General features: G+C 52.7%; 6 protein-coding genes across 7 annotated transcripts; 3 read left to right on the top strand and 3 right to left on the bottom strand.

Annotated features, from left to right (window-relative positions):
* Window positions 1–11,764: 11,764 nt before the first annotated feature.
* On the bottom strand, window positions 11,765–14,829 carry MSRB1 (methionine sulfoxide reductase B1). Its single transcript, XM_082490627.1, has 4 exons — window positions 14,736–14,829; window positions 14,016–14,158; window positions 13,771–13,885; window positions 11,765–13,100 (listed from the first exon to the last, which is right to left on the bottom strand). Exons 1-4 carry the CDS (start codon window positions 14,788–14,790, stop codon window positions 13,069–13,071), a joined length of 345 nt encoding a protein of 114 aa, XP_082346753.1. The 5' UTR covers window positions 14,791–14,829; the 3' UTR covers window positions 11,765–13,068.
* A 5,432-nt stretch (window positions 14,830–20,261) lies between these two features.
* LOC309677691 (testis-expressed protein 2-like) lies at window positions 20,262–25,838 on the top strand. The gene is made up of 11 exons (XM_082490547.1): window positions 20,262–21,352; window positions 21,513–21,713; window positions 21,816–22,119; window positions 22,408–22,622; window positions 22,816–22,989; window positions 23,099–23,198; window positions 23,362–23,494; window positions 23,599–23,736; window positions 23,991–24,203; window positions 24,341–24,461; window positions 25,233–25,838. The coding sequence occupies exons 1-11, from the start codon at window positions 20,450–20,452 to the stop codon at window positions 25,356–25,358; spliced, it is 2,628 nt and encodes an 875-aa protein (XP_082346673.1). The 5' UTR covers window positions 20,262–20,449; the 3' UTR covers window positions 25,359–25,838.
* Window positions 25,839–26,360: 522 nt separating this feature from the next.
* RPL3L (ribosomal protein L3 like) lies at window positions 26,361–34,657 on the bottom strand. Of its 2 annotated transcripts, XM_082490524.1 has the most exons (10): window positions 34,575–34,657; window positions 33,529–33,721; window positions 32,713–32,881; window positions 31,698–31,833; window positions 30,414–30,600; window positions 29,713–29,873; window positions 29,327–29,428; window positions 28,581–28,676; window positions 27,988–28,107; window positions 26,361–26,475 (listed from the first exon to the last, which is right to left on the bottom strand). In XM_082490524.1, the coding sequence occupies exons 1-10, from the start codon at window positions 34,575–34,577 to the stop codon at window positions 26,419–26,421; spliced, it is 1,224 nt and encodes a 407-aa protein (XP_082346650.1). In that variant the 5' UTR covers window positions 34,578–34,657; the 3' UTR covers window positions 26,361–26,418. The 2 variants fall into 2 exon arrangements, with proteins under 2 accessions (XP_082346650.1, XP_082346651.1); XM_082490525.1 differs by lacking the exon at window positions 28,581–28,676.
* Window positions 34,658–35,158: 501 nt separating this feature from the next.
* NDUFB10 (NADH:ubiquinone oxidoreductase subunit B10) lies at window positions 35,159–37,095 on the top strand. Its single transcript, XM_082490474.1, has 4 exons — window positions 35,159–35,383; window positions 35,948–36,086; window positions 36,430–36,569; window positions 36,880–37,095. Exons 1-4 carry the CDS (start codon window positions 35,236–35,238, stop codon window positions 36,978–36,980), a joined length of 528 nt encoding a protein of 175 aa, XP_082346600.1. The 5' UTR covers window positions 35,159–35,235; the 3' UTR covers window positions 36,981–37,095.
* A 442-nt stretch (window positions 37,096–37,537) lies between these two features.
* Window positions 37,538–40,814, bottom strand: RPS2 (ribosomal protein S2). The gene is made up of 7 exons (XM_082490473.1): window positions 40,520–40,814; window positions 40,230–40,319; window positions 39,671–39,778; window positions 38,877–39,050; window positions 38,634–38,793; window positions 38,015–38,106; window positions 37,538–37,661 (listed from the first exon to the last, which is right to left on the bottom strand). The coding sequence occupies exons 1-7, from the start codon at window positions 40,673–40,675 to the stop codon at window positions 37,581–37,583; spliced, it is 861 nt and encodes a 286-aa protein (XP_082346599.1). The 5' UTR covers window positions 40,676–40,814; the 3' UTR covers window positions 37,538–37,580.
* Window positions 40,815–42,118: 1,304 nt separating this feature from the next.
* On the top strand, window positions 42,119–53,686 carry TBL3 (transducin beta like 3). Its single transcript, XM_082490317.1, has 22 exons — window positions 42,119–42,182; window positions 42,301–42,352; window positions 42,441–42,533; window positions 43,398–43,445; window positions 43,745–43,886; window positions 44,412–44,496; window positions 44,981–45,148; window positions 45,445–45,520; window positions 45,956–46,052; window positions 46,480–46,676; window positions 47,035–47,176; window positions 47,643–47,701; window positions 48,241–48,344; window positions 49,007–49,157; window positions 49,298–49,528; window positions 50,312–50,382; window positions 50,969–51,125; window positions 51,561–51,619; window positions 52,116–52,219; window positions 52,453–52,524; window positions 52,968–53,126; window positions 53,286–53,686. Exons 1-22 carry the CDS (start codon window positions 42,142–42,144, stop codon window positions 53,393–53,395), a joined length of 2,418 nt encoding a protein of 805 aa, XP_082346443.1. The 5' UTR covers window positions 42,119–42,141; the 3' UTR covers window positions 53,396–53,686.
* Window positions 53,687–67,472: the final 13,786 nt, after the last annotated feature.

Here is a 67,472-nt window from a genome sequence, read left to right as displayed (position 1 = left end):
TGCGCAGGGAGAGCTGCCCTGGGGGCCCTTGGATTGGCATCACTCCACATGGGGTTGTGGTACCCACCAGCATCCCATGCCTCAAAGCTTCATTTGAATATTTGGGTGCTTGTGCTCCGGGACTCTCCTGTCACTCCCCACACACACCGGTCAGGGTCAGCTGCAAAGCAGCAGAATCCCCCATCCTCGTCCCCATCTCATCCACCCGGGACCCTCTGCCTGTTCCTCCACCTCCTGCCAAACGCATCCCAACAGCACCAGCCCCTGCGTGAACTTCACAGATAAAGCCCTGGAGACCCACAGAGAAGGGGAGACCCAACAGCCCTCACTGGAGGGAGCGCGGGAGCATCCCCACCAGCTCGCTGGGCTGCAGTGCGGCACGTGGTGATGTACGTTCCCACCTTGGGTCTCCCCCATCACCTGACCCAACTTCTGAGCACAGATCAAACCAACAAGAAAGCCCATAAATCTGTAATGCTAGGAACAGATTTTAGGATCGCACCTTGGGGGTGAAACCCAGACAGTCTGTACTGCGCATCGTGTGCCAGAGCTCGAGTCCCCACTGCAGTACCAGGAGAGGACTGGAGCACCCCGGCACGGGACACCAGTGCTGGGGGTCTCGTGCAGCTTCAGCCCGGCTTTTGCTTCCCAGGCTGCCAGGATGAGGCCAAAAAGTGGGACAGACGACAAGCCAAGGGCAGCTGGAAGAGCGCAGACACAGGGACCGGCTGCCCGCAGCCCCCCAAAGAGGGACATGACTGGGATGAGCCTGCCAGCTCTGCCCTGGCCATGCCTCCCAGGGCATCCCTGCATCCCTCTTCCTCATGTCATCCCCACCTTTAACTCTTGCAGCCCTCGGAGCTCCTTGGAGCATCCTCTGCCTCCTCAAAACAGACAGAGCTGCCTGATGGGGTGCCAGGGGGCACTTTGGTGCTGGGACCCCCAATGGTGCTCACCCACCCCATGCAGCACCAGGCACAGGGCCAGGACTCGGGGCCACCCCCCTCCAGCCCCCCTCCCGCTGCCCCCCGCAGCAAGACCAGCCCACAAGACCCGCCATCCCAGGACTCATGTGAACACCCCATGGTCATTTTTAACCTCAGATCTTTGGCATTATTAATAACACACATGTGGGTCTCGCTTCCCCTATGGGATAACATCTGGGGGATATTCATCACGGCCACCACGGGCTGCAGCCCCCCGCTCTCCCTGCGGAGCGGGATGGGTCACATCTGAGCACCGAGCCGCTTGATGTGGAGTCATTAGCATGCACAGACTTCCAGCCCAATTACTTGACAGATGAAATCAAGATCCGTTGGCCTTATTGTTTGCATCTGGAGAGCGCTGCATCCGCACACACTCCTCCTGCCTCCTCCTCCTCCTCCTCCTCCTCCCCAGCCCGGTCCTGGCTGCACCAGCGTTGGCTTCATCTGGATGTCGTTTACCATGGCTTGGCTTATGGGAACGTATCAAACACACCATAATAAAATTAGTCCTACACAAGAACAATTATCCACAGCACCTTCAGAGGGCAAAAGATGCACCATTTCCCAATCGATCTGTCTCTGCCCATTTGTGGGGAGAGGAACCTGCTGATTTTCCTCCCGTGAGCAGCTCTCGCGGGAGAAGGTTTCCTCTCCCGGCACGCGTGGAGCAAAGCCCAGGTGGATCACACCACAACCTGTTTGCAGTTCCAGTTTCGCAGCCAAGCTGCTGCTATTCTACCGACTGATTTCACACAAAGGAACGATTATGCTTCATTTCTACCCGTTAACACGTTCGACAGCATTGAGCTTGCTTAAGGAGGGAGGGGAAAAAAAAAAAAAAAAAGTTGCGTCAGAAATATTTGAGGTGCTGAAGTCAGCACGCAGGTGTCGGGGCTGACACAGTGCCCGGCAGCGTGCCAGCACCAGCCCAAGCAGAAAGCTTCTAATCCTGGCAATTACAGCCCAAAAACGCAGGCGTGGGGATGGGGCTCACACCCCAGCACACCCGGGACAGCTCCGGCCACTGCAGCGGGTGGGTTTGGCTTTGCCCTGAAGCCTCTCCGGGACCTGTTAATTAGGGGAGAGGAGGTTAATTCTTGCCACATGCCTCCCGTGGCGCTTCGTTCCTCTCGAGAAGATGATGCTTCGCCGAGGGCTCTGCTCCGCTGCAGGACGTGAACGCAGGATCTCTCTGAAGGAAGCCCCAAGTCCTCCCGGGCCATCACTGGGGAAGCAGTGAGGGTCAGCCATGGGCAGAGATGGCCCTGGCTGCTGCTGGGACATCACCCCCGCTTGGCATCATCCCCAGGGCAGAGGTGCTGGTGTCCCCTTGGTGGCTCACGTGGCGTGCAGGAGGTTGCCCATCCAGCCCCACGCCCAGCACAGAGCTGTGGAGGGGACGAGGGGCTGCCTCCGAGACAGGCACCAAGCGGCAGAAAGAATTTGGGTTTCTTTTTTTCCCCTGTAACCCATCTGTCCTTAATTTCTTTGGGGGTTTCACTCCAAATTCTTCAGATTCTACGGCAAATGCTTTGCAGTCCTCGGCTCAGCTCGCCTCAGCGGCTGCCCAGCTCGGGGCTGCCTGCAACCGGAGCAAAGGAAAGGGAAAATACCAACCCCGCAAATTCACCAACAAATAACCCATGTCCAACCAGCACCACCAGCGGCAACGCAGAGGCAGCGGGAGCCTTTACTGGTGGCTGTGCCAGCCCGTCCCTCCCTGCAGCAGCAGGGGACGATAGATTTTGTGGCAGGGGACACCAGACCGCGCACCAGCCCTGGTTCCAGCCCACGTCCGTCCATCCGTCGCTGCGTGCTGTGCTCCACACGGAGCAGGGTCCTGAGCTCCGGCCTGTTTTTGCCAACGCCTGGACCAAGTGGCGCCAGTCCTGCCGGGCAGGCGCAGGCACGGCCACGCTCTCGCCACACGTCCCTTCCCCTCCTCCAGACCGCAGCGCCGGGAGGCAGACGGCCGCCTTGCCAGGGCTCTGGAGGGAGGTGTTGCCATTTGCTCTTATCATTTGTAGCAACAAATTACTTGTTTTGCCTTAATTTTGCAATTACAAGATGGTAGCTCTGGGCTACAAGCAAATGCGAACGTCTCAGGCTGGGGAGCGAAACCGTGTCGCGCATGCACCCATCCCTGCACCGAGCAGCAGCGGGGGATGACGTACACCGCAGTCGCCACTAATTAACCGCTAATTTTACAGACTTCTATATGGTTTGCAGTCATTTAACCTTTCCCATGGGCTGGAGCCCTGCAGCCAGAGCTCTCCCACTGGGCACCAGGACGGCTCTGCGGTGGCTCCCTGGGGAGTGCGGGACGGCAGTGCCGGAGGCAGAGCAGGACGCCCGGCGCCAGCCACAGCCCGGTCCCCGAAACGCTGGGGACAGCCTGGGAAGCATCGGGAGGCACTCGTCGCCTGGCTGAGGTCGAGCTCGGGGCGGTCACAGCTCCCCTTGTGTGCTCCCACCTCCCCAGGATGCCGGATCTGAAATATCTTCCCTCTACTAAATACAAAGCAGAAATTCAGATCCTGCATGATAGCGGGTAAAACTGATCCCGCTCCAACAGCGACCCGCGCAAGCCCACATATAGGTTCAATTTAGGCCCAGTTTTGGAGATTTAAGCAGTGCCTTGGCTTGACACGGGCTGTCTGCGCGAGCACGTTTCCTCCCCAGAGCCTACATCCAAGCCACGGGTTTGATAAGTATCAGGATACCGCACTGGCCTCAAATGGAGAAATTAAACGAATACCTTGCATATTTTGGCGATTCACGCACGTGAGCAGCTGTAATTGAAGACACGATCTGTCTCGCCCTTCAGCATGTATTGGCAAATTACAGCCTTGTGTTATTTCCCCAAGTTTAATCTGCAGCGAAGCAGAGGCGTTCGTCTCGCGTCCGCCCCTCGCAGGGAGCGCAGCTCCCAGCGAACCCCTCAGAAACAAGAGACGCTCCAGGCTTATCTTTGCCCGTTGTGCAAACACCCGTGCCGAGAAAGCCCAGCGCGCGCGTGGGCGGCTGCCCCGGCCCCAGCCGGGTGTCTCGGCACGTCTGTGCCGCCCGGTGCTCGGCACAGCGGGGATGTGCTGCGCAGGGGTCCGCAGCGCGCAGAGTGCTGCCCCGGGGAGCCTGGGTACGCAGGGATATCCCACCACTGGGCTTTTCTCCCTCCTCCCATCCCCCCCAAATGCCGTACCTCCAGGGTAACCTGGAACAAGGCAGACAACAAAAAAAAACCCCAAACTCAGCAAACCGCATCCCCGTCCTGTCTGTGTGGCACAGGAGCCCCAGCAGCGCCCCAGCTCTGCTTTGCCCCGGGGAGCCCAAAGGCTCAGGGACGCATCCCGTGGGCAGGCTGGGCTGCACTCACCACCGTGCTCCGGAGGGAAACCCCCTCGCAAAGAGCTCCAGGGACCACAGCAGGCTTCTTTCCATGGGAAACCCAGCTGGGAGCTGCAGCACCCCCTTCTAATGCCTCCGGCTCCCCTGGGAGCCCATCGCCATCCACGTGGGTACCACTATGGATGGACACACGCTCTGGTAATACAGCTTTCCAGCAAGGACGTGCTTGGGCTCACAGCTCTCCTGAAGTCTCATGCACCCACAAAACAGGGTGTCCATTAGGGGTTGCGGGTATCTTGAGGACAGGGGGTGCAGGAGCCCTGCTGAGCAGCACCCCTGTGATCCACCACCCAGACCGGGGGCTCTGCGCTGCGGCTCCCACCCCACAGCCAACATTTCACCCTGATGTTTATTAGCATTTATGCGACATCTATTGTTCAGTTTTTTAAGTACACAATAAAGTGCAGGAGATGAGGCCGCAGCTCAGGGTTGACGTTCAAGTCAAGTCCCAGGATTTTGCTGTGTTCAGCTGAATTTAATGGAGCTGAACCCCTCGCAGGGCTCTGGAGCATCCACTCACCAAACAGAGCTGACGGGAGGAGGGTCTGTTCCTGTCGGTTCCAGCAATCTCTACCTGGAGGGATTTGGGGTCACAGCATTGACAAAGACCCATAGGCAGCCTCTGCCCCAAACTGCAGCTCGGTCCATTGCAGGAAGGAGCAGGACTGGCTGCTCCCTCCTTTAAGCCCTGCTCTGGGCGATGTCTGAACCAGGTGGAGCAAATCAGCCCCATCAGTGTCCCCGGACCCAGCCCTGCCCTGCGATCCCGCTCGCCCATCAGCTGTGCGGGAAAGATCAGGTCCACAGTGCCCCGTTTCTGGTTCCCCCAGGTACCAGACAACCCAGGAGGTTCAAAACCTCTTTGAGCGATCCCTCGGTGCCTGTTTCCAACCAAGGACCATCTGAGCCCGAGCGGCACAGGCAGCTGGTCCCTGCCGGTGTCCCCCGCATCCCACCGGAGCGGCCGTGCCCGGTTGTTGCCATCCCTCTGCTGCGCGTGGGCTGGACAGGAAAAGCGGACAATCTCCAGTATTGCATCTTAGGAGCCATCAGTTAAATGAGCTATTTTAATTAAGTGCAATCTAAGTTATGCGGTAATGTCAGGAGAGATGATAGAAAACACTCCCCTTGGCCCAGCCAGAAGAGAAGGATGTATTTCATGAGCTTCATTAGCCCATGACCCGTGACGGACCTCACCCCACGTGCATGCTCCCGCGCGCTTGCACACACGCTGCACCCACAAACCCTGCTCGCTTCAAGCCAGACTTCCCAGGAGAAGAGAAGGCCACCCAATTTCTGTCCCACTGTCCGGGATGGGTGAATGGAAAGCACCGCAGTCGGGGTTAGCTCGTCCGGAGAGCCGGCAGGGAGCTGCGCCGTGCCATGCCCTCACACCTGGACGGACACACAGATGGACACGGGACATGGCAGCACCTCCCGCCTGCCCTGAGCGTTTCCTGAGCATTGCATCCCCATCAGAGCCTTGACGCTTCACCTGCCAGAGCCAGCGGCTTAAATTAATCTGAGATTAACTAGTTTGATCTCTTACTTTGAATTTTATGCCTGCGAGATTTTTTTTTTTTTAAACGCAGAGAAGTTAATTTCCATCAGAGCTGTCGTGCTGCTGGCAGGCACAGCCACGGCCATAAAATACCAGCCCCGACTCAAGACGTCAGAGGGGAACAAAGATAGACTGTGATGCAGAAAAGATGCACGCATTTAAATTAATCTCCGAAGAATGCAACACAGCCCTGAAGACACATGTCTCCAGCGTCTCTCCCAAGCTGATCTTTTCCTCTTTAAATAGACTGCACCGCTTATTCCTTCCCGGTGGCTTTCCACTCTTTATTTTGCGTCTAATAACTATGCAGTTCAAAACCATCATCTCCTCCCGGTCCCTCCGGGAAGGCCCTCGCCGGGTTCCACTTGCCAAGCACATGGCCAAGCGTGCGGGCTCCTCGGAGGTGGCCTCCGTGCCGCCGCTGCGGAGCAGCCGGAGCGAGAGCCCGCAGCCCCGGAGAAAATGTGGGTTTTGCAGAAATTCTTGGCAGTCCTCCCACGGCTTCCCTACTCCTGAAATTAAAGGATCGAGCCGCAGCAACCCCTCCATCTAAATTAAAACGAGCTATATTTACTGTTCATGCTAATTGAATTATATTAACTCTGAGCTGGATGATAAGCAGAGCCGTCCCTTACAGTTCCTGGTCTTAATATGTTTAGCATTCAGACAAATGCACGCCAGTGTGTCATCGTGTTCAAAGCAGAGGAATTTGGTCCTGGGCTATTTTCATCCTGCCCTGACAAGGCTGGCCGGGAAACTCGGGGGGGGGGTGTCGGGGTTTGTGGTGCAGAAGCACTGGAACGTCCAGTACAAATGTGGCATTTCTTCCTCTGGCACTGGGGAGCGGAAACCCTGGGTTTCCGAAATCACCATGGGTGATGCCAGATGGTGATGGCAGTGCCAAGACGGGCTTGGGGAGATGCCGGTGCCATGCAGGCACTGAGCAGAGGGTTGGTACCAGGCACAGGAGTGGGTTCTCCCCCTGATCTATAACCCCCAACTCTGTAGGGCTGATGTAAGGCAGGATCCAAATTCATCCTCTTCCTCCTGCAGGATTCAGTCCCTGCGGTGCTGTCCCCAATGTCCCCATCCAGGCGGGTGCAGAGCCAGGTAGGGAGATGGACAGCCCCCACCGCCCACCCAAAAGCTGGGGCAGGGAAGGGGTCCAGACTGGGGCTGCACGCTGTGAGGCGACAGGACCGAGATAGCGGTGGAGGAGAACATGGCATCAGCCTTAACCCCATCGAGACGAACTTAATTCAAAAAACTCGGGCAGGAGGCTTCAATAAGACCAAAGGACCCTGCCAAGAGTCACACTTCCTATATTGAAGCGCATAAAAGCTGGACATGTAAGACATGAAGAAAGCACTGTCAGGGTAGGCCAGTGCCAGCCAGCAAATATATAACAGTGGGAACATGAAATATTAATCACTGGTGCATAAAACAATAGGAAAAACCTGCCTTTTGAGGCAGCCATCAATCCTCACTCAGCAGGGAACATCAAGAGACGCTAATACCATACAGGTTCTGCTTAAATATTTGCCTTCCTTAATGCTCACGCAAGAAGCATTTGCTTTGAAGTTGAAAATAGACTGTAAATGTCTTTTGTGTGAGATGAAACATGATAAGACATGAAACCAGGAGGCTAAACTGTAGTTAATCACGGTGGTTTTACAAGCAACAAATCATTATTGTAGACAGTAAAGTGTATCGCTTAAAAGCATGCGCCACGAGGCTCAGCAGACGGGAGAGCCCCGGCCGGGCATCACCTGCCACCAGTGGGTTTTCGGGTTGTGGCCCATCAGGGCAGCCACTGGAGCAGCTGTGGTGCTGGACCAGTGCTCGTGCAGGGCTGGACCGATGCTCTCAGGGCTGGACTGAAGCCCGGAGCAGCTCTCCCCAGTGGGGCCTTTCCCGGGGACCACAGGGGCAATGTGTTTTGGGACAGTTCATAGAATCATAGAATGGTTTAGGTGGGAAGGGACCTTGAAAATCATCGAGTTCCAACCCTCTGCCATGGGCAGGGACACCTCCCACCAGACCAGGTTGCTCAAAGCCCCATCCACCCTGGCCTTGAACACCTCCAGGGATGGGGCTTCAACAACTCCCCTGGGCAACCTGTTCCAGGGCCCTACCACCCTTAAAGTGAAAAATTTCTTCCTAATATTTAATCTAAATCTACCCTCTTCCAGTTTATCCAGCTCCTTGCTGGGGCACGGGGAGGTAAGGAGTGCTGTGAGCACCCCCACGCCGGCACCGCTGTTCCGGAGGCTGGCACCAGCTCTGGAGGCACCCACGGTGTGGGATGGGGATGATTAGTCCCACCCTGGGCAGACTCTGGGAGAGAAGTGCAGGGACGCCACCCCCGAAAACTTGGGATGCACTTGGGCTGAGGATAGAGCCCACGGGGGATTTGGTTCTTTGGGCACGGGAAGGGCAGCAGCACCGTCAGCCCACGCTGTGTCCCGGCGCAGCCGTCGGCCGCTGCCGAGCGCAGGAGCGTGCCTGCACGGCGGCATGCACAGCCGACCCGGGACAGGTATCTCCCACATCAAAAATTAAGATCATGATTAGAAGCGATGTGCACTTGGGAGCGTGAGATAAGACCCCAAAGCAAGCGTATAAGTATGACTGATTAACAAATAAACCCTCACTAATTGCCTTAAAAAGTCGGATCTCAACAGCCGGGGAAGGAAAAAAAAAAAAAGAAAGATTTAAATTTTCCTTGGGCTAAACATTTTTCCGGCCTGCTCAGACTCGCTCTGAATGTTTCCAGTCATTATCTCCCTAATTAACGCACACCGCAAACCAAAAACAAATTTCCCCACCTCATGGCTCTGAGAGGTTCAGTTGGATTAAACAAACCTCAGGAACAAGGTCAGCGATTGCCCGGAGAGCGGCATCTCGGGGTGGGAGGCAGCCCGGAACAGGGAGAGATGAAGTTATTATCGGTGAATGAAGTGGAATAAGCCTTTAATTTTCTCCAGCTGTTGCTGGATGTGCCGAGGGACAGGTGAGCTCCCCAGGACGGAGTGGCGAGCCGGAGCGATGGAGAGGCACCTCACCTCCTGCCAGCCCCGCACGTCTTGGGGAAATCAGGGGCATGTAGTGGTTTTTTAATTACATGACTTTATTTTCTGTAATTGACACAAAACCGACTCCGGCCCTCGTTGCATTTTTCACAGCCCCAAAAGGAATTAAATCCCTTTTAAGCAAACTGATGCTCCAGAGACCATCACTGGTGCGGCTTGTGGTCATGGCTGGGGCTGAAGGTGCTCATTTGCTGGGACCGGACTGTGCAAGGGTACCCAAACCAGGCCATGCTCCCTGCCCCAAGAGATGCCCCGATGTGCAAAACCCCAAAAGCGCTGCTTTGGGATCTCGGTGCACGTATACAGCCAGACGGACCCTCCTGCCTGCAGCGTGCCATCCTGCCCACAGAGCTGCCAGCATGGGGGAGCCCACGGGCTCAGTTGGAGTGAGAAAAACTGTTGATCGAAAGGTAAAATTAAATAAAATGACACAAACGGAAAAGAAGGAACCATCCCTGCTAGGCCGGGCAGCCCATTTGAAATTAAAGTGAAAATTTGAGGTAAAAGCAGCCGGGTGCAGGCAGAGGACTGCTTGACCAGCCAGCTTGCTCCTACCACAGTGCTGGCTCCAAGGAATAATGGTAATTAGAGCTTCCTAATGCCTCCAGGTCATTTTCTTTTTCCTTGCATAACGTAATTTCTATAGGGCTTGTCGTCTTTATTAGGAGAATTAATCTAAATCTCGCTGCGCTCTGGCTGCTTGGCCGTCCACCGCTGCCATCCCAAGGAGGGTCAAAGAGGCAGGTCCTCTTCATGGCATGCAAATAAAAAAATTAAAAAATTAAAAAATTAAAAAGGGAGGTCAGCTGGAGGCTACGGCGGAGGAAATGAATGATTTTTTAAACAACCAGGGAAGTTTGTGTTGGCCTGGTAACGTAATTCAATTTCTGTCATTAAACCCGCATCGCTGATGTGGGGCCGCTTTTGCCCAACTAAGCAAAATCCTCTTATTAAGCCAGAATTGTCATTAGGGTAATAATAAAATAAGGATGAATGGCAGAGGGGAAGGACTGGCCGCAGCCCAGCAGAGGCGAGGGGGATGCCCGGTGCCACGGAGCGAGGGAAGGGCAGAGCAGGATTCCTCCCGCACGGAGCACCCGCAGCGCTGCGGGGAAGGACGAGGGACCCCGCGGTCCCGGGGATGGCTGGGGCTGCTCGGGGGAGGTGGGAAGGGGCAGTTGTGAGGTCTGCCCTGCTGGGTCACATCCTGCACCATCAGCACCAATCGCTGACAATACCCCGGCCAAAATCCCTACTGGCATCAGCGGCTCCAGCCGGATTTCCAGGAAAATGTCGCATCCCTGTTTAAACCATCCGGGGGGGGGGGGGGGGGTGGGGGATGGCACCGGGTAATTTCCCTTCTCGTTGCTGCAAGGCTGCCGTGCCCACGCTACCTCGTCCCTCCCTCCCTGCAGCGCCTGGGGAAGGGTTAGGAAAAGCACTTGCACCCTCCCGTGCCCGCGTCCACGAACTGCAAGGCAGCGTGGAAGCGCGGCTGAGATCCCCCGTGGCACCCGGTGCTGGGCAGCCCACGAGTGGGGAAGGGGGGGGGGGGGGGGGAATCACTGCCGTCCCCTCGCTGCTGGCACACCCAGGGAGGTTTCCTCCCACCGCAGCATCTCGGGGGAAACCACCCCAAAGAACACCCTCCTGCCGCAGTGCCGCGGGCGAGGGGCAGCGGGGCAGGAGGTGTCCCAAGGATGGATGGTCCTGTGGTCCTCCAGGTTGGAAAGCAAATGGGCAGCTCTGGCCCTACTGAGCGCCCGTGGACATCGCCGGACCAGGGGCAAAGCAGCAGATCAGGGGATTAATGGGTGGAAAAGCAGCTTGAACCTTCAGGCTGAAACCTGATTAGTAACCAGAGCCAGAGGTCAACCCACGCATGGGGAAGGCAGTGAGGGCAATGCCATGGGACACGAGCCAGCAGCAGGGCAGGAGGGAGATGTGGCACTGGTTTCTGCTCTCCAAAGCAGACTTTGCCCCCTTGGAGGAGGGAACTGGAGTCTGGCAAAGCCCAGCTCAAGTCTCCAGCCTCCATGAACCCGGTATCCAACTCTGATGGGGTGAAAGGACCTTTGCGAGGCAGAGCGGGTTGTAGCTTCCAGTTTTGCAGACAGCTTTGTGAAGGGAAACTATCGGGAGACAGTGCTAAAACTCATATCCCCTCTGCCCAGAAAATCCTGCCAGCCCAGAAGGTACCAAGAACACCATGAAGCAAGCTAAAATCACCTTCAGTTGGGCAAAAATGCTAACTGGAGTGAAAAAGAAACCTTCCCAATGAAAGTTTTGACCCTGGGAGTGCCCAAAGGCCTCCAATGCATCAGCATCCCCCCTTCACCCAGCAGAACCTGGGAGAGTGGTAACAGATACAGGATAAAACCACACGCACCGACCTCAGGCCAACCCTTTGGGTTGCGAGACCCCGCTGGATGCAAGACACCGTGTGTCCGCACTTACGGATTCGGGTCCATGGATGGAGACAAAGACATCAGATGAAATCTGCCCTCAGCTTTCTGGCCAGGGCTTCAAAGACACAGAAACGTGCCCCGCAGTCATACTTGCATTTGTACTTGCCTCGCACGCATCCCACCACTGGTGCAGCCTCCCCATCCTTGCACCCAAAACTGGGAAAACCAAGCAGAGAAGGAATCCCAAGGCAGGTACACCAGGCACCATCAATGGTGCTTTTTTTTTAAAAAAAAGAGGTTATTTCTCTAACACAGTGAATCAGTGCTTTATTTTCAGTATTGAAAGAGGTCCAAGACCAGCAGGGAACTCCAGGTAACGAGCTGGCACATCGCACTTTTTGTCGGTGCCCTCATAACAGTGGGATTGAGGCAAAACACATGCGGAGAAAAGCCTCATATGCGCCCTGAGCACAGCTGCACTGTACCAGCACTGGCAGCGCAGCCTCACCAAAACACCCGCACATTGCACTGGAGTTGTACCACCGGACCCACGGGTAAGCGAAAGGTTTTGCCAGCTTCAGAAATCCTTGCATATAGATTTCAAAGAGGATTTGGTTTCTGGGCAGGGAGGGAAGGCCACGAATCAGATGCTGAATTAAGGAGAAATCAGTGTCACAGCCCTTCCGAGCGCAGAGGGAATGCAGACGTGATTCCTAAAGCCGGAGTTGTGCAAAGCGCGGCCCGTGAGCCCGATGCTGCCCTCCCCTGCACCAGCGTATGGCAAGGAGGAACCGTTAGTGCCCCCGGAGTTTATAGCACAGTGATAAATCTGGTGTAAGGCCAAGTCGCTATCAAGCCCAGAGGAGACGGGAAATCTAGAACTGTCTCTACTGTGTGCAATATGGGTAGAGGGGTAAAACACCCGGATGCTGTCCAGTGGGAGCATAAAATCATCCTTGCCCTAGCATCCTGGAAGGGTTTATATAGGGCAATTCATACCATGATCCCAGCCCAGAATAGCACCAGAGATTAACCCAGACTCTGACCTCAGCTAATCCAGCGTTACTCCCTGGAAAAGCCAGCGGAGCGACTCTGGATTGCATCGGTACCACGGTAGGATGGGCCCCTCCCGGCTGTGATCTGGAGAGTGCCCTGCCTCGGCTGAAGTCAACGGCGAAACCGCCCCAGAGCTCAGCAGAGGCAGGACCTCAGCCACGTGCGCTGCTTTAATGGACAAAGCCCAAAGGACTCGGCAGTAGCTGCTGCCGGGAGGATGCTGGGGAGAACGGACGGTTGGGGAGGGGGAAAGGGTGGGTAAAGTGAAGAGCTGTAGCCTTTGCATCACCCCAATTGGTGTGAAACACCCCCAGGCACAGGTCACACAACCCGCCGCCCAGCAAGTGCAGAGCTTCAGCAACCCCCTTTTCCCCTCGCCTCCCCCGTGCTCCTCCCAGCATCCCGAATCGGAGAAGCCCTGAGAGGGAACCAGCCCAGGGAAACCAGGAGTTTCTTCAGGGTTTCTCTTGCTCCCGATGGCCCCTTGACTGGACGGTGCACCCCAAGGTGTGAACGCAGGATCAGCCCAAGAGCAGTGGCCAAGTAGAGCAGCTCGCTTATTTCTCCTTCAGGTCCTTGTCTGCTTTGCCTGAAAAAGGGGGAGGAAAAAATCAAGGCTTGTGTTTCTGGCTCCAGAACCCCCGTCCCCTTTTACAGCGTTATTTTGCTATGTGCAGTTAACACCTCACAACCGTCACAGTCTGACAAGCAGGACGACAAGTCGTGGCCAGGGTGCTGCCCTGAACTTGGCCTCCCGAAGGCTTTTTCGGACTCGGGGGAAGCAAACAGCACGGTAACCACATCGGCAAGAAGCCCTGCCCTTCCCCACAGACCCACTCCCTATCCGTAAGGAAGCTGCGGTATTCGGAGCTCCCACCTCACTTCCCCGAGGAGTGAACCAGCGAACCCTCCCAGCCCCGTTTTTGCCACCAGAGGAGCTCCCCATCCTTCCTTTGCACCACCAGCAGGAAACCCCCAACGCTCAGCCGCCCCTCGGACACACGGAGACCTGCGGCCGCATCCAGGAGCTCCAGCACAGTCCGCATTTCATGGTGGGAGGTCAGGGAGCCCCCGCCGAGCCACCAGCTGAGCAGACTGATGCACGTGAGATTTCTTTAGGATGCAAGCGGCTCCGTGGCTTATCTGAACGGCCAGCGACACCCCGCCGAAAGCAGCGCATCGCACTCAGCGTGGCCTATCAGCAGCTTCCCCCAAAATAACTACGTGGGCTGAAACAGCTGCCAAGCTGCAGCCTTTACCTTTCGGGATGAACTTCAGCGAGCTGCTGAATATTCAGAAGCGGGACTGCCCCCTCTTCGGCCCATCATTGAGGAACTCATGGCCGAGCCCGTTGCCACACTTGCCACAAGACACCTGGAAATGCAAGGAGAGGGTTTGACAGCAAGCGGCCTTTCTCAGCAGACAGGCTCATAAAAAAAAAAAAAAAACGTAAAAAAAGTGGGATTTTTTTTTTGCTGCTTCCCAACGTTTTCGAAATTGGCACCTTTAAAGCTCCAGGTTGCTCCTTGTGCTTGGACACGCTGTCCTCGTGGACGGTCTCGGTGAAGGCTGGCCACGGGGACGAGTGCTCGTACTTTGCACGGCTGGAGAACAGCTCATGGCCGCACTTGGCACAGACGTAGATGCCTGGGGAGGGTGGCAGGAGAGAGGTCAGTGCTGGGGGGCAGCCCCCTGGCCCCGCTCTCCAGCCGGCTCCCAGCAGTGATTGCCAGTGACTTGGTGGGGGCAGTGGTGGGGACATGTCAGCGGGGTGACACGGGACACCCGCACACGCTGGACTTTGCCCACATGGGCCACTGCCTGCAGCTGCTGCTGCTGGACCCCCAGGGCCAGGCAGACAAGCGGGAGCTTTCGGGACATGTGGCGGGACCCCCATCCCCTATAGAGGCTCCTCTACAGGATGGCTCCCCCCCAAACCAGCCCTTACAGGGACCCCCAGCCCCACCTTTGAGGCAGAATCTCCCCCATCACCCACCCCCCCCCGGCCCCATGGGGACAAGGACCCCAGAGTGGGAACCCCCAGCCCGGTCCCCACGGGTGGAGGATGCCCCTGCGGAGTATACCCACCACCACCCCCCCCCCGGGGACCGCAGCCACTGCGGAGGACACCCCCTGCCCACCCCACGAGAGGGGGCAGGGGGGGAAGGAATCCCCCCCCCGACGCCACGGGGAGCCCCCCACCAGCGCCCCCGGCCCCGCTCACCGGGCTGGAAGTGGTCCTTGAACACTTCGCCCCCGAAGAAGGAGCAGAAAGACATGGCTGCGCCCGCCGCCCCGGCCCGGTTCCGCTCGCCGCGGCCCCGCCCTGGCCCCGCCCCCATCCGCCTCGGCCACGCCTCCTCCTCCGCGGCCCCGCCCCCCGGCGCCGCAGCCCCGCCCATCGGCCGGCAGGGGGCGCTGCGGGGCCGGCGGTACCGGGGGGGTCCCGGTACCCGCGGGGGAAAGAGGGGCTGCTCCGCCCCCACACACACACACACTGTGGGAAACCCCGGTCCCGGCCCCGCGGCGGCGGCCTGCGGGGCAAGGAGAGGGCGGGGGGGGGGGGCACAGAGCCCTGCGGGGATGCGCGGGGGGGCGCGGGGCGGTGCGGAGCTGCGCAGGGCGGAGCGGGGACCCGGCCCGGTCCTGCGGATGCTCCGGCATCGGCGGGTGGAGCGGAGCGAGCTCCAGCCCGGCAACCGGTCATTCACACCCGACACCGGGACCAGGACAGACCTTCCGCCTCCAGCACCGGCACCGGCTCTGCTCCCCCGGCACCGGCACGGGGAGCGACCCTCCTCTCCCGGCACTGGCATCAGTCCTTGGATCCCGGCACCGGGACCGGTCGGCCTCCTTCAGCACCGGCACCGGCGCTTCTTCCCCGGCACAGGGTCCGCTCCTCCCCCGGCACCGGGACTGACCCTCCTCTCCTCCTTCCCCCGGTACCGACACCAGTTATCCCCCGGCACTGGGACCAGTCCGTCTCCCCGGCGGTACCGGGACTGCTCGTCCTTCTCCAGAACCAGGACCGACCTTTCCCCGGCGGCACCGGGACCTCCCGTCTGTCCCAGGTACCGGTGCTGCGGGAGCGGGGAACCGGCGGGGAGGGGGCCGGGACAGCCCCAGCCCCCCCAGCACCGCTGGGTGATGGAGGTTGGGCAGTTCTTGGGACGATCTGGGGACTCCCTTGCCGCGCACACACCGGGGTGTCAGTGGATGGGGTACGGGGCACCCAGCCCGCCACCCCCGGAGCACAGAGCCAGGAGTCACCCGTGGGGACCCTCCCCACGGAGGCCATCACGGGGAGGTGATGCAGGGTCTGAGCTGTGTCCCTCCATGGGGTGCATGGGGCTCCCAGAGAAGGAGGAGGCATCAGCCCGGCATGCGGCAAGGTAGGGCTTTGAAGGTGAACCGCAGGCAGCTGGCTCCTTGGCAGGCTCCGGCAGGTGATGAGCTGCGTGCGGCTTCCTTTTCCTTCCAACCAAACACGCACCACAAGTCTCTTCTTCCCTAGTTTTATCTGAGGACCCCTGGGTAAGTCCTCATACAGTGGGCTCTCATGGAAATTGCACCTTCCTTGATGCAAGAGCGAAAATGCCAGAGCCCTTCGGACCGGAGCTGCTGCCGGATCCCTGCAGCCCGCAGCAAAGCTCTTGGATGAGTCCCTGCTCCCTAATGCCGTCGGACATGTCCATCAGCCAGTAGCTCATCCCAAGGCTGCGCCCAGCATGGAAACCCCTTGCATGGGGCCAGCGTTGGTGGTGCTCCTGCCCGCTGGATGCTGCCGGTTTGAATTAGGTCAGGCTTTCATCTCGGGCAGGCTCAGCTCCCCGCTCCAGCCCCGGGGATTGATGATTCGTGGCAGGCGCCCGGGCAGGGGGAGGAAGGGGCTCTCACTGCAGCACCGTGGGGTGGCAGGGAGCCGAGGACGTGCCGTGTCACTGCGCGGAGAAGAGGTGACGTGTTGTTTTGAAAGCACCTTCCTTATGATCCACTGAGATCAGAGAAGCGAGGTGTCAGGAAAGGCTCCAGATAGACTCAAGGGATGTGTACACCTTTGGGGCACAGATTTTCAGCCAGTGTAAGGAGCCACAGCGGCCACTGGGACCCCGTGTCTCCGCAGCATCGTCCACACAGCCTTTTCAGAAGGTGAAGCCTGTGCTAATGAAAGAGATGGGTGAACCAGCCAGATCCTTCCCCAGGGCTGTGTCCTGGGGAAACTGAGGCTGAGAGCTCTCCCATGAGCTGCAAGGGCCACGCCATGAGGGATGTGAAGGTCTCGGGATGGCCCAGGCTCCCTTCGCCCCGTGAGTTAGTAGCTGCTCTCAGCATCATATGCAGGGAGGTGTGGGGAGAGACAGGCAGAGGACAGGGACAGTGGAGACATGGGGGCAAAGGAAAGTCTGTAGCAGTGGAAAGGCTGAGCTCAACCCTGGGACAGCACAGGGGGGTGGGAAGGCTTTGGGAGCAGGTCACTGGGGGACCAGACTGGGTGCTGGGGCTGGCCGCTGAGGCTGGCTGGTGCTGAGCATCCCAGCAAGCACAGCCGCCCTGGAGCCGTTCGTGTGGTGCCGAAGGCTGCCTGGCTCCTCGCTCCCCCAGCAGCATAAAGTCTGCTCCAGTATCCACCAGTAAACCCCCTGAGAAGGAGTGATGTGATGTGGAAGTGGGAGCGGGATATGAAGCTGGGATCCTGCGCTGCTCTACCCATTGCCCAAAGTTATGTCTGGAGGTTGCAGCGAGACTTTCTTCAAAGCCCCGTGCTCCTTAATCACAGGATAATGCAGAGAGCTCTCCAGTTACAGTGCTAATAACCACAGCAATTTGGTTTCTGTAGTGGTATATTGTGGAGATAATTAGACGAGGGATTCCCAGCTCGTTTGGCTGGGTGATGAAAGCCTCCTCTGCGTCGAGGCGGAGCTGTGCCACCATCCCTGCCAGCAGCGCCAGCCCGCTGCCCCAGCCACCAGCACCTCTCATTAACTGGAGGGGGCCGCTGGAAATTTATTTTCCAATTAACTCTCCCTGATTTCACAACAAAAGCAAACACCAGTTGGGCAGTGCCCATCTGGGTGCGAGAGGCTCAGGGCACTGGTGGGGCAGATCCCGGTCTGGGGAAACTTTCTCTTTCCAAGCGTTTTGTCCGTAATTGCACCCTGGGGTGAGGCAGCGCCGCAGTGCTGCGGAGGCTCCTGCTGTCTCCAGCACGTAAAGGGAGTGTTTTGGGGGGAGATGCTCAAAGACACCAGCCTGGTCCAGGCTGCAGCTTGTCTCTGCGTCAGGTCAAGTCCAAGCCCTGAATTTGAACCAGAGCTGAGAGTAAGGAGCAGAAATTTGGAGCCTGGGTCCAGCAGAGAGGGTTGCTGATGTCTATGGCTTTGGTGTTTTCAAGAGCAGCAAGGGGGGTCAGCAGTTGTTAGAGATCTTGTGACCCTGTCCAGCTGGGGCACTCGCAGCTCTCGAGGCTCTGCAGAGATGTCACCTTCCTGGGCCGGGTGTCCCAAGCACCGCTCCTCAAAGGGACATCCCGCACAGCCCTGATCCCTTCTGGATACCTCTGGGGTGGGCTCGCAAGACTCCGCGAGACGGGTGCTGTGGGGAACATCCCCTAAGAGCTGTTTGCTGCCATCTCTGATGCCCCTGTCATCCCCATTGCTCCATCACCCAGCCATGCCCACCCAGCTACCCCCAACGCTTGATGAAAATACTTAGAAGGACCTTCATATTCAGTTTATCCTATAAAGTGCCAAAAGACTCCCCCTGCCCTGTACTGCCCCCGTGGTCACAGGCTGGGGACGAGCTCTGTGCTGGAAGGTGGGTTAGCGCTGGCACTGGGGAGCTGGCTCCAGGGGCACCTCTGGGCTTGATATGTGCTCTCTGAAGCCTGAGCCAGCACCAAAGCCTTCACCAGGGCTGCTCCGTGTGGACCCTCCATCTTAGAGGGGTGGTGGTCCAGCTGTGGCAGCCAGCGGGGTCCATCCTCAGTGCCCCCCACCCTCCCAGGCACCCACGCTCCCCAGAGGTGGCTGCGTTTCAGCAGCGTGTCTGTAGCCCCCGCTGTACTTGACGTCCCTGCCAGATGAGAACTCCCATACAAACCCAGGCTATTATTATCTCCGTCTTCCACTGTGCTAATGGTCTCTCAGGAAACAGTCGTCTTTTTTTTTTTTTTTTTTTTTTTTTGTAGCTTTTAAAACCCACAAATACCGGAGGAGTGGTAAGGAAAAGCCAGGCACGGCGGAGCGGAGCGCCAAGCCCTCTCCAAGCACAGGGGAGCCGGTGTCCCCCTAACCCAGTGGGGACAGGGAGTGGTGGCCAGGCAGGACCAGCCAAGGACCAGCTCCGGGACTTTCTGGTAGGCGCAGATGAGGGCTAGGGAGGGCGATGTGTAGCACTGGGGATACTGGGGATGGCTGTGGCACAGGGCTGCTGGGAAACCTGCATGAGGAGGGGCAAGTGGGGGTCCCAGCTGCCCCCCACCTACCGTGCTTGGGTGGGAAGCGTATGGGGCTCCACGGCATCGGGGAAGGGGTCCCTTCTCAGGCACATCTCTACCACTCATTTTCTTCTGCTTACTCCCCATTTTGGTGTTTCAATGTTTAGTGAGCTGCTATGGACCACTCCGTCTGCCGGAGCATGCCAGTGGTGCCGGCAGCGCCAGCAGCCTCGCCCATGGGCTGGATGGCACCAGCCCCACAGCCAGGGTTTCTGCCGCGTGCTCGGTGCCACCAGGGTAATCACCCGTGGATTATTTGGGGTTTACAAGTGGCTCCTGTAAATCGGGAGCAAAGCAAAAGCCACAAAGCGTGAGATTATATAAACGGAGCTGGAGGCAGCTGCGGCACAGCCTGTAATTAATTCGTGGCAGTGAAGTGCTTTGAAGATCCAGGGCGACGTCGATGCCGGGTGTAAGGCAGCCCGAGGGGCAGCACCCGCCGGCGGCAGGGTCCTGCTCAGCCCCGGCTCCCCTGGGACAGTGTCCCCGCTCCTGCCGCAGGGATGCTGCGACGGGAAGGGGGCAGTGGTGGAGCTCGAGCACTCCACGAACCCGCTGGGTGGGGGTCTTGGTGCCACAGAGTCCATCCTGCAGCCTCCATCCTCCCTCCCTAAATCACGCAGGGGGCACAATTTAGGAGCTGTGCCAGCCTCGTTGCTTTGGCAAGAGTGCAGCAATGGAGGGATCACGGTGGCTGTTGGGGATGGGACAACACTTTGCCATGGCCAGGAACACCCTCAAGGCTATGGAAACTTTATGTGTTAGGAAAACTTTTGTGCTCCTCCAGTAAAAAAAGAGATTACTGACCAACAGAGATTACCGACCCCCTGCTTCCAGAGCATCCAGACGCTGAACTGGGGCTACAGCTCAGGCTTGCTTCATTTCTGGTTCATGCAATGCATTAAGCAAGGGCCAAACCACTGTCGGTTAAGCAAGAAACATTTGGAGGAGTCAGAGAGTCCCGCCTGCTGGCGATGCATCCTTCCTCACAGCCCCCGTAGTTCCACTGGGACCAATGTAACATCCTGGTGCGGGAAAATCCCCCTTGTTTCGCTGCAGACCTGGCTCACAGCTCAGGGTTCTTGGAGGCCCCCCTTGCTAATTGCCTGGATGAGGTTTATCCTCATTATACAAGCAGTTCCCCACACGCTATCATTGACCTCATCTTACCACAGTGCTTTCTCCATCCCATCCCTGCCGGGAAGTGCAGGGAGAGCAACGAGCTGCCTGTCCACTAGCAGCTCCATGGCCCCAAGAGCATCCCGAAATAGGAGCCCAGCCCACAGTGATGGGGTCCCCGGTAGCATCCGTCCTTCTGCTCAGTGGCTCATGGTGATGCTGATGGGGAAGGCAGGACCGGGGCACAGACATACTGTGCCTTGAGGTGGCATGGAGCTGAGCTGCTTCCCCCCATTTCCTTGGCAGCTCCGGTGCCATCGGCGATGCGAGCGATGGCAGACCAGGCTGCAGTGGCGGCGGACGCCTCTCCAACCCTGGCACCGTCCCCAGGCTCACCCCGGTGTGGGGACACCGATGGACTAATACCCCATCCCACTGGCACCAGGGAGGACAGCGGTGGCCGGGATGGCCGTGGGCTCCTTTTCGCCATGGACGGTGACACGAAGCCTCTCCCCTCACCCCAGCCTGGGGGGATGCTCCTGGCCGATCTCCCACGGGCCCCCCAGCCCCGGCTGAGCCCGGCCAAGTCCCGCACGGCCCCGTCCTCCCCCAGCGTCTCCCCATCAGAGAGCCGCACTGCCCTGCTCCGGCTGCGGGAGGCCAGGCTGGAGGACACCAAGAGACGGCTGTCAGAGGCCGTGCAGGAGCCCCTCAGCCGGCTCAGTCGGTTCATGGCCGAGGAGAGCAGCCCTGCGCCCCGGGCAAAGGCGGGCAGCGGGGGGCAGGAGGCGGGGGGCAACCCTGGGCAAGCAGGGGGTCACGGGGCTGGGGGACGCCGGGCACGGGACTGGAGCCCCTGGGAGCCCACCCTGAACTGCCGCTATGAGATCTGCTCCTATGGGGATGTGATCCAGGTGGTGGAGGTGGCGCAGAGGGATGCTGCACCCTGCCTGCCACCCCCCGAGGAGCCACCACCAGCACGGCCGGGGGGCACGGTGCCGGGCAGAGCCCTTGCCTCCATCGCCCTCCTCGCCTACGGCTACTTCATCCTGCCACTGCCGCCCTACGCTGCCGGCCTCTGCCTGGGGCTCATCTGCGGGCTGGTGCTGGGCTTCCTCGCTGTCCTCCTCCTCGTCCCAAAGCCTCCACCGGTGGCACGGAGACCGCGGGGCCACCTGCGCCCTGAGCTGCTCCTGGGGGAGCCGTGGGAAACCCACCACCTCCAGGTAGGAGATGGGTGGTCCAGGATGGGGTGCTGGGTGGCAGCTGGAGGGGTTCCCGGGGCTTGGGGTGCAGCCCTGAGGGGGTGTTGAGCCCACGGTGGGTGCAGGCTGCCATCCCGTATGGCACAGCGGGAAGCAGATGGCTCCCTCTCTTCCCACCCAGGGGTGGATGAACCAGCTGCACGTCTACGACCCTGAGCTTTTCCACCCCTCGCTCACGCACTCAGTGCTCGCCACGCTGGATGGGGCCACCCTCAAGCTCTCCTACCCCAAGAGCAACATCCCACGCCGAGCCACCTTTGAGGAGGAAATCCTCGATACTGTCTTCGTCAGCCACCGCTACTACGACCTGGCTGATGCCAAGGTGAGTCTGGCTGTGCCAAGGACCCTCCCGTGGGAGTGGGGGGACTCTCCCTTTGTGAGGACCCCCAGTGCCCTCACTTCACCACCATTCTTGTTGTTGCAGGTCTTCCTCTGCCCCCCCAGCCTGGCCCGAAAGCGGACATGGAACAAGAAATACCCCATCTGCGTCCTTCTCCGCGACCCGGTGGACACGGAGTGCAGGAGCAGTGAGGAGCATGACGCGGAGCTGCAGAGGGACGAAGGGACGAAGAAGGTGCCGGTGCCAGGGCAGGACATCCCAGGGGACTGCAGGGAGAAGTGCCTGTACCTCTTCGGGCGGACGGGGAGGGAGAAGGAGGAGTGGTACCAGCACCTGGTGCGAGCATCCCGTGGGACCCCCAGCAGCCACCGTGGTGAAGCCAGGGCAGGTAAGAAGCAGCCATTGTGGCCTCTACTCTGTTCCGGGACTGGTCTGGGGTGGGAGCTGCACGTGTGCTGGGAGGACAAGCCAGGCAGCAGTGAGTGTGGGGAGAGATGGAGGAGCCCAGAGCCCAGAGCATTTACAGCAGCAGGGAGAGCCTGGAGGAACCCCTTCGCCAGCATAGGGTGGGTGGCATGTCACTGGCATCGTGGATGGGCAGCATGTCACCACATGTGCATCACGGCACATCACCTCTCGTGCCATCCTGACCCGCTCATGTCCTCGTGTCGCCCAGGTGCGGGACCAGCTCCACGGAGCAGTGGCAGCAGCAGCGGAGGGAGCACCGAGGACATCCCCTCTGCCATCCCACCCAAGGACCTGGTGGGAAGCGTCCAACAGATTTTCCTGGATTACAGCACCTACATGACCCGATTCGTGCCAGCACAGGCGGGGGGCAGCCCAGACCGGAGCCCCTCTCACGGAGCACTGGGCAGCCCCACACTCTCAAAGGTGAGTGGGACAAATCCAGCACTGGGAGTGGAATGTGAGTGCTAAGTGGAGGCTGATGGACCCTGTGTGCAGCCACTTCCAGTCCTGGGGCTTCTCTCCTCCCTCCTGGCACCATGGTTTGGGCAGCCAAGCCGTAGTGCAGGGGAGCACCCAGCCAGCAGGTCCCACCTCTCATGGGGCCACCTTGGGCCAGGTGCTCATGGCTTCTGTCCCTCCACAGCTCAGTGAGGACATGACCAGGCGCAGCGAGGCATGCATGGCCTGGATGAACGCGCTGGTGGGGCGCATCTTCTGGGACTTCCTCCGGGAGCAATACTGGGCCGAGCAAGTGTCCAACAAGATCCAGAAGAAGTTGAGCAAGATCAAGGTGAGGGGCAGGAGCATCACAGCACTGAGAGGAGCCCCATCCCCTTCCTGAGGACCTACGGTGGGTGCCAGGCTGCGGTGACCATCCCCATGTGGTTTCTCTCCATCAGCTCCCGTATTTCATGAATGAGCTGACACTGACGGAGCTGGACATGGGCACATCCATCCCCTCGGTCCTCAGCGCCTCCAACCCCACCATCAATGACCAAGGTAAGATCCCTGCAGAGTGGCAGGGGCCCCAGGGCTGGCTCCACGGCAGCTGTTACCGAGACACCAGCCCAGTCCCTGAAGCAGGGAGCTTTTGGCAGGCACGCGAGCAGCCCTCGTCCCCTGCGGTGCTGACAGGGGCTTGCCCCATCCCTCTCCCCGGCAGGGCTCTGGGTGGACATGGAGGTCACCTACAGCGGCTCATTGCAGATGACACTTGAGACAAAGATGAACCTCTGCAAGCTGGGGAAGGAGAGCGCTGCAGAGGAGAGTGGCCCGGCTGAGGCAGGCGGAGAGGGGTAAGGAGACTGCGTGGCTGGGCTTCATCCTCCTCCTCCTCCTCTTGCCTGAGCAGGGGGTGCTGGCCCCAGGGCACCCCCATGATGCTCCCTGGGGCTTGTAGGGCCAGGCCTCGGCTGATCCTGCTGGCAGACAGCGACGCGGAGTCGTCCAGCGCCGGCTCCTCTGACGAGGAAGACATTGCCACTGCAGACGCCACAGGAGCCCTGGGGGAGCGGGTCCCACTGCCCGGCACTGAGGGGTAAGGGGCCATTTGGGGACTGTGCCGTGGGGTGGATGGGGAGGAGCTGGGGGAGGCACAGCACTACGCAGGCACAGGGGCTCGGGGCTGGTTTCCCTGGGAAGGCACACACGGGCACCCCAGCACATCATGGCAGCCCTTCACAGGGGACTCCTGTCCCCGTGGGGTGCTCACGGCAGGTGGCTGGGGGTGCTGAAACCCAGCACAGCTCTGGGTCTCACCCCGCTGTGGAGCTGCGGCTCCCCTCACTTTAGTCACGTCAGCGGTAACAGCACAAGCCGGAAGATCCTGCGCTTTGTGGATAAGATCGCCAAGTCCAAGTACTTCCAGAAAGCCACTGAAAACGAGTTCATCAAAAAGAAGATCGAGGAGGTTTCCAACACACCGCTGCTGCTGACAGTGGAGGTGCAGGAGCTGGCAGGCACCTTGGCTGTGAACATCCCCCCACCGCCAACGGACCGTGTCTGGTACTAGTTCTTCCTCCTGCGTGGGGACACACATGCATCCTCCCTCCAGCTCCCCTTGCTCCCAGCAGCTCAGCCAAGGAGCCAGCTCTGGGGCTTTGGGACACGATGCTTTCTGCCTCTTTCCTTTCCCCTCACAGGTACAGCTTCCGAGTCCCGCCCCAGCTGGAGCTGAAGGTGCGCCCGAAGCTCGGCGAGCGGGAGGTGACGTTCCTCCATGTCACTGAGTGGATTGAGAAGAAGCTGCAGCATGAATTTCAGGTGCCTGTCATGAAGGTCTGGGTCTGTTAAAGGGCTCAGCAAACCCTGCTGGAGCATAGGTATTGCTGCAATCAGGGATAATCAGACCTCAGTTTGGGCTAGGGTTATGTCTACAAAAAGCCAACATCTGACCTGGTCTGTCCAGCTTTGGATAGTCAAGAAACATGGCCTGAGTAACCAGCTCCGAGCAATGGTGCTCTGAGCACTAGAGTGCTTGAGAAAAAGCGTTTTTCTCCCAGTACGTGCAGCCCTGCCCCAAGTAGGGGGGAACAGGAATGTCAGTAAGTCCCAGGCAGACACCTTCGAGAAGGGCTGAATTCACCCATCCACTCTGGTTTTGGGATGTTTGGGAGACTTACCATCACAAGGTACCCACTGGTTTGTTTTCTGCCTCTCACCTTTGAGACTTCTAGTCAAAGAGCAGAAATTTAGGTACCCAAACCCCTCCAAAGAGCTGCCATTTTAACAACTTCAAAGTGCTGCTCCCTGCCCTCTGCCATGACCATCCTTGAAGCCATACAGGTGGGCAGGGCAAAGAAAAACTGCTCCTGCTTGTCCCCACCCTGAGACATCCAGAGCTGGTAACCCTCTAGGGCTGGGCACAGTCAGCTGCTGATGAGGGGATGGGAGTCCAGGACCTTCTGTTCACAGTCCCAGTCTCTGACCCAAGTTCCCGTGGCTCCCGCCAAGGCCACTTCCAGGCAGATATGTCACCAGTCAGGTAGTGGTATTCAAAACCACTTACTTTTTATTCTGGATTCCTCCTTTCAGAAAATTTTGGTGATGCCAAACATGGACGATCTCATCATTCCCATCATGCATTCTGGCCTGGATCCTCAGCCACCCACTGGGGGACTGCCCAGGGACCTACCAGCCAAGGGAGAGAAGAGGCCTTGAAGCACAGCCCCATGGGGAGGGCAGAGACACTGCACAGAGCTCAGGGACCTCGCTGGGACACGGAACCAGCCAGGGCCCGGCCACGGACTGCATCCAGGGCTATGCCAGGGGGTTTGAGCTTCTTGGTTCATCTCATCCTCAGTACTTTTGTAGATGAGCCTCCTCCTTAAATACCGCAAGCACACATTCAGAGCAGAACCAGACCTAGGGCAAGGGGTTTGCTGGAGACCTAAGAACTTCATGCACCTCCTACCAGGTTCCCAGGACTCCTGGTCAAGGGGGCAGGTCTGGACCAGCAGAGGGCTGGGCTTTCCACCGTCTGTTCCCAAAGAGGATGCAGCATACCCAGAATGGTTCTGCACTGAAGGAGTTGTGATCACCGCTGATCCAAGACATCACAGCTCCAAGACGCATCACACCCTCCCCGCAGCTGGACTGCATGGAAAACACGGGTGGAAAATGAGTCCAAAATTTGAATAAATCCATCACTGCCCGGTCTTACCTAGCAGCCATCTTATCATACACAAGTTCCCACATCTGCTGAGGATGCCAGCTGGGCTCATGGGGCTTTGTGCAGAGAGAAGTCCACAGGTCATACTTTCAGCTCAGCAAAAGTAGTGCCTGGGTGTGCGCGTGTGACAGGCGGCGAGGGGAGAGATGGTCAGTGAGACTGGGCAGAGGCAAGTAACGGGAAGGGCCTGTATTCCCAGCGGAAACTGGGGTACCTGCTCTGCTGTCCTCTGGAAGAGAGGAAGGGAAATCTTCGCTGTGGTTTGGGTGAATGCAGGCAGTAGAAAAAAATTCACTGAGCAAGGGAAAGGGAGGATCCAGAGACAGAGCAGACATTTGGATGTCCCAGTTAGTCCCTCTCTATGTGGTCCAGCCCAAAGTGCTACTTGTGCCATCCTCACCTGCTGAGGAGCCTCAAGGACATTCTGTTGCCCACAGGCAGCACTGAATACAGGTAAGACACCCCTCCAGAAGGAAGACAGGTAGCAGGCATGGCTTGAAGCATTTTTATTGAAGGTGCCCAGCTATGTAGCCTTGCGTGTCTCAGTCCTTATAGCTCTTCCTGCACTCCTGGCTTCCCTTTCACCAAGTGTTTCTTCTGAGGGCCCTGGAAGAGAGCAGAGAGGAGAGCTCTCAGTGTTAGTGGTAGACAAACCTGGCCTGCATGTGAGCTGTGTGGAGCAAAATTGTAGGTCTGGCCCCTTTCTGCTGTGCAAGGCTGCTCCTGGTCTCTGCTTTCCAGCTGGGAGCTCTGTGCCACCATTCACCAGCCACCCCCGGTGCCTCCCTAGCCCTGCAGGAATAGGGAGCAGAACACCATTGCCCTTGCACAAAGGGTTTGTTTCTCTGGACAGAACAAAAGCGGCCAGAGTGTCAACGAGTGACCTGCTCCAAGCCAGTGGCTGGCGTACAGTCAGGGGCCATGGAGGGGAGCAGTCATTGTGCTGATGAATGCTACCAGGAGCCCACTGTGGTGGAGCACTTCTGAGCTGCTGTACGAGCCCTGGAGGAGGCAAGGCCTCCCACAGCCAAAGGCACAGATTCTCATCAGCCAACTCAACGGAGCCTGAGGGGTTTCCACCAGCTAAGAAATGGGGTTGTCCCAGACCAAGTAAGTCCTGCGGGAGCAGATGGCAAGAATTACTTATGTGTCTCTACTTCCAGCCAAATGTAAAGTTTTACCACAGTATACATGGAGGGAACTCTCAGCCCACAGTAGAAAATGGCAAAGAAAACATCTGCAACCAGGTAAAACCACCTCCTGTCAGTAAGGTCCCCATCACAGCTACTCAGGACTTGCAGCAACAGCAAGAGTGGAATGCAGAACAAGCTCCTAACGCTGAGATAAAGGAAAACAGCTTAACCTCTAAAGAGCTCTGCAAAGGCACTGCATAGCCAATCCCCCTTCCCAGGGCTAAGGAGGCTTAGCCAGTTTCACATGGGATTTGTAGCTGACAGGCCAGATCCAGATACGGTTTACGTCTGCATGGTATCCAGGCAGTTATTTCTTTAATTTCTGCTGGCTTACTTAACGCTTCCTCAATTTCACATTCAGTCTTATGCACCAGCCTGGTCTAGGTTGCAAAACTATTCAAGAAACTCCGCTTGTTTTGGATTTATTTAAACTCTTTTTCCCCCCTAAATTTAAGAAAAATATACTGCTCAGCCTATTGAAAGCTTCCTGACAAAAGAATCACAAATTTGTGACTGAATTTGACACAACCTTTTCCTCTTAAGAATATTAAAGTTATAAATCATTCCAAACAAATCAAAGAAGTGCACAATTACGGGTGAAAGGGACCATATGTCCAAGGCAGTGCCTGCCAAGTTAACTGCTTGTTTAAAACATCCTGTGGTGAATGGAAACTGGTTGGCCATATGGTATATTATTTGCTAGTTGGGTTGTCTTGGATCACTTGCACAACCATCATGTTCTTCCTTCACGTGATATCTGCTGTGTGAATTGAATTCATGCCTGTCTTTTATGCAAGACAGCCCTGATCACTCATTTGGCTGTTGTTATATCAAGAAGCAGATGCTTCATTGGAGTCAATCGGTTGCTTTAGCCCCAGCTGCGAGCGTGGCCCAGGACCTGAAGCTGGCACAGACCGTAACTCACCATGAAAGCCCGCTTCTCCTGAGCTGTCTGGAAGCGGCCATGGCCAAACTTGGAAGTAGTATCAATGAATTTGAGTTCAATGGCTTCCTGAGCCCGGCGGCTCGTATGCACCAAAAGGGACTGGAAAAGAGGAGTTACAATGCATCAGGCTTATCTTTACAGAAAATCTGGACATCTGCTCTGATGGAAGGAGGGTTGAAATATCCTAGGTGCATCCATTAGAAAATATCTCCACGAAAATCTACTTTCTCAGAGAAACACCCTGGTGTTGCAGTGGCAGGCTCTAAAATGAGCCTGCTCTTCACTTAGCATTTAATTTCCTCACAATCTGCTTATGGACAAGGTTTTGCATCCATAGAGGCTTGCAGCTTCTGTCTCCAGAGAGAGTAGATCTGACTGCACACTGCCACAAACAATGTAACTGTGAATGGTCTCGACGAGCACCTTGCTCATGTGCCACACGCCCTCTGCAACACAGCATCAAGGACCTGACCAGTCTCCCTGACCAGCATTTGGAGGCACATTCTCCACATGGCGAATCTGTTCGTGGAAAGCTACAAACCTTCCCCCTCCAGTGCCGGCTGCGCTCTCACCTTACGGAGGGTGAGCACACGCTTCTTTGTGCCCACGACGCAGCCTTTCAGCATGAGAAAGTCATTGTTGACCTCCCCATAGTGAGGGAAGCCACCCTGTGGGGAGAGGCAGAGAGAGGGTTGGCAGGCAGGCAGAAGAGCAGGATAGGAGCAGATGTGTCCACAGGTGATTTTTTTTAGGGAAAGAGAAGGTAGTGACTGACAGCCCTTCCAGCTTACAACACTCTGTACCCTTCGGGTTGGTGCTCAGGACCACCAGAGCATGTCAGCCACACTGACTGCATGATCCCAGCTAAGGAGCACCCCCTAAGAGCTGGGGAACCAGCAACCCTGCTTCCTTCCCTGGAGGATGTGGGTGAAAAGAGAGCGAGTTGGCTAGACCCCCAAGTTAACAGTTTTTAAGAAGCAAAAGTGAATTTTTAAACCAAGTAACAAGCATTTATCTGTTAAGTATCAGATTTTTTATGTCACTTACAGTTCTTTTTCTTTTTAAACAAAGTTGTCAGTTCTTGCCCAGGTTATCAGCTGAAAATGAAATGTTGGGGTATACTGATGGGCCTAAAAAAACACCTCACAGAGATGGTTTTCCATGTCCAAAATACGAGGAAAGGAATCACTGCATTTCTTTCAGTGAATTTCCTTCAAATAATTTCCTATGCAGTTGCCATCAGCCAAGGAATTACTTTCCTGGCTCCGATTCCTGTAGTCAAGGCCAGTCACAGCCCTGTTACCCCCTCAGCCCTTACCAAAGGTGTAATGGTCTTCTCTGTGACATCGTAGTGCGTTGAGGCATTATTCTTCACCACTTTGCCATCCTCCACGTGGATCCCATGGCCAATGCGGTAAATCTAGGAACAGAAAGGAAACTGAGATGGTGACTTTCCAACCCCCTCAGTGATGGATGTCACGGGGAGGACATATTTTTTGCCAAGATGTGCCCTCTGTGATATGTCCCTTGAGCAGGGAAAAAGCACCAGGAAAGACATGAACAACAGCACCACAGATCTCCAGGGGAACATCTGAGAAGCTGGGGGGAACAGAGGCCCCCATGCAAAGAAGCACGGTGACAGCATGGGAGGAAGGAATGCAGGAAGGCACAGTAGCAGTCTGAGGGAGCCCACCTGGTCCATACCTTCTTGTTGAGCTCTGTGCGGTGGTGGTAGCCCTTCTGGCCAGCCCGGGCAATGGAGTAGCCAACCCGGGCCGGGTGCCAGGCCCCAATGCAGGCAACTTTGCGCAAGCCTTTGTGTGTCTTCCTGGGGAGCTTCTTGGTGTGCCAACGGCTTGTCACCCCTGGAAGTGTGACCAGACAGGGCAGTGAGAACACCAGGGAGAGTCAGAGCTGGTGTCTGAGTGCTGGGGAAGGGAGAATATCATCATTCTTCTGCAGTTCTCGGAAGACACTGTGTTGGAAGGAGACCAAGAGCTGTCACCACCATAAGAGGCCAGACCACAGAACTCTTCTCACTTCCCATGGATTTGATCAGACTGTGATATGTTCCTGTTGAGCATATCCACGCACATGCACAGAAACACCCACACCTCCACACACGTGGTTTATGAGAAGTGCAATGGCACAGTGCCTCTGAGCCTCCTGGGAGGGCTCTGGGCAAAGCAGAAAACATGGCCTTTACTGAGATTAAAGTAACCAAGCTCTGCTACTATGGAACTGCATGTTATGGTTGAGGTCCAGAGGCTCTTTGCTACTCCTTGTGATTAAGTCGGTGGTTTCTCAGCATGGCTAACGCTCCCCTCCACCAACACTAAGTTACGGGCAGTGCCATATGAGAAGGACAGAACCAAGCCCCTGGCAAGGGTCTCCCTGCTCTGTACCTTTCATCCCATGCCCTTTAGTCACACCAATGACATCGATCATCTCGTTCTGGCTGAAGACATTATGCACGGAAACCTGCTTCTCCAGCCTCTCACGAACCCAGTCAACCTTGTCAGCCACCGTCCCGCCATTCAGCTGGATCTCCATCACGTGGGCTTTCTTCTGCCGCAGTGGGAGCAGCTTCATCTGCATTAGACAGTGCATTAGGGCAAAATGTTGCCCCTTACCTCCCAGGCATGAATGTAAGGGCAGGGCCGTATCACCCACCACTTGTAGGGGGGACAGAGGGTGAGCAGGGCCAGCTCTTCACCACCCCTCTGTCAACCTCTTTCATAACAGCCAGCGACCTGGGTCAGCATGCCTAGATATCTCTTGGACCCAACTCCTTGTCCTTGAGCTCAGCCACCCCAGTGCTCCCATTCCAGGTGGGAGCTGATACACACTCTGTCTCCAGGGAGCACAGGAGCATGTCAGCCTCATCCTAGCCCAAGAGTTAAGCACAGTAGTAATAGCCACGGTAAATGCCCCAGAGGAGCCCATCACCAGAGCACCTCTGAGGCTCAATACTGTAACAAGCCAGGATGCAGCTCTGTGCTCTGAGCCAGTCAGTGCCTCTCCTTTGGTCATGTTCCACCTCTGCTTCCAGACTGAGCAGTTATTTCTAGTTCCCGCCAAGAGGTGCCTTTGCTCTATCCCAGTCCCAGCTTCCTGTGCAAAGCCCCTGCCAAATCGCCACAGCAGGACTGTGAGCGTCTGTGCCAGCCACAAGTGAAGCCTTGAGCCAGCTTAGCTCTGCACCAGACTCCAAAGCAGCCATTAACTCCAGGGATCAGCATGAAAATGGGCCCCGTGTATCCAGCAATCAGGATCTGGCAAAACTGTGCCTGCCCATGGGTTATTTTTGCCCAAACATTTGACACCGGTTGCTAATTTGAGGTGATCATGGGGCCTAAGGTCCCTTGCTGACACCGTGCTCACCACCTGCTGAGACTCTGTGCAAAGTCTGCTCTCCTCCATAGGGTGTGTGGGCTCCCCAGCATGCCAGACCCACAATCCCCCCAGCAGGGGACAGGGTTGGCGTCAGGAGGCAGCTGGAAAGGTCAGCCAGCACCTCCCATCGCCTGCATGCCCTGTCCCACGCCCTCTGACCGGCGTCTGCCTGCTCAGCCTCCTGTGACCCACCAAGACACCTCTGTGATCCCCGCTTCCAGGACCTCACCATGCTCCCAAGCTGAGGAAGACCCTGAGCCCCCCTTGCACACCCCCCGGGGTGAAGCTCTGACCTGCGTATGCACAATGACACGAATGACCTTGCAGTACTTTTTCATAGCTGCAAAATCCTTCTCCAGCTGCTTTTTGCCATCCTCATCCTGCCATTTTTTGCAGTACTTGGTGAACGCCTTCTTCTTGCTCTTGTGCCTACAACAAAATAGGTTGTTTAACATCCAGCAGAGCTGAATGGTGAAGTGCTTCTGCACTTTGCTGTGCCCTGAGAAGGCGCAGCGTGGGGAGACTGATCATCTTGCCAGACACTTCCCCGGAGGCACAAAGTACCTGTGGGTACCCAAACCTTGCCTGGCTACCGGGGCCATGACACAGGGTGTTGAGGTGCGAAGAGGAAAGTGAATAATGGTCTGTGAAAAAGGGGTGGTAATTCAAACCTTTTTTCATGAGGAATCCAGTTGTCTCCCACTGACTGGCTCAGTGCCATCAAAATACAAGTGCAAAATCAGAGCTAAGTGGAGAAAGGAGAAAACAGGCTCCGACAGGGATCAGAGGCATGTGGTGGGTGGATCTCAACGGCATTTTTACAGGAGACACGATTCCTACAGTTAAGAAATTCATGTTTCCATTTTCCTCACTGCTGGTGTGGGATTTGGGGTGTTGAATTTCAGAAGGGCCAGGGGGTCACATTCTGCATCAATTTTTCCCCTGACAAATCTGGTTTTACCCCCTCCATTTGGTGCCTCAGCTCAAGTATTCCAGTTTAATGGAGAGAAGAAGGGCCCAACCTACACAAAGGAAAACGAACCTGCAGCACGCCCTGCCATATGATATTGTGGAGAGAGCTAACTTACTTCAACTATTAGAATTAATTTACATATGCATATGCTGATTCCCAGCATCAAGCTGTTTGCAGTATCTCTGTGCATGACTAAATAAATAGCAGCTTCATTCCACCTCAGAGCCAGCTGCCAGCAGCTGAGCTGTTTGCAACAGTTGGGCATCACAGACAGCCTGCGGGGACTCCCCACTTGCAGTGCCCCAGGGACCTTCCTCAGCCATGGAGGCACGTACCAGTTCTTGTAGAAGCGCCGCCTGCACTCATCACTAATATGCTCAGCAAAAACAGTCTTGAAATTCCTCAAGCCCTTCGGTGTTTCTATGTACCCCACAACGCCCACCACTACCATTGGGGGGGTCTCAATGATGGTCACGGCCTCCACCTCCTCCCTTTTGGAGACCTCTGCAAGACAGCAAAGGGAAATGGTGCTCAGCATCGTCTAGGATCAGATCATTCCCTGGAGCCATTCATGGCCCGTGCTATTACAGCGAGCAAGCAACGTGCTGGGGGCAAAGTTGCACTCTGCTCTTACAGCCAGCCTCAGCCCTTCCATCTCCCACGGCTGCAAGCTCTGCTGGAGGACCACGCGGGGTTTAATCCCTAGACACTGAACAGGTTATACCCTGTGGCACAGCACATTTTAACTCATCTTCCCTGGGTTGGGGAAAGCAGTACATTGGATGGTTCTTGCCCTGGAGCTTGGCTCCAACCCTGTGGGCATCCCAGAGGGTAACACTATAAAATTCCTAACACTATAAGATGCTCCAGGGTTTGTTAGGTAGTTACCCTGCAAGGTCCTTCAGCCAGCAGGATCCAACAAACTACCAGTCACCATATCAGTGTGGGGACTTCCCAGGAACCCCCCGACTCAGCTCACGCTGGCCATGAAGTGGCCTTTGGCCATCCAAGATCTGGACAGCATTACAGGAGATAGCTTGGAAGCTGTGTGCTCTACCACACATTCCCAGGAGCAGCCTTTCCCACCAACAAGTCTGTTCCCTTGTTTCCCTCCTGGATGTGCCTCCCCGCTTCCATCAGCCAAGCCTTACTGAGCCCAGGCCTGTGCACCTCCCGCACAGTGTGTGTCATGCCAGCTTTGTAGCCCAGGAAAGCTGTCAGGTGGACTGGTTTGCTGGGATCATCCTTAGGCCATGTCTTCACCTTCCCTCGGTGGCGACGGCTTCTCTTGTGGGGGAGGAAGCCCAGGTGGCCATGCCTGGGAGCAGAGAACTTGCGGTGGGACTGCAGAGAGGAAGAACAGAAAAGATCAGCTTCACTTTCAGGTCCCAGAAGACGCTGGGACCCAAACCACAATGGGAAATACCCCTTTTAACAGCTGCAGGGATTCTGCACTCTTCCTCGATTCCAACACAAGAGAAAGAACTAACAGGAAGGGATTTTGTTCAAGCTTCTATCACGTGCATGGAAGAATTTAGTAAGTTTCTGGACAAATTATGATGATTAACTAAAAATACTCAAACATGATCTCCCTCCTTCTATTTGAGGGCTTTGAAGGAGAAATATGTTCTTTAATAGATCTGCCCGTCTGTGATGTTAATTATAATGACTTATTTTGTATTCTGCAGTACCAAAAGGGCCTTCTCAGAATTCATGGGCTTTGTGTCATCAAGGCAGATGGAACCAAACAAGCACAGCTAACGATCAGAAGAAACAGGAAAGGATGCCCAAAGGAATCAGGAGTAAGAACATGCGCAGGTTAAATATGCACCTTTAGAACCAAATTAGAAGAGCTAAATATATAAACCCCAATCGCAAGGTCATGCTGAGCCAGGCATGGAGAAAGCAACAGCGCTTTAGAGACACGGGCAAGTTCTCACACAATTGGCTTCAAGGCAGGGGAACTGGGGTGTCAGCCCAAGCAGTGAAGGGTTAGATCTGTGTCCGCTGCAACTCCCTCCTTGCTAAGATCAGTCCCGGCACCCGGTTGCACTTTCCACCAAGCTTATTTTCCAGCCCAAGTGGAGCTCTGTTGAGCTCGACCCCGTTTCAGCTGCACTAACACCGCTGGTGGCCCAGCCCTGCCGACCGTCCCTCCGCACACAATGGAAAGGTAGCAGAGCCCAGCTGTACAAACCATGGGACGTCTTCAGCCCAGGTCAGCCGCAGAAAGAGACTGTCAGTAAGTGCCTCCCCTGTCTAATACTTAAGATGGTTATCGGTCTGAAGACACAAATTTAGCTGCTAGCTTCACCCGCTGCTATATTCATTTCATGCTCAGCCAAGCTGGCAGGTTGGACATAACAGTTGCGGTGTGATAAAGGTCAATTGCCAGTGTCTCAGTTTACACTTCTCCCTCCTAAACAACTTGAACGTGAATGGCAAGAATTAGGACAGCTTCATGACGGGCCACCCCACACCCAGAGCCGTCAACGCCCACATGGGCACCCCGAACTCAGTGCAGCTCTGGGTAGAGACAGACTAAAAATCCCTCCATCAGCCCAAGCAAGAAAGAGTTTGTGATTTTGAGTGGAAAAGAGGTCGAGGCAATCGATTTGGTTGTGAGGGCGGCTCTGCTGCTCCTCCAGGCCGGGGCCTGGGGCCTCCTCAGCTAGGCCCGGCCCCGCGGGAGGGGGGTGATGGTACACGGACTACAACTCCCAGCATGCACCGGGCACAGCGGAGCATGCGCAGAGCGGCGCCCTCTGACCCCGGCGTCCCCCGCCGTCGCCACGGGGGTTGTGAGGGGCGCCGCCATCTTCTCCGCGCCGCCCGCCGGGCCCGCCGCCGCCGCCGTCATGCCGGAGGACAGTGACTGGGAGGCGTACAAGGTGCCGCCGACCCGCACCCCCGTCTCCGAGAGGACCACGTCGGTGCCCAACCCGGTCGCCCTTTTGCAGACCGCTTTCAACTATGTCGTCGACGCGCCCGTCACCTTCGTCCGAGGTACCGGCGGGCCGAGCCCCTCCCCGCTCCCGCCGCCGTCCCGGGGCGGCCGGCACTCCTCGCTAGCGCCGCTCCGCGGTGCGCAGCGGCTGCCGGAGCCGGGCCCCGGCATGGCCCGGGGACACTCAGAGGCACGGGGCAAAGACGCGCGGACAGCGGGACGGGGAGATGGGACACACAGGGAGATGGGGGACAGACAAGGACACAGGGACAGACACGGGGACATCGGACGCAGACAAGGGCATAGCATGGGCACTGGGACAGACACAGGGGCATGGGACACGGACACAGCATGTATGCTGGGACAGACACGGGGACATTGTCACAGCGCAGACACTGGGATAGACATGGGACACAGCATGGACACTGGGAGAGACACAGGGAGATGGAACACAGACAAGGACACAGGGATGGGGAACACCAAGCTAGACACGCGTGGAGCCCACTGCTGCGGTGCAGCCCGGGAAGGCGGCAGCAGGACCAGGCAGCGAGGCCATGGCAGGCGCTGGGGCTGTGTTGCCCCTCGCTAGCCGGGGGTGTCTGACCACGGGGCTGTCACTGCAGAGTGGATCGAGCGCCAGCAAGCCAAGAACAAGTTCTACTACTATCACCAGAAGTTTCGCCGCGTGCCTGACCTGAGCGAGTGTCTGGAGGGCGACTACCTCTGCTACTTTGAAGCTGAAGCGCAGTGGAGGAGGGACAGGTATGGCTGTCGCTGCTCTGGTTAGTCAGCCCTGGGAACCGCTGCAGTTAGCTTGAACTTACAGCATTTTCCTGGAGTTTGGGATGTTGAGGCAGCACCTCTTGCACACCCCATTACAGAACAGCCATTTCTTAGTGCTGCTGTCCCCTGCAGCACACCTGAGCTGAGCAGGGTGGCATTAGGACACATCCTCCTGCACTGCCTGGTTCCTACAGCACTGCTGCAGGACAGACCACTCTCCTGTAAAAACCCAGAGCTGACCTTCCACAGGGTGTTGTCACCCCTTTGTTTAGCTTTTCTGTCATCTCAGCTGCAGTTGCATCCATCATCATCTTTCCCGCAGGATGGTTGATCAGGAAATAGTGGAGATTATCCGGGAGAGGCTGGGTGCGTGTAAGCAGAGGGAAGGACCCAACCAATTCCAGAACTGTGCCAAAGAGATGGAACTGCTGGCACAGGTCACCAAGGCATACCAGGACAAATGTGAGTATGGCAACAGCCTGCATGCCTTTGCTGCGGCTGTGACGGCACACAGGGAAAGTGGGTCTTAAACCACTTCCCAGACTTAGAATCATAGAATGGTTTGGGTTGGAAGGGACTTTAAAGATCACCTAGTTCTAACCCCCCTGCCACAGGCAGGGGACACCTCTAGCTAGACCAGGTTGCTTAAAGCTCCATCCAACCTGGCCTTGAACACATCCAGGGATGGGGCAGCCACAGCTTCACATGGAACAGAGGCTTATTTCTTTTTAGGTGCTGAAGGGCACTCTTCAGACATTTATTTTCTTTTTAGATGGTGATCTTGGCGTCCACGGAAATGCAAGGACGTGCCTGATGAAGCAGAAGCACAGGATGATGGAGGAGAGGAAGGCACAAGCAAATGAGTCTCAGTAGATCTAAATGGTTAGCACCTCCGTGGTGCTTGTATTGAATAGTGCATGTTGCATCTTTGAACTCTAACGCTGGTGACCTCTACAATAAATGTGCAACCCAGGTATCTGCCATACAACCAGAATCTAGAGTCATTCTTTGAAGAGATCTGAAACGTTTACAGAATTCTTCCCTTTTCAGCTCTGAATTCCAGTAGATAGTTACCATCTCTGAACCACGGTCAGCCCCTCGCTCCAGGCACCCCTGGCTGCCTTAGCTGGCATTGCCCATCAGGGGCTCTCCCCACAGAAAGATGCTGTGCTGCTCTGCCCAGCCCCAGCACAGAATTCCCTCAGTTAGGGTAAAGATTACGTGCTGTAGGACAGCAAATAATCTTCAGAGCTGGTTCTAGACCCCATTTAGGATTAATACACGATTAACAAGGATCAGTGTAACGTAACATACTGTTTCATTCACCAGATGTTCAGGCTCTGGCCCACAGACGTGAACCTACTCAAATCCCCAGCAGAGATTTAATCCGTCTGCGCAATGCATCAACCATCCTGTCAAACCAATCACAATTTCTTGTTCACTGATCACTTTATTGTCTTGTACAAAACCCACTTAAGTCGTTGCCACGGCAGCTGCCTGGGTTCTCTGCACCGAGACTCTGGTGTGGGTCTTTGCCAGATGATCAGTGAACTCCTGCAAAAAAAATATAAAAAAAAGCAGTGTTTTATTTTCTTGAGCAACTGTCACGGGTTTCTCAGCACTGCATCCCTTTCCAACAAGGTGCGTACGCGAGGGCTGGCTGGGGTAGTTCAGCTACAACTTCTTTTTTCACTGAGTATTTCAAAGCTTTCTATTTCCTTTGTCCACAAAATTCCATTTTCAAGTATTACTCAAAACTGCATGCTGAAAAATCACATGCTACACAACAGTCAACTCTAACTGCAAGTACTCTCCCACTACTAAATCACAAACTCTGGATACAGCATCTGAAGTTTACAGGGTAGGAAGGGTAAGATTTGAGCTGCAAAATGCAGAAATGCTCTTACCTGGTAAGGAGACTTGGTGAACACAGTCTCTTTCCAGAGGTCAGGGGTCAGATAACTGTAGGTCTTGGAGATGGCATCGAAGGTGGCTTTAGCTACAGACAGAAGTCAAACATTGCACATCACTGCTACAGAAACCTGCTCGCTAGTACACACCCACACAGCTCCAAAAAATGTAGAATTTAGGAAGGAACAGAGAGACCATAGCAGGATCTCTCTGATATACTCCCAAAAGTCAAGTTTCTTTCTCTCTCCATTTACGACAATTACACTACTTCAAACAAGTGCAATCGCGCAGATTGGGAGAGTTTTTGGTTTGTGGTGTTTTTTGTTTTTTTTTTTTGTTTTTTTTTTTTTTGTTTTTTTTTGTTTGTTTGTTTGTTTTTAATCAATGCACATATAAACCCACAATTTCTTCTAATTAACTTTTACAGAACTTCAGGATCATCTACAGCAGGACTAACCTGCACTGTAAAAGGTATAAGCAGATGTCTTTGCTTCTGCTGGAACCTTTTGGTTCAACACAGATTAAAAAATACTATAGAAATGGCTACGTTATGTCCCAAATGACAAAAATGGCAATACATACAGCTAAACTATAACACAAAAACCTAAAGCTTACCAAAGTTGCCAAGAGTGGCAGTGCAGCCCCTGGCTGAGGTGTAACAATCATCGATACCAGCCATCATCAGCAGCTTCTTGGGGACAGGGGCAGACACAATCCCTGTACCACGGGGGGCTGGGATCAGACGCACCAGGACAGATCCACACCGGCCAGTGACCTACGCAAATACACTGGGTTACAGCTCCCAAAAAACACATCACAGCACAATTACTGAGACCAGGCCCAGCGAGTCATTCTCACCTTGCAAGGCACCGTGTGCGGTTTGCCGATCTTGTTGCCCCAATAGCCTCGTCGTACAGGTACGATAGATAATTTGGCCAAAATGATTGCCCCACGAATAGCAGTGGCAACTTCTTTAGAGCATTTAACACCAAGACCAACATGGCCGTTGTAGTCCCCGATTGCGACAAAAGCCTACAATTGAAAGAAAGAAAAGTTTTCAGTGGTGGCTGTGCTGCATGGGAACACTTTTTCAGCAGAAAAAGTCCATCAGGGTCCCTCACCAAGGATAACCCGAGGTGTGTGCCCAGCAGCAAAGCCTCAGCTCCCTCCAAGTACAAATCACACCACCACCTGCTAAAACTTGCACAGCAGAGCTCACAGTTCAAGAAGCCCATTTTTCCCCTTAGAGCTTGTCCTTCAGTCAAAAACATCTACATCTGAAGAACTGGGATTCAGTTAGCTGCTACAGCCTCATACTGGTCAGACATCCTAATTACTTTTAAAGATCACTGCTTCATAACAACTAAAACTTGTTTCTCCATGATAGTTCCTGAATAGCCAACAACACTGCACAAGTGTGACTTAATCTTGTGCTAAAGCTGTTTCAAGTAACACTTGAATATATTACTATGTTTTCAAAGTTAAAACAGTAATTTGGTAATCTACACAAGCAGATCTCCATATCAAAATACTTACTAGATACTGCAGAAGAAAATAAAGGTATTTGAACTAATTTATCAATATGATACCAAAAAAGCAGCAGACAACACAAACAAAATTTACCATGTGAGAAAGCAGAAGAAAAAGGCTACCTTAAACCTGGTACGCTGACCAGCACGAGTCTGCTTCTGGACAGGCATGATCTTCAAAACCTCGTCCTTCAGAGAAGACCCCAGGAAGAAATCGATGATCTCTGATTCCTGCAAGAGTCAATCGTTTATTCACAAGGCCACGCTTCTTAAATAAACACAGTTAGTAAGGTTCCTACAATTCAATTTCAACAATCACATACACATGTATTCTAAGTAATAGGTACTTATGTATGTCAAGTTTTGCCATCGTAAACTTATTCTACCTTGCCAGAATAGCAACATAGCAAATAAACTTTCATTTTTTCCCATCACTGAGCAGAACTGTTACAGACACACTTAGGCAACATGCTGCCATCTCCACACAAGGCACACTGCAACACACAAAACCCACCACGCTTTACTACAAGCGACTGCATCAGTGCTCAGCTTCGGTTGGCTTATGCCTTTAACTCGAACACGCTTTACCCAAGCATCCCAAGCAACAAACACAACTACAGCAAACGCCGCATTTCAAATTAAGACTCTGCTGCACGTTATTTCAGCGTTCACAGAAGCCTACCTTGATTGGAAGTGAGAAGAGATAGATCTCCTCAAGAGACTTGATCTTCATATCCTTGACCAGGCGACCAAGCTTGGTGACAGGAATCCACTAGCAAAGAAATGCGTGGAAAAGGGTCAGCGGCGGCACCAGCTGACAGCATCCCAAGGGAACCGGCTCGCTTTCCGCTCCAGCTTTCGGCATGGCAGCAGACGCGGCCCCTCGCGGAGCTCAGCTCCACCGCCGTCCCCACCACCCGGGACGGCCCCTCACAGCCCGTCCAGCCCCCTCCGGCCCCGGGAACCACTTACTTCCTTATCTTCAGCCTTGCCTCCACGAGCCCCGCGGCCTCTCCCTCGGCCCCTACCGCGGCCGCGCCCGCGGCCTCGCAGCCCGGTCCCGAAGCCGCCACGGAAGCCCCCTCGGGCCGCTCCTGCACCTCCCGCAGCACCGGCGTCGTCCGCCATTTGCTAGAGCAGAGAGGGGCGCGTTAGCCGGGATACCGCCGCGGCGGGTAACGGCGGCACGGCGGCAGAGCCCAGAGGCGGCCGATACGGCCGGGCACGGCTGCCCCCGCGCCACCGGAGGTCCCGATGGGCGCGGATGGAACCCAGGCCCCTCCGCTGCACCGGCGCCATCCCGCCCGCACACCTCCACCACTTACGTGATCTCTTAGAGTAGAAGGCCTCACCCCCCCGCCGCTCGCTATTTATACTCCCAGGTCTCGCGAGAGCACCACCCGGCTAGGCGAGCCCCGCGCGCTGAATGACGAATACACTTCGGTGCCGAGCGGCGCCGTCCGCTGACTTATACAGGGTGTGGGGCGAGTAGACCCGTTGGCAGCCGTGCGCATGCGCCCGTTCTCAGTATATTAGAGGGCGCGCACGCGCGTTGCTTTCAGTGCTTAGCGAGCTGGAGGTAGGTGTGGTGGGTTCGGGGTACGTGGTGTCTCCTGCGTTCTGCACTTCTTGAGCATTAAAAAAAAAAAAACGTGTTGGGGTGCGGTTACGGCGCTGCCTGAGCCGGGTGGCGTGCTGGTGGGGGAGGGGGACTTCGGGGGGCCGCTTTACCTACAGGCGCGGTCTGAAAATCACTTGGGGTCTCTTGTGGCCCCTGGTGAGATAACTGTGCCGACAGCATAGGGAACATAAAGCTTATTGCCCACGGTGATGCGTGGGGAGTGAAACCCATGTTCCTATAACCCCCGCACTGAGCGGATACCGAGGAATAACGCGTGCTGAGGTAATGGCTGTTTCTCAGAGTTAACTTTTCCTCTGCCAGCAGGTGCTGAGCGCGGCCGCCCCGGACGGACGGTGGTGCTGGGCGTGAGGCTGCCCTGCCTACGCTGCTGAGCTCCGCCCTGCCTTCCCGCGTGGGAGCTGCGGGCCCCGCCGAGTGCGGCGCCGTAGTGAGTGTCTGACACCTTCAGAGCGATTATTAAGCCTTCGCTGTTCATGAAGCTGAGCCGTGCATAGCAAAGGGGATGCTGTACCGGGCGATGATAAAGTACTCACAGCTGGAACGCTTTGAAATTATTCACTTACGTAGGTTTATGTGCAATAAAAGATGAATTATTTGAAAGCTCGTTTGTCAAGTCTCTATTTGTCGTTTCTGTTGTCTTAAAAAATCCCACTTTCCTGTGGTTGGAGGTTGGAAGTCGCTTCCTTGGGGCAGGGAGGGAAGAGGCTGCTGGAAGAAGCTTCGGAGCGCTGGGCGGCGATGTGGGGGCTCCGCCGGGCCCGGCGGTACCGGCTGCTGCGTCCCCGGGGCCGCGGAGGTGTGCGGGGGCCGCCCGCTACCCACACCAAAGATGGCGGGCGCGGCGTCTCCTCCTTAGCGTAGCTCCGCGCGTCACTTCTCTGCGCCGGAAGTGGCGCCGTAGCAACCGAGAGCGCCGGAAGCGGCCGGCACGAGGACCCCGGCGGTTTGAGAGATGGAGGCGGCTGCCGCCAGCCCCGTGCGCTTCAAGAGCAAGTGAGGAGCGGCCGGGATGGCCGGGCTCGGGTCCGAGTGGCGGCGCTGCCCCGGGAGCTCGCAGGCCGCCGCGGTTGTCGTTTAACCGCCGGTCCGCGTCTCTCTCTTTCCCTTACAGCTACGCCGTGTCGAGGAAAATCGAACCTTTCTACAAAGGAGGGCGAGTCCAGGTACTGAGACAGCGAGGGGCAGGTTTGGGCATGAATATCCCGTCTCCCAGCTCCGTAACGTTCCCGGTTTCCGTTCCCGTTTCTCCAGATAAACAGCGATGGAAAGTTCATGTTCTGCCCCTGTGGGAACAAACTAAACGTCATCGATATAGAAACGGGAGCCCTCCACAGCCTCCAGCAGGTGAGGAGATTGTGCTTGTGCTCAGCAGGAGAAGGACGTGGACCTGTTGGAGCGGGTCCAGAGGAGGCCAAGAAGATGCTGCGAGGGCTGGAGCCCCTCTGCTGTGAGGACAGGCGAGGGAGTTGGGGTTGTGCAGCCTGGAGAAGAGAAGGCTCCAGGGAGACTTTATAGCCCCTTTCAGAACCTGCTGGGCTACAGCAAAGATGAGGAGGGGCTTTTTACAAGGGCATGTAGCGATAGGACGAGGGGTAATGACTTCAAACTGGAAGAAGGGAGATTTAGATTAGATACTAGGAAGAAATTTTTCACTCCGAGTGTGGTGAGACACTGGAACAGCTTGCCCAGAGAGGTAGTAGATAGCCTGTCCCTGGAGGTGTTCAAGGTCAGGTCGGACGGGGCTTTGAGAACCCTGCTCTAGTGGAAGGTGTCCCTGCCCATGGCAGGTGGGTTGGAACTGGGTGATCTTTAAAGTCCCTTCTAACCCAAACCATTCTATGAGATCCAGTGTCTCTTGACTGGTGGGCTTGTCAGTGTTACTTTAATGATTGGACTAGATGATCTTACAGGTCTTTTCCAATCTAGGAGATTCTGTGATTCTGTGGTGAAACTGCTGAGGGTTTTCCAAGGCTCTTGGGGCATTTTTCTGCTCTCACCAAATGTTATTCTAAAGCTCCCAAGAGCAAGAAGTGGACGGTAGGATGGGAATTGCTCTAAACACAGACTGATCTTATTTGTGTTGTCCTTGAGCACAACTAGGAGCTGCTGGGTGCGCTCAGTGTCAGCAGAAGCACATAGAGAAGGGAGCTCTCAGAGCACACCACTCTACAGGGGGCTTAACTGCGTTTTTTCCTTTCATTTTTATAGGATGACGAAGAGGATATTAGTTCATTTGTTCTTAGCCCCGATGATGAGGTATGTGTTTGCTTTGTGGTTTTCTGTGCTCCTCCTGATGGCCTCCTGATAAAAGCTAGTGAACACTGAAGGTTGCTCCACCTGGAGGCACCCTGCATTTCCAGACATCTCTGCAGAATCTTCTCAGGCACTTCCATCTGTCCCCCCTTCTGGCTTCAAATCCGGCAAAGGAATGCTGAGAGACTGAGCTTCAAGAGTTTCATAGCAACTGTCATTTCTCCATTTTGCCTGTGGGCACTGAAAGAAATTGAAATCTAATTGGTAGTTAACGATGTTTCCTTCACCTTGCTCTTGCATAGATCCTGGTGACAGGGAGCCGAGCCCTGTTGCTGAAGCAGTGGAATTGGCGAGAGAACAAGTGCGTTCGCACATGGAAAGCTGTGCACATAGCACCGGTTGCTAGCATGGCCTTTGACTCTACTTCAACATTGTTAGCCACAGGTACAACCCTGTTTCAGTGTCACGCGACGGGAATGATATTGAGTGGCCCTTCTGCTTTTGAATGATTTAGCTCAGATGGACACAGCCTGAGGTAGTGATCTCCTGAATTCAGACACAATCAGAAGAGGTTTTACTTAGATAGAGTGGTGTCTTGACAGATAACAAGGGATCCTTTTAGTGTTCTATCTAAAATATGCTTAGTAAAATAGTGATAAAAATCAGACCTATGCAACAGGGTGGTGTAGTTATCCTAGTGTAAAACTGGGGCTCTTGGAGATGGAAGAGGACAGGCATGACCTGTAACAGTTGTACTTCAGGGTTCTTGTCTGTGAGCAGTCAGGTTTTGCCCAGCTCTCTGAAAGCGTAAGGTGCTCTGTGGTCTTCTCTTGGTGTGGGAGGTTGTTATCAGATTCATTTTTCTTTGTGCTGCCTTTGCAACCCATGAAATTTTACAGTTGCTGATATGTTGGCCGTCTGGTGTGTCTCTCCTCTGTAGTTCATTCTTATATGCCCTTCTTTTCCCAGGTGGCTGTGACAGCACCATTAAGATCTGGGATATGGTCAAACAGTACTGCACACACAACCTAAAAGGATCTTCAGGAGTTGTACAGTAAGGACGAGTCATATTTGCCAGTCACTGGCATTAGTGTGATGCTTGGACACGGGGACTGATGTGAAATGTCTTCAGTTAATGAAATGTAAAGGCCCATTTTGAGCAGGTTCTGGGCTCTTCTGTTCCCTGATTTTTGAAATGTCTAATGAAGGAGCAGGGCTATGAGTGAATTTAGTCCAGAGAGGAGAAACTTTGATCAATAAATTTGTGTCGTGGTTTGGGCTGGGCTGGGATCTAAATGGAATATCTGTGCTTACTAACTTATGTACATCAAGAACATAGAAAGACTGGCAAAGATCAGTTGTAACTTTTTCTGGTGGGTGGCAGAGGAATGAAGTCTTACCAAGTCCTCTTATAAATTCATGTTAGTTGATCTGTTGTACTCTTTGTGTAGAATGTGTATTTATTTAAATGTTGGGCTAACATCAGCATGCCATATAGTTTATTCCTGTCCTGTTCAAGTGCATCTCCTTCTGTCTAGCCTTGTTGAGTTCCACCCTGATATCTCCCGTTTGCAACTCTTCTCCTCCTCAATTGACTACAAAATCCGCATCTGGGACCTGAATTCCAGCAAGTGTGTTGCTATGCTGGACGGCCACTTCAGTGCTGTCACCTCACTGGCATTTGCAGATGGAAATACGCTCATTAGGTAAAAACTTGCAGAGGCTTAGCCTTTCTCTCCCGTTCACCCTGCCTTCTGCCAGAGACCGGGTCTTTCTGTAGGTTGTCCTGTGAGGGGAAGGACTGCTACAAGCATTCAGTCTCTGCTTGACTACACAAGCGAGTGACTGAGGGTGTCAGTACTTGTGTTTCTGGCAATATACCATGCTGTCACATGGAAGGCTGCCGCCTTCTTTCATATGGGCCTCTTCCCACAATTCCAAATTTGCACTCAGAGCCTGAGTTGAATGGATTTAACACTGGAACTGCTCTTTTAACTTGCAGTTCTGGCCGTGATAAAATCTGCATGGTGTGGGACCTGAAAACCAGAGAAAGTAAACGAACCGTCCCTGTCTATGAGGTGAAATTACATTTCATTTATTCCTTTGAGATCCTTTGTAGTTTCTATGTCACAGTTTGTGTGGTACCTCTCCCTTTTTATATTCTTATATATCGTGAAATCGTGTTTCTCTTCCTTTTACTTTCCAGAGGCCTTAAAACTCTGTGTCTAAAGCTGTTTATTTTCTTTCTCTCCTTGCCTGGTGTGGTCACATCTGGGCAGCTTGAGGAAATCTATGCCTCCAGTGCCCCAGTGCTGGAGAAGGAAGGAAGGACAGTCATGGAAAAACATTGTTCTCACATTGTGTCTGCCTGCCTGTCCTCGGTAGCCATGCAGTCTGGGGCAGTGGAGTGTGGGGAGTGTGTGTGTGTGCGCCTGTTGGCGCTAGTGAACTGGTTGCTGAAATGGGATTCCAGTCCCTTGCACTCAGCTGGTGTTTGGCCAACTCTCTTGCAGAGCGTGGAAACTGCCATCTTGTTACCTGAAAAGGGAGATTTCTCTCAACTGGGTGTGAAGAAACAAGGGTTGCACTTTGTCACAGCTGGTAGCAAAGGTGAGCGTCCTGGCATGTCGCTGCCAGATTTGGAGGCTGAGGAAGGGCTGTACTTAAGACAATGCACTGCCATTATCCCTGGGATGGTTGGTTTTTGTGTGGCAGAAGCCTTGGGCTGAACTCTGAGGGCTGGAGAGCAGAGCCTGATTCTGAGTTCCTCTGACAGCAGTGGATGAGCAGGATTGATCAGGCATGCTGTGGAGCTTTAACTATGTATGTCTTCAAACTACAAAAAAGTTTGATTTGGGCTGGAGAAGAAAAACTTTGTGGCCCTTCCTGCCACTGTGACTGGATCTCTTCACAGTCTTGCCTTTAAGCAGTGTAGCTTTTCCCAGTAGGCAAAGCCAGAGTTTGTTTTATATTCTTTGGACAATCGCTGTCTAAAACAGTGGCTCTGATGGATCATTCATATCATCATTTTTGTTAGGCATCCTGAAAGTTTGGGAAGTTGCTACAGCTGCTTGTGTGTACACCCAGCCTGTGCCCTTTGAGTCGAAGGAGGAGGCCAGCGAGCGCAGTCTCACCCAGTGCATGCTTGTGCCTGAGAGAAATGAGATTGTCACAGTGTCCGTTGAACACAACATTGTTTTATATGATGCTCAAACTCTTCAGCTTAGGAAACAGGTAACAACCCTCAGCCTCCCTTTTCCTCTTCCTTTATCCATACTTTAGGATCAACTCTGTTCCTGGTGAAAGCTTTGCCCTCCTCTCCTGCCTGTTCTTGAACTGGTCCTTGGTCACAAACCATAATCTCACTGGTGAGATTTTTTGGAGGAATATTGGACAGACGCAAACATAGAACAAGAAAGCAGAGCAGGCCTAGCCAAAAATCCCTCCTGCGCTCCAGCTTATGTCTAAGAGTTTTACGTGCAGTATTAAATGAAAAGTAACAGTAATGCAGCCTCACTGAGCATGGTGGCATTCAGTACTTCTCGGACCAGCTGACTTTTCCCTATTAAACTGTTTGTTTTGCCATCTTCAGCTTGCAGGTTACAATGATGAGGTTCTGGATGTGAAATTCCTTGGACCTGGCGATTCCCACATTGTTGTGGCTACCAACAGCCCTCAGCTGAAAGTGTTTGAACTGGCAACGTCACACTGCCAGATCCTCTATGGTCACACAGGTGTGTGTGGTCAACTCTGATGTGGGTTGGTGGGAGATGTGAAAGTATTTCTCTATCCAGCTTCTCTCACAGCTCTTATGTGGAGACTAGAGTCCTTGAATTCTCTCTGGAACAGCATCACAACAAGTTTTGGAGCTGTGTGGAGAAAGTATGTATTATGCTGTCCTGATTTTGCAAACACTCATTTACTTTTTCCAGGTCTGTCAGTTCAGTCCCTTTCACTAACAGTGAGATCAATTTAAATTGGTAGCTGAGTGCGAACTCTGAATGCAGTTTTGTGGCTGCAAGTGACAGACTCGCACCAATGCCGTAAGCAGTCAGTCACTCTGCAGTGAGTGTAGGTATGTTCCTGAGTGTCCCAAACCCGTCCCCCAGTCAGTAAGCAGTGGACTCATTAATTCATGCATTTCTGTTGTCTGATATCAGTACTCCTTTGCATCCAGCTGATTTTTCTTCTTCCGTTTAGAAACAATTCTCGCTTTGGATGTCTTCAGAAAAGGCATGATGTTTGTCAGCTGTGCTAAGGTGTGTTAGTTTTCTTCATTTAATGAAACTGTTCATTTCTAGTGATCTTTATGGACAGACTTGTATTCTTTTTGGAGATCCAGAAAGGGCTTTAGTTCAGACAGAATTCCTGCCTGCTATATCCCCCAAGTATAAGGTTCTTCCACTACCCATTTTTAGTGTTGTCCCTGGGGAAACATGATTGATTGTATTTTATTAGCCTAAAAGGAGATGTTTCATTCTCCAAGTGTCTTGCACTTGCATTAGAGTTCAGAGATGTCATTAGTGTGAGACTGATGGGGAGCTGTGCATAAAAACTGCCGTAAGAAAGGGTGCCAACTGCCCTGATACAGCCAGAAATAAACCTCTGTGCTGGAATCCCAGGCTGCAGTGCACCGTGCACCGTGTCTGGCTGTGTGTGCCCTCACCCGCTCTGACGAATGTCTGCAAAGGTTCAAGCTTGAGAATTGAATAGTCAGGTTCGCGGATGTGGTGAGCGCATGGGGAGCTGATCGCTTGTCGAAAAAACACACAGCAGTTTATGTCCTCTCCCATTACAGGACAAAAGCCTTCGAGTCTGGCGGATGACCAAAGATGGAAGGGTGATCTGTGTTGCCCAAGGATTGGGTCATGCGCATGGGGTAGGCGCTGTCTCTTGCTCAAGGTAATAAAAAACAGACGAGGGTTTACCTTTGCAAGCATGAGTCACGGCTGCTTTGCTGATCCTCAGGCTGAATGTTTCGGTGGATGCCTGCCTCTGAGCCTTGCTGTCTCTCATTCTTGGTCCCTCTTGTCATGGTGCTTTGAGTTTGAAGGAAGGATTTATTTTTTTTTTTTTTTTTAATGCGCAGCTGTCTATCCTTAAGTTGTAAAGTTTGCTAATCTAACTCACATTTGCCTTACAGAGCAGCAGCTGGATAAGTTGCCAGATAAAGCTTGAGTGATCTGGAGAGAAGGGTTGGGGAGTGAAGGGAATGTGTCTGTGAAGGTGTTTGCATGAATAGCATGTCTGTTTGTCAGCTCTTCTCCTTTCTTCATGCTGCCTAACAGTCTGGAAGCCCAGCTTGCCTGTTCAAGAGCTTCAGTGTACCTTTGTAAATGAAGAGAGTGAGCAGTGCTCTTGCCTAATGTCTGAATTGTTGGAGGCTATCCCAGGGACCTAAGTAAAGTGAAACACAGCTTGAAAAAACATTAAAGCACTTTGTGTCGCATCCCAACAGAGTGACTGAATGTGTGTAGATCCCGGTGGGGGAGGCGCAGGCTTTTTTCAGTGCAGGGGAAGCCATTCTTTTGCTTCCTTACACTTGACGTTTTTATTCCTTTCAGACTGAAAGAAAGCTTCATAGTAACCAGCAGCCAGGACTGCACAATTAAGATCTGGAATATCCCGGAATCCCTAACTTCCAAAACAAAAGCAGTCTTGATCTCCAGTCCAGAAACCCTTCATGCAAAAGTGACTGAGAGGGGTCATAACAAGGTAGAGCTTCACCTGACATGAGAACATGCTTTTAGTACTTAAATCTTTCCTGTGTTGTACCCTACATTTATTGCCTGTCTGACAGCTAGAGCAAAGACTTAAACTGCTTTGCACTTTCTGTGCTTGTGTGACTTCTCTAGGACATAAACAGCGTGGCAGTTTCTCCGAACGACAGGCTCATTGCCACAGGCTCGCAGGATCGGCTGGCCAAGCTGTGGTCCTGTTCTGATTGCTCTTTGTTGGGTGTCTTCACTGGACATAAGCGTGGAATCTGGTGTGTGCAGTTCTCCCCAGTGGATCAGATCTTGGCCACTTCTTCAGCAGATGGGACCCTGAAGCTTTGGGGTCTTCGGGACTTCAGCTGTCTGAAGGTAATGAGAACTCAGACTGCCCCTTGCTCCAGGCAACCCTTGTGTGCTACAGGGCTTGATTAAGGCTGTTTCAAAAAAGTATGTACTAGTCAGTGCAGCTGAAATGTAGCAATGTGGCCATGCTGAAGGAAGATCTATCCAGGTGTGGCCTTGTTCTCCAAGATCTTGGATGTGTAAGCCACATGCAAAGCTCCGGGGCAAGAGCATCTGCCCAGTACTCGAGTGATCTTTCTTTTCTAGCCAACCAGTGAGCAACATGGTTGATGATAGGGGAAAAGCACATTCATGCTATTGAAGGAAAGCTGCCTTTGTCTGACACAGCTGTGTCCATGAAGGAAAAACACACATTTAAATTTCGAGCTCTCTCTTCATAAAAGAACTATCTTTCCAGTCCAGTAGTGTCTCACTAGACCATGAGAAGGCAATTGGTGCTCTGTCCTGTGTTCTGCCCAGCAGTGTTACCTCACTGAACGGGCGCTTCATGCAGCGGCAGGGGATTCAACCTTTTGGGGAGATAGCCTGTGCAGTTGGCCTCACCATTCAGACCATTTGCAATATGACCTTGAGCAACAATTTTAAGCAGGCTGGTTTGAAGAAATTGTATGGGGACAAATCATTTTCTACTGCCCTTTTAACCTATAGTAAAAGTCCCAAGGATAGAGGCTGCTTTTTGGAACTTACCTATTTGGGCTTTAGGAGTTAATATTATCCTCTCAAAAGAGGGCTTTCTCGAAAGGCCTGGCAACAACTCTAACACTTCCGAGCATCCTTGCTGTTTTCCAGACCTTTGAAGGTCATGATGCCTCTGTACTGAAGATCATTTTTGTGAGCCGAGGAACACAACTGCTCAGCAGGTGAGTACCTACACCAGGAGTCTAGAGGAAGACGTCAAACCTAATCAGAAGAGAAATCTCTTAGCTGATATCAGCTGCAAGAGAGAAGAGCCTTGTGCAGTGGATTTAGTTTTGGAAAGACTGATAGGAAGATGCCATGTTTAGGCCAAGCTTTCTGCAGGGGCTAACTTACCTTCCTCTTCTCCAGTTATGCTGTGGATTCTAGTCAGCTGCTGTGAATTGTTGGGTTGGTGACGTACACTATAGTTAGGCAGAGCTAAGGGTGCACCTCACCCTACTGCCTTTGCTGAGGGCAAAGCAGCCAGAGCGAAACAGTTTTTGGTACCTGGAAACACCACCAGAGCGTATGAGGAAACATAGGTAATAGGATTTCCCAAGAAGGAACTGCCTGAAGGAATGCTGGTAGTACTGGCAACTACTTGTTTGAAATTCTTAAGCTCCTTTTACATTTTTGGTTAATTCTGTTCCTGTTTGAAAGGCATTGGAATGAGACAAGTTTATCTGATGTTTGAGGTGGGGCAGAGTGAGAATGGATCTATCCAGTGATTCTCTGAGTGAAGTTTGTTGTTTCTTTCTCTTCCAAAAGCGGTTCTGATGGTCTCTTAAAACTCTGGACAATTAAAACAAATGAGTGTGTGAAAACATTAGATGGTCATGAAGATAAAATCTGGGGTCTTCACTCTAACAAGCAAGACGATATGGTTGTGACAGCATCCAGTGACTCCTGCATCACGCTGTGGAAGGTACAGTACGGCGTCTTTCTGGGTTTCCTCTTTGGGTTAGAAATCAGAATGCAGTTGGAGAGCTCAGAATCCCAGGGGCTTGTTCGTCACTGTTCTAACATGACATGTGCTCTCCTTATTTTCTGCACTTTGAAATTGGGTCTGTAAGGCATATCTTGGGGTTTGGGGGTTGGTGGGGTTTTTTTTGGCCACGCTGTATTTCCCTAGTTGATGTAAAAAGAACAGCAGATGGTCCTTAGCAGCCTGCCCAGTGCTGGTGTTCCAAAGGTGGTTTGGAGGGAAGTTGCAAGTTGCTGGATTTAACGCTTAAATTACTTGACCTAGAGATCTTGCTGCAAAATCTGGTCTCCTAATCACCTGATGGCTAAATAAAAATCAATCTCTATTAAAGCAAGATTTAACAAAGTTATATTCTGTTTTTTTTTTTTTTAATAGGATGTCACTGAAATTGAAGAGAAAGAGGCACAAGCTAAACAGGAGGAGCAGATTATGAAGTAAGTTGATCCTGTGCAATATTGATCTGTGAAAGGCAACCCCTGTCCAGTGAAACTGTCCCCACCTAGAGCCATCCAGCTCCATCTAATCCGAATATTACATCATTTAGCTATTTAGAGGCTGTTGAGGCACAGTAGTCTCTTCTTCTTTGTAGTTTATTTTTAGTTCCTGCAAAGCCTTGCTATAATACTGTCAGCTTGACAATTGATTAGTTTCTTGTTTATGCACTGCTAAGATAAGCAAAGTCAAACTGCCAAAACCTACTTTCACTTACTCCTGCTTCAGCCAGCACTGAGTAGTTCAGGGAGCCCTTGAACGTGCCACAGTAATTATCTGCACAATGAGGGCACTGAAGCATTCATTGGCAAGCGGTGTTAACTTCTTGGCATTAAACTTCTGCACGCTATTATTGCCAAATCTGCTTCTTCCTGTATAGTGTTTTTTTCCACCAACCAAATATTTGTCTCGATTACTTGACTGTGATTTGTTTTCCAGGGAGCAAGAGCTTTCTAACCTGCTTCATGAGAAAAGATATCTCAAAGCTTTAGGGTTGGCAATCTCTCTGGATCGGCCGCACACAGTGTTAATGGTGGTCAAAGGTGAGTCCACGTTGTGCTCTGAAGGCCTTTTTCTGCCCTCTCTGCTTTCCAGAGCATCTCTTCCAGGTAGACAAAGACTAGAAAGTCTAATTGGCTGAAAGTCTCAGTTTTCCCTTTGATGACTCCCATTTTCCTAAGTGAAATCACCCCCGATAACAAATGGTCTCCCTGCTCTCAGCCCATAGGTGCATGGGCTGGGCCATGCATGGACTCTTAATTTCTCTTTTCTGCAGCCATCCTCAAGGAAACTGATGGGAGGAAGCACTTGGAAGAGAACATTGTTCGGCTGCGGAAGGATCAGAAAGGTTTGTTGCAACATGGTTTAAAGTGGTAAAACCATTCAGGTTAGGGTCTTGTTTACTCAACCAAAATTAAAAGGAGAAGAATCGCTCTAGACTCAGCATTTACCACTGAGTTCCCACCACACTGAAGCAGGACTGGTGCCCAAGGTCAGCTTCTTTGTTACGGTGCTACTCACGGTGCACACCAGCAGCTGCGCTGAGCTTGTGTGAATGGCTTTGTGTGCGCGTGGCTTTGCCTGGCCTTACCACCCCTTTGTTTAGGATGTTCCTGAGATAGCTCAAGAAATGGTTCTGTGCATAGTTGTTCTGCCCCTCTGGGCTCGTCAGTCGCGGTGTGTGGGAGTTGAACCCCTCTGTAAGACAGAAGAGATGCTGTCTAACTTTGCGTCTCCTGTGTGCCAGCGCCCGTGGCACGGCTGACCTATAAAACTGTCCTTCCTCCGTAGAGGCGGTGTTAGCGTTCTTGGTGACGTGGAATACGAACTCTCGAAACTGCCATGAGGCCCAAGCTGTCATTGAAACCCTTTTGAAGCACGAAGCACCGGACAGCCTCCTGCAGTACTCGGGCATTAAATCTGTTGTGGAGTCCCTGCTGCCTTACACCGGTGAGTCACGCTGCAGGGACGGGCTGCGAGCCTGACATCTCCTCCTGTCTTGTGAATCTTCCCTGTTTGCCTTGGTCTAAAGAGAGGGGAGATTTTTGCGCTCCATTCTGGTGAGGTTTCTCTCCCGTGATGCTAATCATTGCATTTCTGTCTTTGCAGAGCGCCATTTTCAGAGACTGAGCCGATTGCTACAGGCCTCCATGTTTATTGATTTCATGTTTCAAAACATGAGGCTGGCTGATGCAGCCCAGGAGGACATGACTTCGTGACCCTCCTCCCACCAGTTGCCCTTACCGGAGGGGAGAGTCTGAACTGCCTTCCCACCAGGTATGGCAACTGGACTATTCCTGTATTTTATAATAAAATTTTAAAGTTTGAATTTCTAAAACAAGTTCAGCATTCAGTCTTCTTGGGGCTCAGTGAGGGGAAGGGGTTGTTCCTTTGGCCAAGCTGTGGTTTCCCTTTCTGTTTTCACACCCTGAATTTTCAGGCCCAGACACTCAAACGGCAGTTAGTTTGGAGAAAAGGCAGAACCTGGCTCTGAACAAGCATTTGGTCTTTACTGGGGATTTAAAGACTTTCTGGAGTTGGAAGACACTACTGGCAATGTCGATTGTATCCCAAAGCCCAGCTAGGCAGCGTGTATTCATCAGTGATGTGTCATTGAATATTTTCTTTGCTTGGGCAAACTGCAGCCTGGGCCAAGGCAGGTCTCTCACCTGTGCCTGTCCTGAATGTTAGTGCCTGGGAGGGAGATAACTGCAATTTTAATTCCCCAGCTAGCAAATTTTTGAAGTATAAAAAACACACAGTCTTCATAGGTTTTTATGTGTATTTTATTTTAGTCTCTAAAATAAATGTAATAAAAATGTATAAAATTTAGAACAACATAAACACCTCACAAGTTGCATAAAAAGCTTGTTTAAAAAAAATTAACAGACACCTGGGAGAATAACTAAAATTAAAGGTAGCAATCTATATAAAAGTCTAAGTTTTCCTACAACTATTTTTCTAACTCAATTCTAGCAAGTGAGTTTAGGATGAGAATTGCTGTGAGTTTCAGTAACTATCAGACCCCCTTGAAAGGGGAATATTGTGCTCATAAAAATGAGCTCTGGCTCCCTTGCCCAGTTGGGAAACAAGCTGTACTACTACCATTTTTGTTTCTGAGCCTGCACAGACATCTCTGTAGGGAACCATCAGAGATGAGGTTCCTAGCCAACAGGTTTTTTTTGGACTCACAGTCATTCAGCAGATCCAGCCAATTCCTATATTTGATGGCCAGTCCTCCGCTACCCAACTTGATCTAACATTTAAAAAAACCCAAAACAATACCCCCTCAAACCCTAAACAAATGCCAAAAATAAAATAGTTTAAATATATATATATAAAATAGGTGGTAAAATAAATGATGTTCACACAGCTGCAACATCCCATCACTACCCCATACCAATAATTGTAGCTCTGGATTTCACGGGTGACTCTGTCACTGACTCTTGTCTGGGTGTCACTCCGCTGCTTTCCAGGGTGGCTGCAGCACTCTGCCAGCTAGCCCCGCCGTGGGGAGTAACGCAGGAACGGTTGTGACACTTTCACATACTACACTGCAGGGTAAATACCTGCCTGAGGGAGAATTAACTGCATCTGAAGTGACCGCTAACTTACAGAGGAGCTGCCAGGTCTGCAGCTGCCATGGCTCCCCTGGTGAGTTAAACCACTAAATCCTCTCCCTCTAACTCTGCGTTTGCACGTGTGTTCTGTCAGAATCTAACCACGTCCTTGGAAAGCGACGAGTCCCAAGCCCTGAGACTCCCCACGCCACTGCTCCTGTGGGATGTCATCGAGGAGGGTGCCTGGCTCTCAGTGGTGGTGCTGCCCCAGGGCCGGGTCTGTGCCTGCCCTGGGGGCACTAGTGCACGCTTGGGAGAGGGAGCAGCGCCTGGAGAGCAGGCCGGGATGAAGACTGCTGCACGGCTCGCTTTGTGATGGTGCTGCACTTCTGGAGGATCTCGTGGGCTGAGGGGCGCACGGGTACCTTGGGGACACAAGTGGCCAAGTCTGGGTCAGTGAGGGAGTTACTTAGATCAGCTGCAGATGACTCCACAAAGCCAGAATCGTTCCTGTCCTTGTGGGTGAGGTGTGGAGACTTGCCACTGTGCATGGCCAAGGCATGGCCCAGGGGAGAGCTCCTGGCCTGCTCCACTTCGGGCAGAGATCTTGACAATTCAGGCTTCCAGCTCAGCCGGCCGTCCCGCTCGCTGCTGCTCCCTGAGCTGAGGGATGAGCTGTCTGACTCCAGGTCCGGGGTGGAGCTGGCCCTGGGCAGAGACCTTGATCTGCTTCTCACAGAGCTCATGTCCTTTTCAGTCTGGTCAAGGGACGAGCCAGCCTGCACCCTGTGCTGTCCCGTGGCCTCACCCTGGGGCTGGGGAGCCATCGGAGAGGAGGAGAGGTTGGGAGTGGAGACATTGAGCCCGCAGCTTATGATGGTCTGGAGCTTGTGGTGAGGATTCTTGTAGGGCTGGAGGTACATGGAGGGCACGTAGCCAGTACGGCCGTTGTATCTGAAGTATGAAAAGCAACACTGAAAAGAGCTCTTCTCCCAGCTCAGACCAAGGGGAGGGAGCAGAGCCCCCGGGGGAAGCAGGTGAGGACTCAGCCCAATGCTGTACATGAGGCATGAGGAAGGGGAAAACCATCCCTAGCCGAGGGCAGTCAGCTCAGGGAGAGCTCCTCTGCACCCCGCTTGGGGAGGAGCAGGCAAGAAGTGCCTGCAGCAGGTAAGCAGTTCCTTCAGGGAACAAGAGCTTCAGAAAAAACTTCCTTACCGGACCAGCCACCAGCCATCATCAGATTTCTTGACCACCTCCACAACCACGCCGTTGTTCAGCGAGAGCTCGTCTGCCTTCTGTGACTCATAGGCCCTCACAACAAAGTACAGGCTGCCTGCGGAGAGAAGGGGGAGGTCGATTTTGCCTTGCAGAGAAAATGTCTCTGTTCCTGCAACCACGAGCTCAGCAGCCCTGGGGAGCAAGCGAGAGCTGCAGGGCAAGTGTCCCTGTGAGTGGCTGATTTGCTCAGAGACCCACAGCTGATGGCAGAGCTGATCAGAAGCATCAGAGATCCAGGCAGGGACTCCAAGCGATGGTTAAAGCAGTGAGATTTTTACAAAACTTATTTTTTGAAGGAGGAATGTGGTGTCCCAGGGAGCCAGAAGCAGACTTACCTTCCTCATTTGAGCTAAAGGCATTCTGGATATCCTTGTGGGCATCAATCTCTTCCAGGTACGAGGCTGGGAACCAGGCTATCTGCTTGTCTGTGTTTTCCACTAGCCACCATCCTGCAGCAAACAGCAAAGAAAAGTTTTTTTTAACAGCCCAATGACCCTAATCCCTGGGTAGGGGCTGCTCTGCCACAAGAGAGAGGGACATTCTGCAGAGCAGCTCAGTCCCTGGCCAATGCTGTGCTGACACTTGGTTCTTTCCTCCCATGTAAATCCAGGTAAGCACATACACATACAAACACCCACTGCACCCGTGATGCTACCGACTTGGCATCTGCCAAGCTATGAATCAATCTACGCCATCCATCCCCAAGACTGAAGAATCCCTATCACACATACCAGTCATGTCCTTGATTAACACTTCAACGATTTCCTTCTCAGCGACTTTGAAAGTCTTGTTCTTTGTGTCTTTGGTTTCAAAGGTTTCGATGCATCTGTAGCTCTGGGATGCCTGAGGGTGTGTAATAGAGAGCTGCTGCCGTGGCTGGTTTTTCTTTCCCCCTCCAATTTCTGATGGCATGATCACAACACTGAAAAGCAAAGTTTAATACCAGTTTACTGAAAACTCACGTGGAAGGCTGAGTTTAGTATTAATTTTGGTAAAATCATCTATGCAATAGGCTAAGAAAAGTTTAGGCATCAGAAACAACATCAACATACATTAAAGCATTCAATAGAACCTCCCTGCTCTGCTGCCCCGGTATGTAACTTGTTTCTCATCTGTCTGTATTCTATAATGTTCTTGTTTCATGAAGACACATACAAACAAAAAATACAAATATGATTTCACACCTGTTCTCAGGAAAGGAGGGATCTAGGTCTTGGGTCTGTGCCTTGAAAAACTGAATCACATCTTCACCCTGGGAGATCTTAGCATCCGTTTTCAGCAGCTCCTGGGAGTAAGTTTCCAGCAGTTTCAGTATCTCCAGGCACCTGTTCAGCTTCCCACTCTTCCTGTGCTTCATATTTACATCTTTAAAATAACAAAAGCAAAGTTGGTATAAGACAACAATGGATCTGGATGCTTTGAGAGCATCATCTTTTGCCTGAGGATGGACGTGCCCTCACCTACCGCCCTTCCCCACACAAGCCCAAACTACAAAGCCGAGGCAGCAGCTGTCTCCACCTCCCTGTCATTTTTAATAGCTCCTAATACAACTTTCTAATATCTAAAATTTATCTTTCTTCACACATAAATGTTGCGAGGAGCTTTGGGTCAATATTTAAAGTGTAATATTAACTTACCAAGCACAATTATCTATTAAAAAAGTCTTTCTGGGTTATTTTAAGTCAGTAATACACCCAAGGGCATTGATATAACCCAGCAGTACTGTGCCATGAGCAGGAGTGAGCTGTTAAGCTGTTCCAGAGGAATGTCAGACTCAGAGACTGAAGTCTGTGTCATCAGCTATGACTGTCCCTGACGTCTCTATCATCTTTTTTGGTCCATCAGGGATTTGCTCTCCTTACCTTTAAACCGGGGTATTGTCCGGTCAGATCTCCTGAGTGAGCCATTCTCAATGGGGAATTTTCTCTTCAGCTCTTTCTAAAAGTGAGGGGGAGACAAAAGTGATGCTTTGCAGCCCTAACACATGGCTGGACTCCTTCCCCTCTCCCCAGGACGGGAACCTTATTTTCAGGGAAATATTCACTTACATGGAAATTCTTGAAGTCTTCAAATGTCCGGTAAATGAGGATTTTGTTCTGATCTGACCAAGACACAAACATCATGTAGTTCTGTAAAAATAAAAGGGAAAAGAAGTGCATTTTTTTAATTTAAGTATTCAATATTGGATGCTTTCAAGCATCAGCATTTGCCAGGACCTATGGTTTAATTCTGGCTTCAGGCTGCAAGACTGTCACATTAAAAAATTAAGTAAAACATTAGACCTACAAAAATCTTTCCCTAATTTTAAGGCCCCAAGTGGGTAAGCATTGTTAAAACCAGAAGAAATTTATGACACTGAAAGAAATTTATGATACTGTGAACATAAAGACAGCAGAATCCAAGATAACCATTTTCTTATGATATTAAAACCGTTAAAAAACCAAGTCCAGGACCCCTGTCCTAGATCACAAGCCTCTAATCCCAACACTATGGGGAAATGCGTAAGTATACCCCTATGAGAGTAACTCAAAAAGCCCTCCAGTTTCCCGATTTAAATACTTAAGGAGAAAAAAAAGATCCAACAAAAGAAAAAAATAATTAAAGTACCTTCTGCTTTCTGCATTGCATCAAGCCTACAGCCTTTACATCCACTGGGTACCTGCTGCAGCTCATCTTCCCCAAGCCTGCTCCTCCCTCCCCAGAGCGGAGATGTGGCTGCGGGCACGACTCCCGTGGTTAAATACGCTGGAGAAGGAGGCAGGGCGCAGGTGTTCTGCGCTTCCTCCTCCGCCCAGTAACGCTGGCAGAAATTCCGTAATTTGGCAAACTACCGCGTGCCTTTTACCCGCCCCCCTGCTGTTAACACACAAATCCTCCCACGGGCAGATGGCAGGGGCATAGTTCAGAGAGCTGGGGAGGAGAAGCATCTTATCACATCCTTACCAGAATAATGCTGGTAAGCGAGCCTGGCCCCGTGGCTGGGTCCGGTTATCATCCCTGGGTGTCAGAGAGGTCACTGGGGCAGCAAAACCTGCTGTGAAGTGAAGTACATTTCCAGGGATGGACGTGTTGTGTTTATGGCTTTATTGCATGGACGTGCCTGTCGGAGTTGCCTGCAGCTCAGGCTGCGCTCACACCCATCCCAAAAACTGACTAAGAGCATGGTTTGTTGTAAAGCACCAATCAGGCACAATTTGACGTGTGTGCAAGCTGTTACAAATCTCTTTTCTTTACTGTTCTGTCCCATCTGCTGAGATACTTAACTTTAAATGGATTTCTGGTAGTTATATCAATATTTCAATGTTCTCAGAAATTAGTGGGAGATGCTGATGCCAACGTTGCTGGAGCAAAGGATGAACAAACCCATCCCCGGTGTGTAACTGAAAAAGTCCCAAAGCTTCTCAGGTCTACATACACGATGGAGACTCGGCTCCAAGTGCCCTGGGCTCTGCCCTGCATCAAGCCAGGTGTCCATACCCACCCAGGGCAACCAACAGCTCTTCCCACGGACTAGCTCCCGCTGCCCGGAGGCACTGCAGGACCGGTAATTACAGCCCTGGAAAGCCTGTCCTTTCACTGAACTGCTGCCTTTAGCGTGCCTCAGGTTATGACTTGGCTGATGGGCATCTGTGTGATCAAACCGCCTTCTCTGTCCTCCCTCCCCCTCTTCTTTGATGAAGCCTAAATTGAATAACTATCATTATTGGAGCCCCAATCGAGAGGCTCAGCCCTGCCTTCCCTTTCATTTTCTAGTTACACCTGGTGTCTCAAAACCCTCAGCAACAGCTGCAGATGATTTTTCATCTACCAAAAAAACTCAACCCAGAATCTGAAAAGGAAGCCAAAGAAGATTCCTTCTGGATGGCCAGAAAATATGGTGAGCAGGGCCTTGGTTTGCTTTTCATGAGCACGTGAGGCTGCTCCTGCACAGCAGAATGGCAGTTTCTGGGGACAAAGGAAATGTTTTTATTGCAGTTTGACCTATTGCTGCTGGACATCCGCCCTCCATTGGGAAGAGAAGGTTATACAGAGAACACTTTGGTCCTGTGTGCGGGTTTGGTGGGAAAACCCCTTTGATGGCATCTCCGGGGCACTTCCTGGCTCATGAAGGCAGGCGGGAGCTGCCCCGCGGAAAGGTGATGCAAAGCAGCTCCTTGTCCTCAACAGCCCTGGAATCGGACCCTCCATCCCTCTGTTCACAAAGGGTCCACCAAAAGCACGTGCTGTTATATCTACCTGGCTTAAAGGTAACTGTTTTATGGACAGAGAGGAAATAGCTTAATCCAGCGAGTTTATTCTTTATGACAGTGCTTATCTAGAAGCTACCAGTCTCTGAGGTGGTAAAACCCTTTGCCGACTCCCTGTCATCTCACCCACGCTCACAGGCTTCTCCTTGGCAGCCAAGCCGGGGCCAAGCTCACCTTCGCATGGCTCGGTTCGGTGGCTCTCAGAGATCGCTGGAACCAAGACTCTCAACAAAGCACATTTCATTGGTTTCCCGTCTCAGAGTAAACACAAAGCACAATGTATTTCCCAAAGCGTAAAGGTTTAAACATATTTACCCGTAGTCGGAAAGGGTAAAGACAATTAAGATCTTAGAGGAGCTTACGGCCGGGGGAGATTCAGCCAGCACTTCGCTCCAAATCAGCAGGCACTGCAGGTGCCGGTGAAAGCAAGAAGAGTAGGAAACAGCCTTGGTTTTGCCAGTTGCTAGTTCCAAAGGCTTTGTCATATTTCGCCATTCTCAGGGAATTCGAGCAGAAGTGCAGCGTGGAAAACAGACAGTGAAACGTTACTATGTGAAGGTGAAACTACCTGGAGGTTAGCAGGTCACCCGAGGCTGGAGGGCCAGCCGTGCAGTTTGGAGAGCTGATTTTCTGGGGGAGACTGGCTGGTGACAAGGATCTTGGATAAAGCGAAGTATGAGCAAAACTACTCAAAACTCAATAATTAGTTATTGAGAAAGCATATCGCAGAAGCAAAGGTCACTGCAGTGCAGACCAGAGGTACCAGAGGGGAAGAATGGCCAGGCGCTGCTCAGGGATAACAGCACTTCTGGTGTCATCCCAGAGACCTCTGTTCGAGGCTCTGCAGCTGTTATCACTGAGTATCAATGATGGTTGGCTTGTTGTTGTTGTCAAGTTTGATGTCAAGAAACTGCTCAAGAGACTGACCTAATGAGTCACGGCGTATCAGTCTAAAGTGACGCTATCTGTGAAACCAAAGGAAGGTCTGTGCCAAATTGCCTCTGGATCGGCACAAGTACTCCTCAGCAGCGTTACTGCTCCTCCTTCGCGAAACCCTGACAGGTCAGGGCCATTTCTTTGGGAAGGAGGGATAACTGATTAGAAGAGGCCATTAATTCCACTTCTTTGCTGGATACATTCAAGCACACTTACTAAAAAAGCCCCAGAACAAAACCATTTTCCTGAGTGACATTACATCAAGTTTACTTTGTCTTTTCTACAACTATATCATCCTGCCATAAATTGGTACCTCCTATGTGTAATTATTAACTGAAAGGTAGGAGTGGTCTGCCTGGAAAAAGTAAAACCCAGCCAGTATTGTGGGAGCTGCTATTTCATCACCAGTATTTATTTACACGGGTTTTGAGGACAGCAGTTACTTTTTTCTGTAGCTGTTTTACAAGGTACAAAAGAGATCATAAATTAACAAGTAATATATAGGAGGGGACTGTCCAGGTTTGACAAGACCGAGTCAACACAAGTTTTCCTCCAGAATAAGCGTGGACGTTTTGCAGCCTGCTTCAAGAAAGTCACGCACACCGCACAAGGTTGGAGCTCTGCCTCCCGCTGCTCGAGGAGCATCACCACGGCCATAAACAGCTGCTCTGGGCCTATGAGATACTGTTTGTGTCACAGAAAGTGACTAAGGTATAGTCATGGGGAGTCACACCAGAGTACCTGTCCCAAAGAGCTCACGGTCTGAAAGACAGGGTTGGTCATCCAGTGGCTTCAGGGAGTCCCCCAGCCACCCGGGCTGCTCCTGCGCTATTTCCATTACAAGACCAGCTTCCCTCCACCAAGTGTAAAATCTCCATGACCAATAAACAATTAGGGTCTGCTTTTCTTTCATTTCAGGAATAACTTAATCCGGTGTGTTTACCCAGCGTACCACAGCCTAGGTAGGACAAGTGCCTGGAAGAACCCCTCACCACATCCGACATGAGCCAGAAGTAGAGTTTGAGCGTGCAGATGCTTGAGGGTAGCCAAAGGCACCTCTTCACCAGTTCCACCACAGCCATTTTTCCAAGTCTAAGTAGCAACAGTCTCGTCACAAATGGACACACACAAAAAAAAGGGAAGGAGGCGTGTTACGAACAGCCTTTACCACATACAGAAATCAGGTTGGGGCTGGTTAGTGACCTGCACATCTCGTGGCTGTAGATATGTGGGACTCTAAATCAGGCATTTCTCTTTCTATGCCCAGAATGGGAGGAAATGCTAGCGGTTAGACTCACTGACCTCTTGCAAACTCACCAGGGAAGGCAAAGGAAGAAAAAATCCTCAAACCACCACTGAGATACTACGGTTGCAAGAAAGATATATGGAAAGGAGCCACGAGCACAGCCAAGGGGGGCCCTCACCTGGAACAACGCCGGTAGGAGACCTTCATCTTTTCCCACCATCACCTTCAGGATCAAAACCTGCCCTTTGCTGTCCTTGAAGGTCACCTGCGATAATACATGACCTATCAGCACCTTTAATGAAAAGCCCAGCTGCTAAAAGCTGATTTTAAGAGTACAAAGAAGTTTTAGACTTCCAATAAATAAAGAAACAGACCCTTATTTAAAAATAAAAAAAAAATCAAACACTGGCATTCACGAAAATATCCTTCACCTCATAAACAAAGGAAGCAGTTGAACTTTCACACAGGCTGGGATGAGAGATTTTGCAATAACTAATCCAGAAGAAGGTATTTCATTTCTTCCTAATTTCAGCAGCTGCTGAAGCATTTTTCGGTGGCAGTGGAATCCTATTCAGAAAGACTTTGAGCACGCACAGCAGCACCACACTCCTCCACCCCCAGAAGCAGCTGCATTGCAGCCGCTTCAGAAGATGCACGTCCATCTTCAGCGCAGGGGTCCACTAACTGCTCATAGGCAGATTTACTTTATGATAGACAGGGCCTGAGCATGAGCTACTCTCATGAGACCCCACCTGGAGTACTGTGTCCAGCTCTGGAGCCCCCAGCATAAAAAGGACATGGACCTGTGGGACCGTGTCCAGAGGAGGGCCATGAGGATGATCCAAGGGCTGGAGCACCTCTCCTGTGAGGACAGACTGAGAGAGTTGGGGCTGTTCAGCCTGGAGAAGAGAAGGCCTCTAAGGGAGACCTTATTGCAGCCTTCCAGTACCTAAAGGGGCTACAGGAGAGCTGGGGAAGGACATTTTACAAGGGCATGTAGCGATAGGATGAGGGGGAATGGCTTTAAACTGGAAGAGGGCAGGTTCAGACTAAACATTAGGAAGACGTTTTTCACTTTAAGGGTGGTGAGGCACTGGCCCAGGTTGCCCAGAGAAGCTGTGGCTGCCCCATCCCTGGAGGTGTTCAAGGCCAGGCTGGATGGGGCTTGGAGCAACCTGGTCTAGTGGGAGGTGTCCCTGCCCAAGGCAGGGGGGCTCGAACTGGATGATCTTCACGGTCCCTTCCAACCTAAACCATTCTATGATTCTATGAAAAGCTGTGGTAACCAGCACTGTATGTACAATACCAGGAGCTGGACGGTAGGTATCTACACCGGGACTGTGTGCGGGACTGTCCTTTCCAGGTGAGGAACTTGCTGTGTGTACACAGCACCAAGAATGCATTGTGCAATACCCGCAAGCTGAGTTTTCATTCAGATCACAGTGAATTGCTGCAGCTCGTAACAGTTTTCTCCTGCTAGTGAGACCAAAGATCCACTAAGGCTGAGCGTGTTTCTCTGTTCTCCACCAGCCCAGACTGGTATGGCAGCATTTGCTGGAAGGAAAAAAAGGTAATTTTGCAGTGCTCCTACCTGAGCTATCTTAGAAACAGTCCCAGCCAGCAAGGCCTCCTATGGTAATTCCCTCCTATGGGAAAAGACAGTGTTCGTTTTCCACAAGCCCTCAATCTGCCTTTTCCACAAGGAAACTGCACGTGATAGCTGTGGAGAGCACATGGAGAAGGGCTGGCTTCCTTGGGCACTTCCATTCTCCTCTCTGCTCTGCTGTCCTCTGCCACCCTCCCATCTCAGCATGAGTCCCACTCCTTTTAATCTGCAATCACCTGCGACGCATTTATGCCCGGGGCATCCTTGGTTATTGTCCCCGTGCAGAAGACCAGGGCTCAAGCCACAGGGATCCCGTCCCCCTTGGGTCACTGACAGCACGGCCGTAGCCAGGCGGCTGGTATCAAATCACGGGAGCACATCAAACTCCCTCAAACCTCGCGTCTGCTGGCTGAGAGGGGTGGAAGCAACAGAGCAAATTTTCCTTGAAATGCCCTTGGGATCCAGCTGCCCAGCCCAGGGAGAAAGCTGCCTCTCGTGGGAGGTTTGCTCACCACCCGGGGCACGACGGACAGGCCCCTGTTTACCAAGCACTTGTTGCAATAATTTCATAGCTCCTTTGTAAAAGTGGCATGTTTTTCTAAGGTTACGCAAAGGACAAAAGCATGATTCAAGAAGAAAACTTCCAATAAGGATGAGAATGTAACTTAAGCCCCTGCAAGAGAAAGTTTCCCGCGTCATTTCCTAGAGAAAAAAAAAAAAGCGTCTGATGAGTGCATTGCATACTACGAGGCCAGCATAGCGTGTGTTCATGCTGGGACCCGTCTACGGGATGCAAAGGGAGACAGAAGGCAGGGCTGAGTCTCCAAGGGATTTCAGCCCACAGGAGGCTGTGCCTCTGCAGTGCACAGCCTGCCCCGCACACTCCGAAATCCGTCAGGGGAAAACCCCATCGACACAGCCTGTACAGCCACAGCAAGCGAAGCAAGCGCTGGTGAACGTGCAGAAATACTGTTTTCACTTGGGCAAAATCTATTCTTACTTCATGCTAAATACGGTAAAGTCTGATCAGAGACAACACCGTTGTATTCCTCCCAGATTAGTCAGAGAAACGCTCATGCTATTCTTACCCTTTCCTCGTTCCGCACTGCCATCAATAAGCAGAATATGCAAAGTGCCTTATCTCTCCTGCTGTTTCCACCAGCACTGGTAGCTCAAGTTAAAAGTTCACTTTTATTTTGGAGTGAAGACAAGACCTTTGTGTTCCTTTCCCACTTCAGAAAACAGGAAAAACAATACTGAATCTTCACTCAAAAGCCTGGCAGGGAGAAGAGTAATGTGGAAGAAGTGTTGTTTCGTTAATGTTTAATTCTTAACGATTCAACACATTCTCATAGGAATTGTTAGCTGAGAAAAATCTCTTCCTCCACCACTGATTGAGACTTACTCCTGTCCACATGCTTTGACCTACTTCTAGAAAAAGGAATCACCTGACAACCATGGAGAGCTGTATATGGATGAGGAAAAAGACAGAAACCTCCAGATGTACCTGTCCAGTATGGGACAAGCGATTTTAAAAGCACAGCTCTCGTAACAAGAGGGTCATTAATTTTTAGGAGATGAAAATGGGAGTCTTTAATAAGGAAGGACCCTCAAAATCCACATAGGAAACAGCATGGTCCAACATTTGTTAATGAACTTCAAATAGCATCTTCTTACAAAAATAAAGGGTGCTCCTATTGTGTGGTCGGTTCTGCCGCAGCAGCAGAAGGCCCTGTCCATGCTGGAGCCCACCCTGAACTCTCCTGCTGTTCACAGAGGGCAGTCGGGCCAGGCTTCTTTCACAAAGCCAAGAGGAACGGGAGTTGCTTGCTGAAGATTTTGTGCTTTATTTTTCAAAAGCACAAAAGGAAAATCCCAGTTTTGCTGTGTTTGTTCTCAGAACGCATTAACTGATTCCAGGGGTGCTCGGAGAAAGTCTGGGGTGTAGGAGACAGACCGGAGCAGGACACAAGCATCAGAGCACTGGCTGTATCACCTTGCAGAAAATAATTTGGTTTTCTCCCTAGCCCTACCATTGCAAATATATATACACCACCACTTCTGAATTCTCATTTTAATCAGCAAGAGGATCCACACACATGTAAAAACGGGAGAAACTTTAAAATAATGTACTGCAGTCCCTGGGTATAGACCCCCAGATTTGAGCAAGGAAGAGACTTGGTATACTCTGTGCGAAGTCTTACACCTCGGACTGTTTTGAACAGATTTTAATAGTTCTGGACAGATCTGAACTGAGATCGAAGTCTCACCCATTCACTTGTGGTGAAGTGCGTCAGTCTGGCAGCAGACACCTTCCTGATAATTGGGAGACATTCATGCCTTGGGAAGTTTTGCAGGTGATGCATTTCTTGTATACAAGCAAAACTGTTCAATATGATTCACTCACCTGGAAATATACATTATTTTTTGATGCTGCTATTTCCTAGTTGACTGTAATTTCACAAACAACTGCATGACTAATTCCCGATGCTGGGTTTGTAACGGGTTGGACTTCAGGCTCTCAGCCTTACTTATAAATACGTGTCAGCTTCCTGTTGGTGTATTTCCCTGGAGAGGGCAACAGTTACATTCAACTGGAGCTGTCTATAAAACCATCACAAAACCCATGGTAAGAATCCTGAGAGGTATTTTCCAAAGAACTTTAAATAAATTAATAATAACAAATTAATGAAAAGTTGGTGGTGTTTAGGTGCCCAAATGAAGCAGAAGGCTTCGTGAATGTTATTCCTTGTTCTCTGGTCAAAATCTAACTTTTTATTGCAGGAATGGAGAGAAACGCATGCCAGCAGGTAATCCGGGCTCACTGGTTCTGCAGGCTGTTACGTTTCTGTACAATCCCATTGCATCCTACAAAGTGGGCTGTGCAGACAGCAAGAGTTTTGTCTTCTCTGTTCGTTAAGCCAGGTATCTTTGAAAATTAGCAGCCTTTCTGTAGATATAATCATACCCATATGTAAATGAGCATCCTGCTATAACCTGGGGTCACACTGCTGGGAAAAGAGCTGCGTGAAGCCTCCTTGGGGCCACCCCTCCTTGGGTCACCCCTCCTTGTGATCACCCTTCCCTGGGTCACCCCTTCTTGGGGCTACCCCTCCTTGGGTCACCCCTCCTTTGCTCAGGAGCTGCATTTAAGCTCAAGCCTTTGTCCTCACCCGAAACCCACTCTGGGTATGCCTGTGCCATGCATTGCCCATCTTGAGTCGACTTTCTGGCCGCAGTGCCACTGGGCTCAGAGGACCATGGGGGTGTCCAGCCCCAGCTGCCGCCCTTGCACTAGAGAGCAAGCAGAGGGATGTGTATCTGGCCTCGAGTACGGGTCATCTCCCGTTGCCAGCCCATTTCTTCTTCCTTCCCCATGCAACGTCAGCTGCCGGTTCCCAAGCTCTTGCTTAACAAGGT

This window comes from Vanellus vanellus (genome assembly GCF_965231255.1).
Source record: "Vanellus vanellus genome assembly, chromosome: 14".
In the NCBI taxonomy this organism is placed as follows: Eukaryota; Metazoa; Chordata; class Aves; order Charadriiformes; family Charadriidae; genus Vanellus; species Vanellus vanellus.
This window is presented reverse-complemented; position numbering and strand designations above follow the sequence as displayed.

Excerpts from the sequence above, each read along its gene's own strand:
- RPS2 (XM_082490473.1), bottom strand. The coding sequence starts at position 40,675 with ATGGCGGACGACGCCGGTGCTGCGGGAGGTGCAGGAGCGGCCCGAGGG. Across the intron at positions 40,320-40,519 it reads GCAAGGCTGAAGATAAGGAA|TGGATTCCTGTCACCAAGCT; the intron begins GTAAGTGGTTCC and ends TTTCTTTGCTAG. Across the intron at positions 38,107-38,633 it reads TGCCACTCTTGGCAACTTTG|CTAAAGCCACCTTCGATGCC; the intron begins GTAAGCTTTAGG and ends TTCTGTCTGTAG.
- NDUFB10 (XM_082490474.1), top strand. The coding sequence starts at position 35,236 with ATGCCGGAGGACAGTGACTGGGAGGCGTACAAGGTGCCGCCGACCCGC. Across the intron at positions 36,087-36,429 it reads GCGCAGTGGAGGAGGGACAG|GATGGTTGATCAGGAAATAG; the intron begins GTATGGCTGTCG and ends TCTTTCCCGCAG. Across the intron at positions 36,570-36,879 it reads CAAGGCATACCAGGACAAAT|ATGGTGATCTTGGCGTCCAC; the intron begins GTGAGTATGGCA and ends TTTTCTTTTTAG.
- LOC309677691 (XM_082490547.1), top strand. The coding sequence starts at position 20,450 with ATGCGAGCGATGGCAGACCAGGCTGCAGTGGCGGCGGACGCCTCTCCA. Across the intron at positions 24,204-24,340 it reads CCGCCAACGGACCGTGTCTG|GTACAGCTTCCGAGTCCCGC; the intron begins GTACTAGTTCTT and ends TTCCCCTCACAG. Across the intron at positions 24,462-25,232 it reads AGCTGCAGCATGAATTTCAG|AAAATTTTGGTGATGCCAAA; the intron begins GTGCCTGTCATG and ends TCCTCCTTTCAG.
- RPL3L (XM_082490524.1), bottom strand. Across the intron at positions 28,108-28,580 it reads GTGTGCTCACCCTCCGTAAG|TCCCTTTTGGTGCATACGAG; the intron begins GTGAGAGCGCAG and ends CCTCTTTTCCAG. Across the intron at positions 26,476-27,987 it reads AGGAGAAGCGGGCTTTCATG|GGCCCTCAGAAGAAACACTT; the intron begins GTGAGTTACGGT and ends GCTCTCTTCCAG.
- TBL3 (XM_082490317.1), top strand. The coding sequence starts at position 42,142 with ATGGAGGCGGCTGCCGCCAGCCCCGTGCGCTTCAAGAGCAA. Across the intron at positions 42,353-42,440 it reads ACAAAGGAGGGCGAGTCCAG|ATAAACAGCGATGGAAAGTT; the intron begins GTACTGAGACAG and ends CCGTTTCTCCAG. Across the intron at positions 46,677-47,034 it reads CTCTTCAGCTTAGGAAACAG|CTTGCAGGTTACAATGATGA; the intron begins GTAACAACCCTC and ends TGCCATCTTCAG.